Consider the following 72089-nt stretch of genomic DNA (forward strand, 5'->3'; position numbering starts at 1 on the left):
GTGAGTGTGGTCTGGCGGGAGGTGGCCTTGTTTCTAAACTGCTTACTTTGACCATAGTAGCATCTGTTGGCCAACACTATCCTTCTCCGAATTTCAAAACTGATGTCATTAGTTTTATTTATGACGGTATATAAAATCTTTAACTAACTCGAAGCTGTAGTTCTCAAGTTCCACAGTTGATCCGAGTCTACTGGACGTCTTGCACGTCTTGGCCTTCTCGCCGTTTACTGCCAGATCCACTTTGGCAGACTCCTTCTCAATTCTTTCAAAGGTGGCTGTTACCGCTCACAATGTTTGACCCATCATATCGATGTCATCGACGTAGGCGAGTAACATGTATTGTTTCGTTTATAGAGTGTCATTTCTGTTCACCTTTGCCTCTCGTATGACCTTTTCCAGCAGGATGTTAAAAAGATCACACGACAAACTGTCACCTTATATGAATCCTCGTTCGGTATTGTAAGGCTCCGATAGACCCTTTCCGACTTTAACTGCTGATCTTGTACCAGTTAAAGTTATCCTACATAGCCGTATTAATTTGTAGGAATGCCGAACGCAGACATGACTTTAAACACTTCTGAGTGGATAGGGCTGTCGAATGCGGCTTTATAGTCGACGAATAGATTGAATGTGTCGATGTGTTTTTCGTGGGTCTTAGCCAGGAACTGGTGCAGTGTAAAAATTTGGTCTATTGTGGATTTGTCAGATCTAAAGCCGCATTAGTATGGTCCAATAATGTCATTGACCATTGGTTTCAGTCGTTCACTCAGCACACTAGATAGCACTTTATATGCGATGGGAAAATAGATTTATTCCTCTATAGTTGGCACATATCGTCTTGTCTCCTTTTTTGTGCACGGGACACAGGATGCTGATGTTACAATCAATGGGCATGCATTCCCCTATCCAATTTGTACTAATCAGCTGGTACATGCTCCTGACCGGCTGGTAATCCATCGGTACCTGCTGCTTTATTTTTCAGCCGATTGATTGCTATTCTGACCTCATCGTATTCCTATCAATTAAAGTTTATATTCAGATTTTCAAGGTATCTCAATTCACCTGTAGCCATGTAGATTTTCATATTTATTAATTTATATTATCAGTCGATATAAATGTATCTGTACCTGTTCGTTTAAATTATCTTGAATATTAATTCATCTCGATTGATATGCTCTACCCTCTCTCTAGGTAGATGTGAATCCATTTTGTGAATCTGTAAATCGAATCATCCGCAAAATTTAACTTTTTGTTTATTCGACAGCATAATTTTCATTCTCATTTTCATGTTAATGTTGTTTTCTCATTCTATATATTTTTATTGTTGTTGTTGCTATTCAGCATAAGAATATATTATATATTATGCAAATATATGTATATATGTATTTTTACGGCATATTTAAGTTAGAACACGCGCTAGGGTAATAGAATTTGTGGCTACAACCAAAACAACCAAGTTGAGTGAGTTTTGTAGGGGGAGGGTGGAGTGGATTCAAATTGGGTGGTGGAGACTATGTTCACAGCAAATGTCATTACCTTTCTGTCTTTACTGTTTTTTTTTTAGAGGAGATGGCAGCTTTATACTTTATTTGTCATAAGTCAATCAGTCGTAGCCCATAAATATTTAATGATGTTTATTTCGGATGGGTATCGACTTGTCGTAATATATTTTATTCCTTGACAAATAGTCGTAAAAATTGTCCACAAGATTTACTTCAATATTCATTACACGCGCCCAAAGTTTTTGGACAATTGTTGTTGTCGGTGATTAGGTTCCACTCGTTTTTTTTTTCACAATTATGTTGAACCTATAAGTAATCGAAAAATTACTTCACCGAACAAGTGAAGAAGACTAATTGTTATTCGTCGATAATGTTAACAAATAAAAATGTTAATTATGAAATCAATCAATATTTGAGTAGGGGTGGGTTATTACAGAAACTTCTAATTAATAAAATAGTATTTCCTGAAACTAAACCTTGAACCAATTCTAAACACACAAAAACTCAAATTATGTACATAAACTACTAAGTCAAGGATATATGTTGGTATGTATTTATTTTCTTTGGACTATTGAAGTGCTATAGGGAGTTCCTACTAGTAAAATAACTTCTACCTATACAAAATATGCAATAGAGCTTTAATCTGTAGAAGACTATCATCTCGTTTTCGGGTTTTGGAAGACATATAGAAGGACAGAATAAGGGAGCCTTCTCCTTACAGAAGGAAGACCTAAGGCCCATAATAGATTTCATAGATAAGATATTTAGGGACCTTCTAGATAATATCTGTAGATTACTTCTAGCAACGACCGTCAGTTACCTAGATAGATCTAGATAGTTAGATCTAGGGTAAAGTTATTTATCTTTTTACACAAAACATGGATATGCCTTAAAGAGAAAAAGGTCTTTGGTTCTCTTTAGAGAATTACAAATGAAGCCATGTGGCTAAAATTGACCCTATATATAGTCTCTAGTAGACACGCGTAATGTAGTCGGTCTTTGGTAAATATTAGGTTGGGGAAAAATAAATCCATTATTTTTTGGCAGATGGCTGCACTGATAGTTTTCTCGTAAAGTATCGATCAAACAATTTTAGAGCATTCGTAACATTCGTAATGTCTTCAACCATTTACACAAAGCTGGATTCAAAAAGAAGCTCGATGTTTGTGTGCCACACCAATTAACAGAAAAAATAGGATGGATCGAATTTCCATCTGCGAAGCCTTGGCCAAACGGAATGAGATAAACCCATTTCTCAAACGGATGGTGACTGCAGATGAGAAATGGATCACATACGATAACCTTGTTCGAAAATGATCGTGATCAAAGGGCGGTAAAGCAACTTAAGCGGATGTCAAACCAGGACTAAAAATAATGGATTTCCTTTTCCCCAACCTAATATATAGAATTTCAGATGAAGAGCCTCTAACCTACAGAAATTAGACCCTAGTGTAATTCTACAGGAGATATCTTAAAGCCTTCTATAAGGCTTCTACTGTAGATCTTCAGAGTCTTTTTAGAGAAGACTTTTAGATGACAATTAGAGCAGTTTTTAAGCAGATTTTTGTAATACTTTGATCTATTGTCCAAAGGAAACCTCTACAGGAGTTTCAGATCTTCTAAGGCCTTCCACCGAAGAACTTTTGTGAGCTTATAGAAAAATATTTGTAGGCCTTCTTCAGAAGACTTTTAGATGCCATAGAACGCCTTAGAAAACCTCCATAAAATATCTTACGAAAATACCTTTTGGAACATCTTTTAGAATATCATCAGGACCTTCCACATAAGTTGTCGTGTAGAGATATTGAAATGTTTTATGGAGAATACTTTTAGATGTCTTCTACAGCAGCTTTTTTGAGACCTTCCAGTGAAAATCTTTAGAAACATTCTTAAGAATATATTTATGGGACTTCTAGGCAATATTTGCAGATATCTCGCAGGGAAAACATTTAGAAGACTTTCAGATAAGATCGTAATATGAATTCTAGTGAAGACCTTTGGAAACATTCAGCAATTGCATTAAGATAAGAGCTTTTATGAGACTTCTACAAAAATATTTAGAGATATTTTACAAAAATATTTTAGATGTCCTCTGGAAGGAATATTTAGAAGCTTTTTAAAGAAGGCCTTTCTAGGAAACATTTTGTGATTCCTTATAAAAAATTTTAAAATTTCATTAAAAGCCTTCCTTAGTATTTAAAAATGGCCTTTCTAAAGCAGATTTTTAGTTAGACATTTGGAAAACATCCAAAAATTATCTTTAGAAATAACCTTTTGAAGGACTTCTAGAGAACAACTTTAGTGATCTTCTAGAAAAATAAGGAATTAGACAGTTGTTTAATACTTTCTATAGAAAAGCCTTCGTCCTATAGCAGAATTTTAGAGGCCTTCTAGCCCAAATAAGGAAAATAAGATATTAAGGAAAATTCTAAAGAAGATATTTATAGGCCTTTTAGAAAAGACTTTTAGCTGTCTTCGGTGAAAAATATAGATAACTTTTTAATAAAACCGTAATAAATTTAGTAAAGACCTTTGGAAGATTTCCAGACAACATTTTAGATGTGTTCCGGTAAAAATTATAAAGAACTCTGAAATAAAAATTTACAGAAAATATCTTCAGAGAAAATATTCTGGGGAACTTCTAAAAAAGACCAACATTTAGCTTCTACATGGCTGGTATAGGAAAACTTTTAAGACATTTTATAGAAAAGCTTCAGAGATCTTCTTGAGTATACCATTTCTATAGACGACTTTTTGGAGGACGAGATTTAGAGAGAAAAGATTTTGGAGGACTTCTAATAAAGGTCAACATCTAGATTCTAGAGATGACCTTTATATGGATGTTGGAGAAAACCTTTAAGACATTTTTTAGCAAGGCTTCAGAGATCTCCTTGAGAATACCATTTCTGTAGAAGATTTTTGAATGACGGTCTGCAGAAGACATGCAGAAAGTGTTCTGTTTCAAAAAAACTACATTATTGATTATTTGTATATAATACCTATAGAAGGTAATTTCCCTAAGTAAACATCAAACGTCTGCTCTTTACAGGAGATCTGCAGAACACCTTCAGTCTTAGGAGAACCTTCATAAGGCCATACATCTTTTGAAGTTCTGTGTAGAATAACTGTGAAGGTCGTCTGTATAAAGAAGACGTCGTATATAGATGAGCTACAGGTGAACTTTCTGAAGGCTTTCTTTCGATATCAGACCTACAAATGTTATTCTGTCGGTACCGTACAACTACTTTAAGAGGTACTGAAGAAACCCTCAATTCAATTGTAGTGATGTATAGTAGCCGTATAAAGGTCTACAGTATATAGATGTCATATGTAGTTGTTATGTCTATATAAGACATGTGAAAACCAGCGAGGAAATTAGTAAAGCCGGACTGGGCGACTTTATGATATCCTTCACCACTTTGAGTATATTGTACATATTTATTTACAATTTCATGCTAATGTTCCCTTGAAGGAACGTTTCATTTAGATTTAGAGTCGTTTGCATACAATGGGACAAATTTATGGTAATCGATTTATAGCAAAACGGCTTTGTTAAAACTTTAATATCAATCAGACACCCGTTCGAAATATATGTATGGATCTATGTCTGCATCTGCACCAATTTCAACAAAACGCAATAACGTCATCATAATCTCAATTTGATACCTTGTGCAGCATTTCGTGTCAATAGAACAAACATTAAGAGTTTGGTGCACCATTTACCTAAAATCGGACGAACATATATGTATGGGAGCTATATCTAAATCGGTACTGATTTTCACGAAACTTAGCACACACCATTCTAGACTCAATCCAGAACGCAATGCCAAATCGAAAGATGTAGAGGGTACATCATTTATATAAAATCGGAGGAAAATATATATGGGAGCTATATCTAATTCTGAGCCAATTTTCCCGACACTTAACACGCATCATTCTAGACTTAATTCAGTACGCCATGCCAAAGTTCGTGTAAATCGAATGATATATAGGGACTTTGGTGCACCATTTACATTATATCGGACGAAAATATTTATGGGAGCAATATCTAAGCCTGAACCGATTTTCTCGAAACTTAGCACACATCATTTTAGACTAAATTTAGTAAGCCATGCCAAATTTCGTGCCAATCGAAAGATATATATGGACTTTTGTGCACCATTTACATTAAATCGGACAAAAATATATATGGGAGCTATATCTAAAACTGAACCGATTTTTCACAATTTCAATAGGGTTCGTCCTTCGGCCAAATAAATGAACTGTACCAATTCGCAGCATAAATGCGACTTGCCCTTTGTTCACAATTTAACATTGACATGCATAAATCGACTCAGAAAGTGATTCTATGCATATTCTCCAAAGGAACCATATGTCTATCTCGTTTCCTTTTGCCTGTTACAAACATATGCACAAATACATAATATCCTGTGCCACCGTGTGGTGAAGGGTGTAAACATCAAACACAGATTATAAATCAAGAAGAACTATTACAGCATTTTTTCGAAGATTTCATGTATGGAAATCTCTCACCTGTCTGTATAGGACCTGCATATGATCTGCTATCTGGATAAACCCTATAGAAGTTTTTATGAATATTGAATAATTGCTGAAGATCTCCTCTCTATAGGAACTTTCAAGAAGGTCAAATGGCGTTCTAAACTTATACGTCCTGTTCAATGCCTTTCGTCTTTTGACGACGTAAAGGGAGATGGTCACCTGCCTATAGAATACCAATAGTTGAGCGATTGCCTTTACAATGTCTATAGAAGGACTTCTTCTTAAGGTCTTTTGTCAATGGACATTTTGCAAAATATTTACTGTCTATAGAAGTTCTGTAGACGGCCTCTGTCTTCAGAGATCTGTATAGTGTATTCTGAAAAAAATCAGCTGAAGTACATTTGCCTATGACCTATGTGGGACGTATTGCAGAAGTCTTTTCATCTTGATGGATCTTCAGAAAATAATAATAATTATCTGGAAGACATGCAAACATCTAAAGTAAAGTAACGTCATTTGATACACCTTTCCGATATGCTACCATCAATATTGATACACCATCCAACTGATCATTAGCCCGGCTGGTGTATATATTCGCATTTTTCTCCCTCTCTTCATGATGTTTTTGTAGTTTTTCTTGTTATTTGAAAAGAATACAACGAAACATTTTGAGTTTATTACACATTTTTTCGATTTTTGGTATAGAAAATACCTTTCTAAATTGAACTTGCTTGCTGCCAAGCAGTTTAGCAGCTTCACGATCATGACGACTACGACCACCAGTAACAGCAGCAGCAACAACAACATCGACCAGAGATAACATAGCCAAAAAAAAAATACATGCGTTACCTTTCAAAACTATAGCTACGACCAGATACTGCGAAAGGCGCACATTTGAAGTAGTCGTAGATGTGTTCGCACTACGCGCTGAGCGTATCTTAAGAATTGCGTATGCGTGTCGAAATAAACGGTGAATAAAATCCATCCATCCACAAAAAAAAAACGAAAAAGCGAATGGGCAATTAAATGATCGAATGCTAAAAATATTTGCCTTAGAACAAGAACAAAAAAGAACAACAACAAAAGTTAGAAACTGCCTTTACATTTATGCGAAAAGAATAATGCTTGGATTAGATACAAATTACTACAAAAATAACAATAGAAAATATTTCCCTTTCTCGTAGAACATATATATACGTACATTTTATACTTAGTAGTTAAAATTTACATAATTTTTGTTGTTTTTGTTTTTAAGACAGATTTCAATAATAAATATGTTTTTCACATGTTTTCTCGGGAATATAATAATAGACCTTTATCATTTCTATAGACAAAATACCTTTTGGAGGTATTATGTTGATATATGACTTTCTGCAGGTCTCCCATTGGTCAAATAAGACTTTCTCTGGTCTCTGGTCATAAGACTTTCAGCAGGAATTTTAAGACAACATTCGTTATAAAGGGTTTGTAGATTTTCTATTGGTGGGAATTTGGTAGACAAAGTTATTCTACATAGTCAAAGGACTTTTTGCATGCCTTCAAAGAACGGGTGCCCTAGAAGTCTGCTAAGGATAGAATAAATTTTCGGGTCTACCAGCGTATTTAGGAAAAAAATGAGCTAAAAATATTCACGTGCTAATAAACGGCATTATTCGGACTGAAAATCTTCTAAGGACAGACAATTGTCTGCAGAACTTCTATAGACAAAAATATTTTTCGAGGTATATATTAAGTTGGGGAAAAAGAAATCCATTATTTTTTCTTCGAAAATGTCGATAAAGTCGGATTGAAGTTTACTGGCATGTTAGCAGTCGTTATATCGCCCAGGAGCTAAAAATTGACCATAAAACTGTTTTAAGGGAACCCCACCCATTTTCGATTTTAATTTTTAAAGATTTTCAATGGGCTGGTAAATCAATACCAATGCTTGTTAAGGTTTGTAACTTTGCACATATATATTTGAAGATTTAAAAGAGAAGAAAAATAATTTACAAAAAAAATTTGTAATTGTTTTGTTGTTGTTTTTTTGTAATTAAAGAGAAGTCCTTATTTTTGATGGCGGGCATAATAACTCCTCACTGGAACATCGGAATCCGAAAATTCCAACGGTGTTAGAAAGAGTACATGTCTGGCTCTCGTATGAACTAGGATTATTGACTTCGCTCTAAAATTAACAAAATGGTGGACCTTTGAAAACATATTTTTGAAAAATCGCCGATTTTATACCAAAACCATGTTTAAAAATAAGGAAGATCTTCACCGATTGGCTTTATCCTAGTTCATACGAGAACTATACCGATTGGATTATTAGTTTTTGAGTTATCGTACCCGCCATTCGCAAAAAAATGTTTAGAGAAAAACGCGTTTAAAGTTTGAGAAACCCTTCAGCCATCACTTGATGCTGACATAATAAATCGGCTACATCTTCAAGAGTTCTTGAGATTTTCACTTGAAATTTTGTAAAGACATTCTTTAATCAGTGTATCGAATTATATCAACAAAAATTTTGACCCCGAGAATGGGGGGGGGTCCCCTTAAACCATTTACACAAAGCTGTTTTCAAAAAGAAGCTCGATGTTTGTGCGCCACACCACTTAAGAGAAAAAAATAGCATGGTTCGAATTTCCATCTGCGAATCCTTGGCCAAACGGAATGGGATAGACCTATTTCTTAAACTGATGGTGACTGGAGATGAGAAATAGATCACATACGATAACCCTGTGCGAAAACGATCGTGGTCAAAGAGCGGTGAAGCACCTCAAACGATGGACATACCAGGACTAACGGTCAGGAAGGTTCAGCTATGCATTTGGTGGGACTTAAAGCGGATTATTTATTATGAGTTTCTTCTATATGACCAAACGCAAAATTCTGATCTCTACTGCCATCAACTGGACCATTTTAAGATAGCAATTGACCAGAAAAGGTCAAAATTGGTCAACTGAAGAGGTGTCGTGTTCCACCAGGACAACGCTAGGCCATGCACATCTACAGTGACTCAAAGCAATGGATTTCTTTTTCTCCAACCTAATATATATGGAAGCTCTGTCTGCATCTGCACCAATTTCATCAAATCGCAACGTGTCAATCGAAATCGAACGAAAATATATATGGGAGCTACATCTAAATCTGAACCGATTTTCAGGAAACTTAACACACATCGTTCTACATTTAATTCAGTACGCCATGCCAAATTTCGTGCAAATCGAAAGATATATAGGGACATTGGTACACCATTTACATTAAATCGGACGGAAATATATATGAGAGCTATATCTAAATCTGAACCGATTTTCAATAAGGTTCGGGTCAAATAAAAAAGCTGTGCCAAATTTCATCCAATTCGGATCATAAATGCGACCTGTACTTTGTTTACAATTTAACATGAAAAGAGATTCTATGAATATTCTCAAAAAAACCATGTGCCTATCTCGTTTCCTTTTGCCTGTTACAAATACATGACTAAAGACATACTACCCTATTTTCTGCAGATATTCCATAAAAAAAAACATTTTAGAAAGTATATACATATTTTTTGTGTCAGATATTTAAATGCCAAGTCTTTCGACAGGTTTTCTAAAGGCAGAGGACATTATAATACATATAAGTCTTCTATATTTTCATACTTCCATTCTACACGTGTACATAGAAACAAATCTCCTGTAAATAATTTATAGACATATTTCTGTACCTTCTTCCATAAATGGAAGATATATGCTGATTTTCTATTTCCAGGTCATAAATTGTATGTAGTTTTTTGTAGACCGAAACCTCTTCTAGAACTTCAATATTATCTAGGCCTAAACCATCTTTCTACAACAGACAGCATTTCTCCAGGGGTGTTCTATGGGCAGGTAAGACCTATTGTAGATCTTATATAGAAATTCATCATGCAAGTATTCTTCTCGAACCTTCTATAGACAGAAACCCTAATGATGAATTTTCTGAAAGGTTTCAAAGTGTCATCATCTAGATCTGCTCTTTTGAATGCTTTCTGTAAGGGCATCTACAATTTTTCTAAAGAGAACCTCTAAATGGGCCTATTTTAGATGCCTCTGTATATCCTCTCTGAAATGCATGTAAAAATACTTCAATGTAAAGCTTCTAAATACATTCTCCGGAAGTCTTCTAAAGGTCTTCTATAAAAGACCTCTGAAAGTTGGCCTTCTGAAGAAAACATCAAATGGCATTCTACAGAAAGACTCAAAAGGTTTTCTCTGAAAACCACCCAAAGGATGTTATCCTAATATCTTTACTAGGACTCATATTAAAATTTTCTCTGAAAGTCTTCTAAACATTTTCTCTGGAAGGCATCTACAACTCTTTTCTAGAAGGTCTCTAAAGATCATTGAGCATTTTTTCACTAGAAGAATCTAAAGGTCTTCACTGCAGGTTCACCAACGATGTTCTCTGGAAGTCTTATACAGGCATTCATTTAATTTTAATGCCTTGTCTTTAAGAAACCTTTAAGTCTTCTCTAGTATGTTTATAAGGTTCTTCACTAGAATGCCTCCAAAAGTATTATCCATCAGATCTCTAATTATAACAAAAGTTGATCTGTAAAATTTTCTTTAGAAGACCTCATATGACCTTCTTCAGAATCCTTTAAAAAACTTCTCTATAATGTTTATAAAGCTATTCTCTAGAACGTGTCTTAGATATAATTTCTTAGGTATGAAGGCCCCTTCATACTGCATTCTAAATGTCTTCCAAGGACCCATATATAATGCTGTTTAGACCTTTTAAATATGTATTCTACAGAAGGCCTCAATCTTCTCTAGAAGATGCTATGCTCCACAATGTCTTCCAAAGATCAAATACCCCATAAGGGTATACGACTTCCTAAAGCTCCTTTTGCAGATCATGTACAGTTCTTCAATTGATAGAAGACCTCCTCTACCATATAAAAAATATAGGCCACAACTTCCCTGCAGATGATAAACATATAGCATTCAATTCCCGCTTTCCAGCTCCCACGCCCCTATTCCAAATAATAACACCATTCAGTCTGTTTCCCTTTTTTGTGTTCGTTTTCATTCATCTTCTAATTTCTCATTCGTCGTCTTCTCTCATTTTATTAAATTCCATTTTAGCTATGTATACAATCTGTGTGTGTGTGTGCTTAAATATTATTTAAATTGTATGCATGTATATATTTACATATTTATATATAATATGTGTATTATAATTTATTTAATTTTTCTGTCATCTTTTTATTAATCGTAATTAAATGATTAAGAATATTTAACAACATTTTTTTATTAAATTATATATTTTTAAATATGTATGTATATAGAATATAAAAGTTGCATTTTTATTAATATACAATAATTTTTTATTTTTTATTCTTTTTATATTCTGTAATTAATTTGTATATATTTTTATGTATATGTAATAACTTGTATATAAGTATACTATGTATGTTCTGTATAATTTATATATTTTAAATAGTATCTAAAAAATATTTTGTAATTTTTTGTTTTAATTTTCTTCTTTTTTGCTTTAATATTTCATAGCCTTGTATTATTTATTTTCTTTTGCAGGAGGACACAATATTTTTTTACTCTGTAGCGGTTTAATTTGTAATTTATTTTTATTTTTTTAGAATTAATTTGGGCGGTGAATGGCTAACTATTGCATGTATTACGTACAAAGAAAAATTAGTACAGTCTTTGAGGGTTTGCATATTTGTTTATGAGTGTTAGTAATCGCATGCATTTAATTTTATAGTGTTAGTGTAACAACAACCTGTTTTTGAAACAATTTTTTTTTGATTTTTTTTGGAAATTAAAAAAAAAACTAATTTGTGGAGCCAATTTATGGGATGAGAACGGACAGTCATTTACAGATTTTCCATCGAAGAGTTAGTTATAATCTGTAGGGGAAATATAGTCGTATTCTTTTGGAGGAGCTAAAGATCTTCTCTCTGTTCTACAACGGATCCTTTCTAAATGACTTTCGAAAAGTTATATTGAATAGAAAGAAATCCATCTGCAGGTCAGCTTTACACAGATAACGTTTTGCAGATTTCTACAAATTTACAAATGAAAGACCTATTAAAGGCCTCTGAAGATCTTTTCAAGAAGCTAAAGATCTTCTCTCTGTTCTACAATGGATCCTCTATAAATGACTTTCGAAAAGTTATATTGAATAGAAAGAAATCCATCTGCAGGTCAGCTTAACACACGTTCTAAAGAGATTAGACCATTGACGTTTTTAAAGGCAGAAGACCTTCTGCAGATCTTTTATAGAAAAACGACTTTCTCCTTGTCTTTTTCATCGACTTAACACTTCATGCAAGACTTCAGAATGTCTTATAACGTGTTTGAAGCTCTCCATTAGTAGGTATTTTATAGACAAAAGTTCTGCGATAGGTCTACTACATATAGACAACGTCTTGCATTCCTTCATAGGACAGAAGACCTAGAAAGAGGTCTGCTAAAGATAGAAGACATACCCAGGCCTGTTAGAGACTTAATAATATCTAAAAATTTATAAAAGAAAGACCTATTAAAGGCCTTTGAAGATCTTTTCAAGAAGCACTCTAAAATCCTGACTTAGAATTCCTCTTTGGATGCCCTCTAAAGTTCTTCCCTACGAGTCCTCCAAAAGTTTATCTCTTAACGTAAAAGATATATAGTATAAGATACTCAATATAATTCCTATACGTTATTCTCCAAAAGTCTTCTAAGGGGTTTCTCTGGAAGGCAACTAAATTGTCGTCTTTAGAAATTCTGTAAAGGTCTTCACTATAAAAGTCTTCACTAAAAATTTACTCTTGAAGGCTTCTAAACATCTTCTCTAGAAAGTCTCTAAATGTCTTCTTTAGCTGGGCCTTAACGTGTTAGTCTCTAACGTGTTTGAAGCTCTCCATTAGTAGGTATTTTATAGACTAAAGTTCTTCGATAGGTCTACTACAGACAGAGAACCCCTTGCATTCCTTCAAAGGACCGAAGACCTAGAAAGAGGTCTGCTAAAGATAGAATACATATTCAGACCTATTAGGGACTTGATAATTTCTACAAATTTATAACAGGAAGCGGTCGGCAACATATGCATATGCATTTGTTTGGTCACACAGACACAAAGTGTGCGAGAGTAACTTTCGCTCTCTCGACAATAATACATTGCCACGATCAAAATCATAAAAACAAGCGACAGCACAACCCCCTTCATCGACTGCTCAAACGAGACTGATTGGTGGTTGTTTACGCTCGCGCTTTCTGTGAGTACACATGTACGCCCAAACGCCGACACATGCTCTAAAGGCCTGACTTAGAATTCCTCTCTGGATGCCCTGTAAAGTTCTTCCCTAGGAGTCCTCCAAAAGTTCATCTCTTAACGTATATTCTGGTATAAGATACCCAATATAATTCCTATAAGTTATTCTCCAAAAGTCTTCTAAGGGGTTTCTCTGGAAGGCAACTAAATTGTCGTCTTTAGAAATTCTGTAAGGGTCTTCACTATAAAAGTCTTTACTAAAACAGCTCAAAGAGTTTTCACTAAAAATTTACTATTGAAGGCTTCAAAACATCTCCTCTAGAAGGTCTCTAAATCACAGTCGGGCGAACCACCGCACGCGTGGACTCTCGCGAGAGTAAGTATCACTATTCGATTCAAAAAGGCTTCTCTAAAGGTCTCTAACGTCCTCCCTATCAGTGTGCGCAAAAATTCGCTCGCGAATGATTCAAAATAAATTATTTTCGTTTTGTGCTCATTTTAAGAATGCATTTATGGCGATAAATTCTTTACAAAACGAACATTCGCCAAAGAATGGTCGCACACACATAACAAACGAGTGAGAACACACGAATGAAAACAAACATTCCCGAATTCTCGCGAATGCTCAAACGTCAACAACAACAAACGTTCGTGAACTCAATAGTTGTTGGACATGTGCTTTGTTATGCCACACACTTTCTGCTACACAAATAAAAGAATGTTCTTCAGCAACAAATGCTCGTTCGTGTATTTTTCGTACAATGCGAACATTCGCGAGTGAATGCAAATGCTTGTGCATTCATTGTAACTTTGTCATTCGCGATAAATTGAAAACATTCGAATTCTCGACCGTGAGCATTCGTAAGAAAGAGCGTATTTTAATCATTCTTCGCACCCTGCTCCCTATATAGCCTCTAAAGCTCTTTAATTGATTTCTAAAAAACCTTCAAAGCCTCATCTAGATAACCTACAAATGTCATTTCTAGATGACTTCTAATGGACGTTTGTAGAAGGTCTACTCTAAAAACCTCTAATAAAACTTCTCTTGATGGCTCTGGAAGGTCTATAAAAGTCTTCAGGCCCTTAAAGATCTTCTCAGAAGGCCTCTAAAAAATCTACTCAAAAACGCCTTTAAAAATCGACTCAATATAGCTTCTCTAGAAGGTCTCTAAGGTCCTCTCTATATAGCCTCCAAATGTCTTCTCTGAAAGATCACTAAAAACCTACAAATGCCTTTTCTAGAAGGCCTCCAAAAATCATTTCTAGATGAACTCTAATGAAAGATCTAAAAGTCTTCAGGTCCTTAAAGATGTAATGTAAGATCTCTAAAAATCCTGCAAAAGCCTCCTCTAAAGACCTCCAAATATCATTTCCAGATGACTTCTGGATGAAGGTTTTCAAAAGGAAGGTCTTCGATTGAAGATATCGAAATGTCAGATATGAACAAATTATCTTCTCGGTATAAAAAAAGGCTTTCTAGAGGCAGAATATCTCCTAAAGATTTTCTAGAGAAATATATGTCAGCTATGGAATGCTTCTGATGATCTTTAGTCTATTCTAGCAGGCATTCTGGGTTTTGTCTATGGAGAAAATTATAAATTATAAGTGAACCGCCCTATTTTCGTTTTTTTTTTTTTTAGGTTTTATAGCTGCCCCATTTTCGTTATTTTTGAGGTTTTAGCTGATGGGGTTGTAAATTGGAATTTCGGGTTGGTGGTCCATCTTGTGAAAAAACCCTAATTAAATTTCCAGCCCCAAATTGAGGGCACGTTGCCATTCCGGGTGTTTATAGGGTAAAAAACATATCTGCGGAAGTGGTCATTATAGACCCATTTTTGGTAGGAGACAGAAAATGTTCGATATGAGTCCATGTTTTGACATAACTTCTATACAAGTGTCACACCCAATTTTTGATACATTAAAGATTTGGCCCACCGAAGGGAGTGTAATTTGACATCCTATGCTCTTGGACGACGAAAAAATCTTTGCAGACAATTTTCGATACAAGTCCATTTTTAAATAGCCTTCAGGACGCAATATGCTCTTTGATATTTAATTGTTTCAGAAGTTGAACAACCTACTAACTGACAATTTATGATAAAATAGTGCCCATATAAAGGTCCCTACCTATTGAAGGAATTTTGATTCCGCTCAACATGCTGAGAGATATTCAATATCTAATCTCCCATGTGTTTTCCCTTTGATGTAGTTGTTTGTTCGTTCAACTCTTGTTTTTTGTGGAATATTTCCCTTTTGTTCCTTTTCTCCCAAGGAAATATACCCATAAGGTATATTTTTGACCAATTCCCCAAATATGGAAATTTTTTAAATTTTGTTTTTGTGTTAACCCATAACCCCCCTTTTTGTGTTTTTTCTGTTGTAAAAAACCAAAAAATTTGAAATAAATAAAAAGATAACATTTTGTGATTTTTTTTTTTTTTTTATAATTTCAAAATTCATTTTTATTATTATGTAATATATTTCTTTCAAAAGAAAAAATTGTATCAATGAAATAAAATAGTTTATCATTATTATTATTATGGTTAAAGTTATTATTATTATTTTAAATTTTTTTGTTGGTTTTTAAACTTAAAAGTAAATTGTTTTTTTAATTCAAAAAAATTGCCAATTTTAATAGTAGTTTTCTATATATAGATATATTTTTCATTTTCTTTATGTATATATATATAAGTATGTATAGGTGTATATATAAAAAAATAAATGCTAAATTTATATATATTTACAGTTTTTTTGTTTAAGCAGTAAAAACAGTATTCAAAAGAAAAGAAAAAATATTAGAAAAAATAATTCAAAAAAAAGTATGCTAATTTTTTTTAATTGGTATTTCAATTTAACAAGTTATAATTATTTTTATTTATTTTTTTTTCATTTTTTCATTTACGTATTTTTTTCAATTATTACAAATTAGTTCATGTTTTTTTAATAATTATACAACAATTCTTTTCACTTTTTGAGTTTCAGTTTTTTTTTTTTTTTGGGAAAAATAGTAGGGATTTTTTGTGGGACGGGTATTTTAGTAAAAAAGAAAATATAGTTTAGGGGTCATATCATTGGGTTTTATTTTATAAAAATTTCGTCAATGAAAATGTAGGAAAAATTGGGATTTTTGTTTTGCTGTCTGCTTGCTATTTTTGTTTTTAAAAACTAGTGTATTTTATTTGTTTTTCTTTCAATAGTTTGAAAACTTGTTTTCACTTTTCACGTTTTGTTTTAAATTATTTTATAATTATAGTGTTCACTTAAATATTTTATGACAAAAAAACGTATTAGAAAAAAATATATATATGAATTAAAAATAAATCTTAGTAACCTTAATAAAAACATCGACAGTTGATCGGTTGAAAGTCTATCAGATTTAAGTTTGTTATTGTAATGGTAAGAACCCCCTCCTCTTACTATTATCTTTAGTAGAAGTAGTGGTGGTTGGATTTTCACACCAACACAAACGGATAGACCTTAACCTAGTTTTTGTTTTCCTTAATGGTTAAATTTTTCTTGTTTTTGTAAATATTTATATATATATTTGTATATATAGTATATATATAAGATGTATGTATAGGGGTGTTTCATTTATTATTTATATATAGGGTAATATTTATATCAAGTGTTAAAAACAATTTTTTCAAATTTGTAGAAAAAAATGGTATGAAGAAATTTAATATAACTCCATAGAATAACATATATATATATATGTAAGTATGTATATTTTCTATATATATGTAGGTATATATATGTATGCAAAAAAATCAATTATTTTTCTTAGGGATGAGGAAAAACATTAATTTAAAAAAAATTAAATATAAATGATGATATTTTTGTACAAAAATAAAAATGTATGTAGTTTGCATTATTCTTCAAAAAAATAGTTGTAGTTATATGTATATGTAAAAAAATTCAGGTATTTCAAGATAGCAAAAAAAATTAAAAATAAAAAAATAATTCATTTAATTTTCAGTTTTGTTTTTGAGACATATTTAAATAAGTTTTTCTTTTTGTGGCGGAAAGCTCAGTTTCATTTCAATTTGTGTGTGTTTGTATTTTTTGGTAGTTTTTTCATTAATATTTTTTGTACAAAATTTTTTCAAATCCATATTTTTTCTTTCTTTTTTTCTTGCTTTCCTGGGAAAAGATTATTTAATAAATTTGTTTCCCTTGTTTCTTTTTTTAATTAAAAAAATATAATTCAATTTCTTTCAATTTTAATATGATGCTAAGCACGCTGTTTTTTTTTCTAAAAAAAAATAATTATAAAGCTTTTTTTAATGTAAAACCGAAAGCATTTTTTTAATATTCAAAAAATTAATTAAAGTGATTAAAAAAATGAAACAATTTAATATTATAAAACGTTAACATTTTTTATGTATTATATTATATATTATTTAAAAAAATTAAATTAAAAAACATTTTTGAAAATAGGAAGCTTGGTTATTTTGTTTCAGGTTTGAACATATAAATATTTGTTGTTGTTTTTTAAAGCCAATCACTTGCTGTCAAAATTCAATTTCTATACGGCTACTACGCTCAGAAGTTTTTTAGATTTTTTTGTTTTTAATAAAAACAAAATAATTTAAATCCCATTACAATTCTCCACACTTCATTAATTACGATTTCATAAAATTTCAAATTTTTGTTACTTCACTTTTGGGGGGGATATTTTCACATAAACTTTCGACAATTTTTCTTTCCATTTCTTTAGCTGGGTGTTTTATTTAATTATTTATTTCAAAATTATCTTCTGGGCGATTTTTTGTTACTCCTTTTCATCATTAAAGGATTCCAAAAATATGTATATTTAAACACTGCTATCACAAAAAATAATAATAATAGTAAATTAAAAAAAAGTAATAATAAAAAATTAAAATTTCTAAACATTATATGATATATAGTAATAATAATAAATTTTGTTGTTGTTATAATAGTAATAGGAAAAAATGTTGTTGTTGTAATATTAATTAAAAATAGTTTGGGTTTTTTTAAATATAAATTAATCAATTTTTTTCTATACAAAGCAAATATGTCAATGTTATTAATTTTTTAAAAGAAATTTCCAATATCCAATATAGTAGTAGTAGTTGTTTTTTTGTTGTAGTTATAAATAAAAGTGGGAAAAAATCTAAAAAAATTATAATAATCATAAAAAATACGTTCAAATCAACTTAAAAACTAGGGTTAATATTTTTTGTGTGTTTAGGAAAAAAACTCAATTTTTCAATTCAAAAAAATAAAAATCAAAATTTTAAAACATAACAATTTTTTTCTTTTTTGCATCAACGAATTTAAGGAATTTAACAAAATCCGGGCTTAAAAACGTGATTTTTTGGCGAACAGTTCCGAAAAAATTAAAATTTCTTTTTCTCATCTGGGAACATGTTCTCAACTCTTATCAAATTCACAAGGGTTTGGGTGGTTAGCAAACTATTCTAGGAATTTTTTTTTTCAAAAAATTAAAAATCATTCATTTTTTACAAAAAACAAATACCGGCTTTTGTGGTTGTTTTTTTCGGTATATGGTACCTGACACATAACCCCACCACAGAGGCCAGATTTACATTCATGTTCTTCTGTACATTGCCTTTTTGTTGAATAGTCGTTACATATCACTCCCACTTCCTCTCTCACTCTCTATCTCTTCTCTCTCTCTCTTTCTCGGCTTCAAAAAATCTCGTGGATATCACCATCACACGCAACTTTCACTTTCAGCTGCTTTATCAATCTCTTTGTTGTTGTCTCAATTGATTTAATAGCTCCTGTTTCCGCCGCATCTCCTCCTTAAGCTTAGCCTTCAGCTCACACAGCTGTTGATCTTCTTTGGTCAAGGCCTCACACAGCTTGGCGGCCTCACGCAAAATATTCACCTTGGGTGCCCTTTCCTTATCTTTAATGCTTGGTATTTGCTTCTTCAAAGCTTCGAAAAGATTTTTCAAACCAATACGACGTTGACGTTCCATATCATTATGGAGATTACGCTTCTCAATGGTATCAGCCGATTCATCCAAACTAATGCTACGACTTACGGCCCCCGAAGCAGGTTGCAAATGTATGGTGGAGACCATATGTTTGGTCTTTTTGCCACGATGCTTTTTACTAGGTGGCAACACTGTCCCACTAATTATTTCACCATTAATGATTGTGGTGGTGGTGGTAGCAGCACAATTTGTTGCCAGCAAACGTTTACGTGATTTTTCCGTTGTACCCAAAATATTCAATGGGACACCGGTATTGGAATCTGTCACAACAACGGACATAACTTGTTGTTGCTGTTGTTGTACATATTTGGTGGTATATTGATTTTGATAGGGTGTGGCAGCCGGTGAGGGGAATCGCGAATTGTTGACCGATTTGACCGGGCTATTGCTGGCTGGGGTGTATGGCAATTCGTAAGAGCCACGACGACGAGGCGGTATTGTACGAATACCGTTCGGTGTTTTGACAATACGAGCAGCATTGAATTTGTGAGCGACCTTGGTTTGTAGGGCACGACGATCCTTATCCGAGGGATTTGTGGGTAATTTTTTATCCGTAATAGAGACGACATCGATTTCTTCTTCTGCAAAGAGAATGAAAAAGAGAGGGGGAAATTAGTAAAATTTTCCAAAAATAAAATTTTATATATATAAATTATTTCTATATTAAAAATAATACATTTTTAAACAAAAATATATAAAATATATATTTTTCTATTAAAAATATATATTTTTATTAAAAAAAAACATTTTATATAAAAATATGTTTATATTTCTAAAAAATATTTTTAATCTAAAAAATATTTTATTTAAATATAATATATTTTTTATTAAAAAACAATATTTTATATAAATTTTTTTTTAATATTTCTAAAAAAATTATATTTAAAAAAAAGAAATTTTATTTTATAGCCAGTTCAGTATATGACACAATTTGAAAAAAAAAACAGTCTTTGAAATAAAATTCATCTGTGTTCAGCGCATTTTATTCCAGTGAAAAAGACGGAGAAGAAATCAAATTACATAAAGAATATGTTTTCCTCCTAGTGAAATATATGAATTCTAATCCGATACCTTTTACGACGACTGGGGTTGTAAACAGCAACAACAACAACTAGTCATGTGTAAAAGTTCATATAAAGTCATGTTAGGCAATTATTCATTCATAAAGAGGATATATATGTGGCACTCCCCACAGCCAAACCATAGTGACACTTGTCATAGAAAATTTGCGGGACAAAAAAAATATGGAACATGTTGTATGCCTGATGGGGAAGAGGACGACGAGCAGAGGAGGTAGGCAAGCAGAAAAATGCAATGACTTTTAAAGCGGATTACAAATGCCTGAGAAGCAGAACTACGAACAATCATTATCATCATCTTCGTCGTCGTAGACAATTCCAAGAGTCTATGGCTCTTCTTCTTGACTATGACGATGATGATGGTGGTGGCGACACATTAGTATCAAGAAAAGGAACCAACTTTCCATACTTTATTTATTGTTGTTAGAGAATGGTATACAATAAATTGGAAAAACTAAACAATTTGGTTGTCATGTTGGTTGGTTGTATACCCCCAAAATTCCCTCTTCCGCCAAAAAAAATTGGTTAATAAACTTTTCTTTCTTCCTAACTGAACTAAAATCCCTCTTTCTCTCTCTCCGCCTCTTTAGATACATTTGTCTCTTATAAACCACCATGTCATTGAACTTTTTCCCCACATCCTGCTGAACATTTCCCACCATGACATGACAAATCATGTCTGTGAATTTAAGTGCTGTATTGAAAGAAAAAAAAAGCTAAACGAAATATTTGCTGCTAGATTTTTGGCGCCATTTGCCCATTTATTTTAGGGCATACAATAAAATCATTTTGAGGTCATAAATCCTGGGCCAAATAAGCCAATAAAAAAAGAGTTTTGATTTTTTTTCGAAACAAAGTTTATGATAGTAAAACTATGAAATAAAATATGGAAATGCATGGTAAAAGCTTGAAATAAAAAAGACCACTAATGGGGGCAATAATTCGCAAATAATATGGGGGACCGTGCAACTAATTTTTTTTTAACAAGGCATACAACAATAAATCAAATGCAATGTGATTCAATTGGGAGATAAAAGAAAAACGAATAAGGAAAAAAGGATTCGAATAAAAAATATATATTTTTTTTATTTTATATAATTTAAATTATAATTATTTTTATATACAAATTATTGTATTGTAAAAATTATGTATGATAAGGGGAGGAAAAGGTTGTTCCAATATGTAATACATAACCATTTTTTGAAGTGGAAGAAACCCTATTCCCATATGTTAACGACATTTTGATATCTCTCGATGAGACGAGGAGGGGAAGAAGTTCGACAAAACGGTCGGCCTAGTCCACACGGACGGCGGCGTCAAGATAGCTCGACACACTTAAGAAAACTTCCGCATAGTAACAACAAAAAACAAATTCAATACTTATATTTCAGCAGCACACCAAATACAACAACAACATAAAAAATTAAAACATATTTTAGCAATACTCTCTATACAACAAATACAAAGTCCAAAGAAAGCAAAAACAACAAGAACAACGCCAACAACAAAAAGACTTAGCAATGCTCTCTAATAGCACAAACGTAGAAAAAAATCATATGAGACGGCATATAGCAGAGCGGTGGTGGCGGCGGGGTAAAAGTTAAAGCCTATAAAATTTTTGACGCAAATGTTATGTATATATACAGCATATATTATATATACATACATATATAAAATTTTTGTAGATAACATATAAATAACCAGCCACAACAACAAAAGAAAACTAAACTATACACCACCACTTGCCAATCTAATAAGGAAAGCCTATGGCGAAAAAACCAACAACGACAACAACAAAAAGAAAGAAAATCAAATATCATATGAGTTCGGTCGGCTATGACAACAACAAAAAACGCATATAAATAGGGGGCCTGGCGACGACAGCGACCGGCCAAAACATCACCAGACCAAAAATTCAAATCGCAAATGTAAATGAAGAAGAAATGTAGGCCTACTACATAAGAAACACCTTAGGAATGAAATATCACCAAGTAGGCGAAAGAGGAGAGAGGGAGAAAAGAAGGCCTGCAGTAAAAGTGCCAACCTAGCAGCGAAAAAAAGAAAACAAAAGCGTCTAAATTAAACCACAATAGCGGAGTGGATGAACGAAATGACTGACATATAGCAGGTTAATGCTAATGCATAAATTAAATGTATAGCCTTATAGAAAGTGATAAAATATTAACAAAAAAAGAAGAGAAAAAATATGTTTGTTTTCTTAAATAAATATTTAAACATGAAACGAGATTTCGTTATAAGAAAAATATCCCAAAATTTTTGTTGTTGTCATGTGTAACAATTTCCGTAGGCCTACTACATCATATTATAGGCTGATCTAATAAGGCACCCACCGCCAACCACCACACAAATTGTTCGCACATTTATTTCCTGACGCAAATGCAAAAAAAAGTAATAATCTGAAACAAAAAGAAAAGATAACACCAGCAAGCAAACGATAGCCACCCAAAAAAATATATACAAAAATATGTATATAAGTGTGTGCGTTTGTGTATAGAGCAACAAGTGTATGTATACATTAGAATTTTGATAATTAAACTTATATCAGCTGCTGCCGACCACCCACCCGCACAACACTTTCACACCTAGACATTTAGAGGCACAAAAACAACAACAAAAATAACAATATACAAAAATAAAATACAACACCATATGATTAAATATCATTGGATTAGTGTTGAAAAGAACATTTTTGGGTTTTAAATCAAATTCGATTTTTATAAATAGATTTTACAAAATTCCATTATGTGGACTCGAACCATTCCCGCTGGGTGGGTGTAAGGTGAAAAATTGTTATAAATTTATTTAAGGAATGATATTTCAAGGGAATGGACTGAGATCTTCTTCAGTGTAATTTTTTTAATTCGGTATTTTTTTTTCAAACAAATAAATCAATTTTACAAAAAAAAAATCCAATATTTCAAATCGATTCCCACTGGGTGTACTGTAAGGTGAAATATTGTTCTAGATTCAGGGGGATGGGGATTCATATTTATTCATTTAAAAATGAAAAATTGGACAGATATTTTAAAGGCAAAACATTTAAAAAAATATTTTTTTATTTAAATATAAAAAATAGCAAAATTTTAAAATATTAAAAAAATAAAAAGTTGAAAATTCATTTTTTCATTTATTTTTTTAATTTATTTTTTTTTTATTTTTTTTTTTTATTTTTTTTTATTTTTTAATTTTTTTTTTTTTTTTTATTTTTTTTTTTTTTTTTTTTTTTTTTTTTTTTTTTTTTTTTTTTTTTTTTTTTTTTTTTTTTTTTTTTTTTTTTTTTTTATTTTTTTTTTTTTTTTTTTTTTTTTTTTTTTTTTTTTTTTTTTTTTTTAATTTTTTTTTTTTTTTTTTTTTTTCTTTTTTTTTTTTTTTTTTTTTTTTTTTTTTTTTTTTTTTTTTTTTTTTTTATTTTTTATTTTTTTTTTTTTTTAATTTTTTTTTTTTTTTAATTTTTTTTTTTTTTTAATTTTTTTTTTTTTTAATTTTTTTTTTTATTTTTTTTTTTTTTTTTTTTTTTTTTTTTTTTTTTTTTTTTTTTTTTTTTTTTTTTTTTTTTTTTTAAATTTTATTTTTTTTTTAATTTTATTTTTTTTTTAATTTTATTTTTTTTAATTTTATTTTATTTAATTAAAAATTAGAAAAAATTTATTTTGAAAATTTCCCATTCCTAATGCTGAAATTATATTTACTGGGTAATGCCTTTTTATTTTAATTATTCTATTACATTTGTATGTCTCTTTTTTAATTTGTTGGGTGGGTGACTAAGCCCTGCTCGAACCATTAATTTTTAATTTCCTGTCCCCACCTCAAATTTTCCTTTTTTTCTATTTGTATTTTTTGTATTGGTTGTTGTTTTTGTAAAATTTTACAATTATGTTGTCAGCTATTTATGTCGCTTATGGGAATTTTTTCTAGTGGTTATTCCCCACATATGTGTGGGTGGGGGAGGGGGTGCTATGAACTTTGTAATATCTTATTTACTTGCTGTTCAGCCATTGTGTTTGGCGAATTATAGCCTTTTACAAACATAACCAACTTTTACGAACTTCCGCTTTCAGCACCTACCACCACCAGCACTTAAAAAAGCGTGCTGAAAATAAATTCTATTAGCCACAAAATATATTTCCTGTGCTCACATGCGTGAGTGTGTGTGTGTGGGAGTGTGTAATGCAGTTTTTTAACTCTCATGGGTGTACTGTTAAGTAAATTTTGCGTGCCGACATAAAATCTTGAAATAAAAAAACTATTTGGGGATATGGGTGGGGTCCCCACAAATGCAGGACGAATTATGTTGGGCCTGGCCCGTTTTAATTTTTTAAACCAAGTGAGATTTAATGATAATAAACACTCGGGGTAATTGAAATAAAAAACTAAAGAAGGGCACATTTTTGCACCAAAAGAATTTTAAATATTGAGAAAATATGTTCGCTTACACTCAGAAAAAAATTAAAAATGATTTTACAATTTTTTCTTTAATTTTAGATATTTAAAAAAAGTAAGGCACCCAAAATTTTACTCTGAAAAAAAAATTGGGTTTTGACAAAAACAATTTTTTTACACTCAGAAAAAAAATTAGAAATCGATTTTACAAAAATTTGCAAAATTTTGATATTTTTTTAAATATTAAAATTTCTTTGGTTATCAAAAAATTAATTTTTTTTATTGATGTATGTATCTTCCCCTCCCACCCTACACCTTCCTTCTCAACACATCAGGTTATTTTTTCTTTTGTTGTTGCAAAAATTTATGCGTGTAGCCAGCCAGCTATTTAAAACATTCAGTCAGTCAAATTCTATTCAGTTGTCAACCTGAATTTCGTTTTCGTTAACAACAAATCAGGTCTATTATTTTATTCGCTTGGTGATAATGTTGGCTGGTTGGCTGGCATTTTGGCAAATTTAATGATAAAGACCATCGGCAGCAACAACGCACACACAATCACAAGCAACATAAATTAGTGATAAGTAAAGAAGCTAGGAGGGGGTGTGTGGAAGGAGGACTGATAGGTGCACACAAGTAAAAGTAATCATCAGCATGATTCTTGAGAAACAAAAAAAAATTATACGCACGTGCCAAATAATTTTTTTTTTATGCTGTGTTCTAATTTTTCTTTTACTTTCATATTATAAAACAGTGGAAATTTTTTCTTATAAATTTTTTTCTTCAAGTATTTAATTAAGGAATTGGGAAATTTTAATTTTTTTTTGGAAAATTAAACAAAAAATTACCCAAAATAAATAATTGGCTAACATAAATAAATGAATGAATGTTAGAGAGACCCAAAATGAATGAACGAATTGGCAGGCAAGACGCGGCCACCAAAATGATATATGGCCGCCAGGTACATATTATGCGCGTTAATGGCATTTTTCCCATTCACATGTCCAAATTTGTAGATATGTTTGTTTGGCTTTTAATGCCACTCGTTGAGTTGTATGATTGACACTGATGGTACGTAATTAAATTTATTTTGTTTTCATATTCTCCTTCATTCGCTCTCACATCTGAGAAGAGCTCCCTGACTAGCTAGCTGACTGGTGTAACCCCCATGGGGGTTTTTGGGTTTTTCTTCTTTTTTTTCATACAAAAAAATTATCTTATGTATATACAAACATATATTTGTTGGAAAATTGTAAATTCCATATGCAAGAGCTGCTAGTTTTTTTTTTAATTTCGTAATTATCTGCTCAAAAAATGCATGTGCAATTTCCAACATGTTATTATATGCAATTATATAGTCTATCATAATAATTTTTTTGTTCGCTTGTAGAAAAATGAAATATTTTTTTAAATTTAAATGTAATAAAAAATAATTTATAAATATTTTATTATTTTTAATTTAAATTCTAGGGCTTTATACAGCATATCTTGAAAAACTCATTACTAAGTAATGCCTTTAGAAGCAAATTGTAATCAGTGTTGGAGGAGCAGTTAAAAGAAAAAATGTATTTTTCATTTAGCTTTATTTATTTTGCTTTACAATACCCCATAGAAATCCATGTTTGGTTTCATAAAAACCAATATCTTACAAATCACCTTACATTATATATTACCAACTGGTGAAATGGGAAGCAAAAAATCTCAAGTTTGATAAATCCACCCAATCAAGCCACAAATCTTCCGATGAGTGTATTAAATAAACAGTCATACAAAAACATTTATGGAAATCCTAATGGTTTTCCTTGCAGCATAAACTTTTGTCTGGCAAAACACCTTACATCACATATTACCAACTAGTGAAATGGGAAGCAAAAAAATCTCCAGTTTGGCAAATGGGACTACACGAGCTGCAAAACTTTTCTAAACGAACTATTAGATAACAAGTTTTGCAAAACAAAAAAACCATGGAAATTTTAACCCAATTTCAAATGGCCAATAGGTTTTCAACCCAGTTAGTAAAGAGATAGATGTGGATGACTAGCATAAGAAATGACCTCCAAAGGTATGTGGCACAAGCAAACACACTCAGACTCCTCCATCTAACTCTATTATGAGGAGGAGATGGAGGTGATTGTTACTCTTTTTTTCAAAGATAAATTTTTGGAGCCCAGGGTAGGCAGGTAAAAGAGTAAAAGGAAACAATCTGGCAGCCAGTTAGACAAGCCATTCACTTTAAAAGTTTCACGTGTTTGTGCTGCATATTTTTTGTTTCGCTTGCCACAAACCAAGAGGAAGAGGGCAGCCAGCTGAAAAACTAGGTTTGTGGTGTGGTGAGGAGTCGCAATAGTAGTAAGTGGAATGAATGGCTGACATGCAGTTTTGTATGCAAGAGGAGATTGCCGCAGCAGCAATAGTGGCATTTGTATTTCTTCTGGGAAACCGGAATTCGATATAGGAGGGACAGACAAAGACCATGCGACAGACAGTTAGATAGATATATAGCAAAAGCAAAGGACAGACGGACATTCCATGACAAGTACTGACAATTTGATTTTTTTCTGTGTTTTTTGCAAAAATGGAAGGAAGTGGCGGTAGTAACTATTTGAGAGGGAGGATGCCTATGCACTATAAGACCTTCTGCAGCAAAACTTAGCATCGACTCTATAACTTTAATGGCATCATATAATAATGCCATAAAAATTGTATAGACATTATGACGAGACAAGACAACTGAGTGAGTGACTTGCAACGGGAATGCTGCTGCTAGCTATGCAATGCTTGGAAGGAATGTTGGTTGGTTGGCTGGCTGGTGCAACCATCAAACAGGAAAGCCAATAGCTTAAAAAATGAAACATGTGTGTGAAAAAATAGTAGAGAGGAGGAACAAAAAACACTTTTCAACACGCGCCTAATCCAAACAACAGAAAAATGAATGTCTCAGACCTCCTCAAACCTCTCCCCTAACCTTTACTACAACAGGAGAAGTTTGTCATTTGCAAGAACACGTTTTTTGTGTGAAATGAAGAGGAAGAAAAAAACCCAGCTTCAAGGCAAGCTTAGCAAGCAGATGGAAAAACCTCCTCTGTTAGTTAGGCCAAATACTGATGGCTTTGTCAGGCATTTGTTGTTGTTTATTTTTTGCTTTTAGAGAGGAGCGTAATATATTATGATTGACTGGCAGGCTGGTAGGCAACTGGTTGGTTGTTGCATGCATGATGTTGGCAACACATTGTTGTTGAAACCCCCTGCCCCTCTCCCCATGAATCGTGTATGTGTAAAAACGTTATTACTTTGAAGAAAAGAAAGAAAATCCATCTAAGAAAAAATATTTGAAAAATGTCAGAAGAGAAAGGATTTCTTTTTTTTTTTTGCGCATCCCAGCCAAGTTGTTATGTTGTCACAAAACAAACAAACCAACAAAAACAAGTAATTGCCAGCTAGAAAGAAAACGGGAAATGCATCTCCTTTGGTGTGCATTCCATTTCATTCTTTGTGAAAAATGGTGTATGGAAAAAGTGATTAATTGCAAATGACAACAAGTTTTTTTTCAAATAAAATTCTCCAGTAATGCTAAGTAATTACCTCAGTAATGAGTTATATGGACTAGTGTCAGAGCATTAGCTTTCTATTTTGTATTCTTGTTTGAATGGAAAAAACTAATTCCTAGCTATGCGAAAATATTTTAAGAATTTTTTTTTCGAAATTAGTATTTAAGTAGTTGCTTAAATAATTACCCGGGAGAGGAGACGACACACAAAGGTGATTTGTTGATAAACTCGAAGAAATTCTCAAAATGTCAATGGAAATTAAAATAAAGAAATGGGAGAATGAAAATAGTTGGATGAGAAAAAAATTATTTAAAATGTTTGTTATGTGATTTAAAAATTAAAAAACTATTTTTAAAATTATTTTTAATTTAATCTTTTGAATATATTTTTTTTAATTTTCAAAAATATTTTTTTTTAATTTTTAAAAATATTTTTTTTTATTTTTTAAAAATATTTTTTTTGGAAACGCAAAAATATATTTTTTTTAATTTTTAAAAATATTTTTTTTTTAATTTTTAAAAATATTTTTTTTTTGTTTTTTAATTTTTAAAATTATTTTTTTTTGAAAAAAAATCTGTTTTAAATTCCATTCCCAAAAAATTATCCAAAACATATGTCACCATATTCCCACTTTTCACGAAGATTCCCCGACGACCTGTTACTCTGTTAATTATATGACGAACGAAACGCATCCAATATTGGCCCCGCGACGGCATAGTAAAAATTCTGACTAGTAGTATAGAGAAGGCGTCAGAATATTATTATATTAAAGCTTATTTTTATTACATTACACAGACAGCAAAAGAATGTATTTGATTATCTTTCAAAGCGTAAAATAAGAATGTCATATGGTGTACAATGGAAGAAGAAGCTGAAGATATTCCGAGCAGGAGGAGGACGTGTATCAAGAAGAAGCTATACATTTTTTCAAAATATGTACACAACACCACCATGCGTCAATTGTGTAGGTGTTAGTTTGGTTTTATTTAGTTAACAATTATAGATAGGCCTTAACGGGAAAATGAGGAGGAGGTTAAGCGAGCTGGCACCCACAAATAGAGAAAGAGAGAGGGCTGTGGAGGATGGGCTGTTGATTTGGCACAGAAATATATACACAAAATTTCATTTGCATTAATTCGAAAGCAAGAGGAATTTCATCAAACGCACAGGCACACATACACACATGCAAATTTACGATGGTATTGGGTTGTTGTGTACAATTTATTTATCTGAGAGCCTTTTTTAGCACACACAACAAATGTTTGTTGTGGTCGGTCGAACGGCTGGTTGGTTGGGTCTCGATTAGGAAAAATTTTTTTGCAAGAAATATATTTTCCCCCAGTCTTTTTTTATTTCATTATTCAATGGAAATTTACACCCACATTTAGTTATGTTAGACACAGAAATTTGTTGTTTAGATTAACATGGTGTAGTGCGTCATTCCTCCATAACAGATCGGGAGGAGAACAAAAAGGAGGTGAAAGGTAGGAAGAAAATTGACGGAAAAAATTGTGCGTCACAAGACACACAATACAACTTGTTGCTTGTTTGCTCTCAAGCCGGCCGACATCCCTTCTATCATATGGAAACAAATGATAGGGATGAAAGGCAGAAGTAAATTAAAATCCCTTTTTTCAATGAAATTTAATATTAATGAATGTTGGGACAAAACTAAAGATAATACAACTTACTAAGATAACAAAAATGCAATAAAATATTAGAAAATAAAGAAAAGGTATATTGATTTTCCAAGGAAAGGATTGCCTGCTACCTGTCACACACCAATATCATCCATAGATAATAGGGTCACCTTATGATGGGAAAAAAATTAACAACAACTAAATTAAGAATTTTTTGTTCTGTTAAAGAACAAAAAAATTCTGATAACAAACTGGCATCATTAAATAAATGCTAACGAATTCTTTTGAAAAAATGCCGCAACATACCAAAACCCCTTTATGACTCATGGACAACATATAACATGTTCTTAATACAACATTTTTTTTTTTTTTTGTATTATTATTCTTGTTGTTGTAATGTGTGTGTGCGTTGCAGCATCATGTTGCGGGAACCTGTTACTCCAGATATTTTATTTTATGTTTTATTTTTATCTTTTTCGGCTAGTCGAAGAAAGAAAAAAATCACTGAGAGACAGAAAAATTCAATTTAAATTAAATTTTAATTTATTGCCAATACCACAACAACAGAGGACACATTCTTGGGTTTAGCGACAGTATTTTCTTGTAGTTGTTTTTGTTGTTGTTGCTTCAATCCTGTCTCAAAAAAATTGTAACCGGTTTTGTCTGTTTTTTTTTCTACAAAGTGCATACATTTCATACTTTCTCACAATAAACAAAGCTGATAAATGCGTGTGCTTCACGATTCGTAAATGGATATACCAGGCATGTTTAAATGTCCCCCTCTGCTGCTCCTCCATCTTCCAAGCCAGCCAGCTAGTCAGTGGTGAAGCACCCCCAGACACACAGACGGACACATGGACAGACAATAACACAAAAAGGCCGGTAAAAAAGAAGCAAAAAATATAATACCGGCTCGCGGTATACACAACAAAAAATCACAATTAACCGGCAAAAAAACACACACACAAGATAAACGGCAACAAATGTATACAGTAGCGGGCAAACAAATACCACAAAGGAAAAAACATACAAAAGAAAATGATTAATTTTTGAAATATTTTTTAATTTGTTTTTTTTTTAATTAAAAAAAAATCTTTAATTTTTTCTCATTTTTTTTAAATTTTTTCTCATTTTTTTAAATTTTTCTCAATTTTTTTTTTTAATTTTTTCTCAATTTTTTTTAAATTTTTTTTTTAAATTTTTTTTTAATTTTTTAATTTTTTCTCAATTTTTTTATTATTTTTTTATATATATAATTTTTAAAATTTTTTTTCAAAAACAAACATTTCCTTGGTGCTATTTAATTGCCTACACCTGTATATAATTTACCGGATCTTAGTGTGTTTGTTGCTTGGTTGTATTTCATAAAAGTTAACCTTGCGCAAGCTTAGTCAATGGATATTACCAGGCGTTCAGCAAAAATAGTTGGTAGTGGTGGTGGTGTTGGTGTGGTTTTAAGCATTGTTTATATTTCATCTTGGCTATGGTTGTGTTAGTCGCGCATGCGCAATATCGTGCTGTTATATATGGCCAAAACAAAGTAAAAAAATGTTTACATACTGCTGCTATTGATCTTGGCTTAATTTTTGTTGCTGTACTGCTACTACTTAAGCAATGCAATGCAAAGAGTGAAATAAAAACGGACTTGGCAACAAAAGAAAATTTTGCAGCACCATCAGCAATGAACGGCGGCAGCAGCAAGCAACATAGGCTACGATGATATACGAACTGTTGTCGACGTTGTTTCACAGAAGAATGAAACTAGTTTGTTGCCAGATTTTTTTGCTGCTGCTGTTGGTGAACATGTTTAGGTTTTTTTCACAATAAATATTTTTTTTTCGAAAAAAAATGTTTGCTGTGGCTATAGGCAATGTATCTTTTTTTCTGTTTATGTTTGTTGGTTTGAATGGAATTTTCATAATCATGACCATAGTTGGAGCGAAGCGCGTCATCACCTCCAGAACGACCACATAATTTTTTTCTTTTTTTTTGCCATTGGCCAAACATTAGCATTCCTTTCATTGCCATATAATAGACCCAAGGTAGTGGCTGGCAGTTGGTATCTATGATGATGATGTTGTAATCGAAAACCCGCTAGTTTTGTTAGCGAAAAAAAAGGTTGTGGATTTTTTAAATTCTTTTGGGATAACAAGTGTAAAATTTCCTCCACTATTTGATATCTTCTGATGTTGTTGTTTTAATTTTTTCTGAAAAATTAAATTCTTAAGCAATTCTTGTCACATAATCTTGGAGTTTATTTTTCTGTAGAATTATGCAAATTCTCTGCAGAGAATATTTGCCAAAAAGAAATGTTGTTTACATTTTTTTGCTGTTGTGTCAAGTCACCACCAATCATTCAATATTATTATAGAAAATTCCCAAGAAATTGTCATTGACTCACACACAAGACAATGACCACGCCGACGAAGAAGAAGTGAAGAATTGCTGATGGTTTGCGTGGAATTTATAATGAATTGGGAGAAAGAAAAGGCATTACTAGAGTCATGGGTGATAATATCAAAATATTTATGAAGTCATTACAAGGTAAGCTCTTTGCAAGCAGTTTCGGAAATGCAAAAAATTGGTAAAATCCCTAAAAATTTAAGAAATAGTTTCAATTTTGTCTATTTCTATAATTATAAAAAAAATATCAGGAAATCATTACAAGGTAAGCACTTTGTAATCAGTTTCAGAATGATGAGAAAATCCATAAAAAGTAAGAAATCAACGAATTTTGGTATATTTATATGATTATACAAAATATTTATGAAGTCATTACAAGGTAAGTACTTGGTAAGCAGTTTCAAAACTTGTTTTTTGTTTTTTATGAAACAAATAAGAAAAGTGAAAATAGAAATGAGAAATGCCTAACTACCAATTTATAGAATAATAAGAATTTGGTCCTTCGATCTATCAAATATTTTTTCTTCTTCTTTTTGCTAATTTAAATATTCAATTGTTTTCAACAACATTCCACGGCCACTTACTCATCAATGAGAAGAATTATTATTAATATTTCATACATTCATTCATTTAGATATTGTTTTAATAACAATTTAGGCATCAGTCAGCTTCTCGCACTATGAAATCATCCATCCATCCGATCAGATGGAGGAAAGAATTGTTTTGGTTTTTTTGTTTGTATTTAATTTTCACATATTGTCTGGGTATCTTGTTTGGGAAGACAATAAAAATGATGTAATATTCTACTGAATGTATCACTCAGCCTATTAAGCAGCAACAGCAGTCAGCCAACCAGCCAGCCACCACATCTCTATAGCGTTGCGGATTTTGAAATGAAGTGAAAAAATCTTTAAAATAAATCGCAAAAATTATTTTCCCACACTCATATAGAGTGTGTGTGGTGGTGGTGTAGTGTGGTATGGTGCTAAGTGCGTTTTGGTGGCAATAATAATGGTTGTATGCCAAAAAAGAAAATACGACAACCGCAGAACAAAAAAAAAATCGCCAGCATTTTCGCTTTCGAGAAATTCTCCCACAGCTTCTGGTTACTATATTTCATCATCGGCATCAGCATCACCATCATATCTTATTCTTTTCGATTTGTCATTGGGGCGTTTCATTGGTTATCTTCATCTGTGCGCTGATGTTCTTGGGGGGGTACATTCCACTTTTCATTTTTATTTGTTCTTATGTCTCTGCTGCTCTCGCCACATGATGGTTTAAAGGTTAACATGCATTACACATGAATCAGACAGCAGTTGTAATGCAGCAGAAAAAAAAATGCATTTTATGAATGGAAGTGCAAAGAAAAAAATGATGGGGCCAAGGGAAGTCTTTTAAAAATCTTCACACATACACCATGCCTTTGACATGCAGCAAAAGGGGCCTAGAGAAGAAATATCCCTAACCACAATAGCCAAGATTGGTCTTTCGGTCGCCTGTTAAGAAGGTGTACAAAAGAAGTGAAAAATTCCCCCATTTAAGATTCAATTTCACACATTCTTCTTCGATTTTTTAATGTCATGTTTGTGGTCCTTGTGGTTTTTAAGAGAGGTAATTTGAAATATATTGAAACAATTGTTTTTGGGGCGTCGTTTCCCATCGCCTCCACACCCCTGGCTAAATGTTTTATAATTTCCTTTCTGTGTGATATAAACACTTTTTCCTGCCATTATTATTATTTTCCAGCCCACTTATCGTGTGAATGGAAAATTTTCAATGTTCACAACATGTGTAAATATTTAAAAAAAAATGTGTATATTTTTTCTTTACTTTGCAAAAAATGCAGATATGACGCCTCTTTTTGCCTTGTTTACAATTTTCACATGGATTTTCGAAAAAGAAAGAGGCACACATGTTTCTTTGCTGTTTGGGAGCCTGAATGAGATAAAGGGGACATTTTTTTTCGAAAATAATTGTATTTTATTATCCATACTAAAAATTCAATAATAATAATACAGTAGCAATTAATGTAATTTCTAAGATAATCGAAGGACCAATAACCTAAAGAAAATACTCTAAATACCAAAACAATATAAGACAGCTAATTGATAGGTCGAAGGACCAAAATTTTTATAAAATAATTATTTAAAAAGAAAACTGACGAAAATACGAGACAGGAATAATTAATATATTTACTCAAATTTTTCCAAAGTCATAAAACATAATTTAAAGGCATAATTCGAAGGACCATCAACACAAATAAATAATATTTGGTCCTTCGAGCCAATTTTATAATAAAAAAGTAAAATACATTATAATTCAATACCAATAACGCATTTTGTCTAATTTTTTTGAGTCTATAAAATAATTTCAGGGACCAATATAATAAATGAATATTTGGTCCTTCGATCTGTTCGAAATTCTCAAAAGTTAGCCTAACATTTATAAAGACTATAGTATTTTTCCTCAATGTTGTAAATACGATTTCAAGGTAAACCAAGGACCAAAAGTCTATAACAACCCATTTCGAAGCTTCTCAAATGAGTTTTTTTGTCCTTCGATCAGGTCCTCCCTTTCTCCATTATTCTTCAAAAAATTCAAATCGAAAAAAATAAATCTCTTTGGCAGTTTATTTTACTATCCTGCAGTCTCAAAAAAAAACAAAAATACATAAAATATTCTGTAATATAGTTTGCAAAAAACCGAAAACATATTGAAAAACTAAGTCCATAAATCTTTGGAAAATAAATAACCCATAAAGCAGCCCAGCATGTTGGGATTGGGGTTGGAAGGGGAGAGAGGAGGGGGAGAGTGGTGTCCTGTATGATGCCAAAACAATTCAAAACAAATTTACATTTTTATGAGGCATAAAGCCATTACAAGTTTCAGTTCTTTTCTGCACTTAATATAACAGAGGAGCAGGAGGAGCATGGATCCTGCAAACATACGCCAATGACGCAGTAATTATAAATGTCATTTAAAATTCATTTAACTAAACAAATAATAATGATATATATAGGAAATATTAATATATCTGTGACTGAGAAGATGGAGAAAAAACGGCAACATAAAAACTCCTTTGTTCAAACTAAAGGAAGAAGGAAAAAGAGCATCAGCAGGACAGCAAAAAATGAGCAATGCCATCGTTTACTTATGAAAGGATTTCTTTATTCTTTACAAGAAGACAAGTCTCAAATCACAAGTACAAGCAAGGAACACAATAAAAGGGTGAATGACTAAGGAGAAGTGTAAGCAAGTAATAATGCTTAAGGCTGGCTGGCTGCCTGTATGGAGCAAAGCAAACAACAATATACGAAATATAAAAAAACTGACGAGTACACACCATTATAAAGTGGATAACACGGGGAGTTAAGTCGTTAAGTACTTTGCCACAGAGAAAAGAAAAGGCGTTGTCTCTGCAACAAACACACACACAAAGCCTTGAAGTATGAAATAGTACCTACAATAAGTACTCAAAAGCACAGAGCCATACACACCCTTACATATATACAAAGAAACTGTTGCTCCTTTTTATAAAAAAAGGATAACAAGAAAAGGATATGACATTCACAGAACAGAAAAGATTGTTAACGTGGATTTTATTTTTCATACACAATCCGTAATCATTTTTTGTTTAAGTCGAGGGAAAATGGTTATTTTGTTTAATATGAAATTAATATTTATTTTATTTTAAATTATGCCCTAAAAAATAGGCAAACAATAAAAAATCATCCCAAAAGTAGGCAAGGGGTTTTTTGTTTTTGTTAGAAATCCTTAGAATTTCCCTTAGTCAGGTGATTGGTATTTTTTTAAATTCTCCATCATAAATATAACCCTAAAAGTAGTCAATTTTTTCTCGAAATCCTTAAAGTAGGCAAAAATTTTCCATTAAAAAATAGAAAAAAATACTATGCCTAGGAAAAAATCAATGAAATTTTATACCTCTGGAACACCCACCCATGAAAATACTACCATTCATCTTTTATTAATTACAAAGAAGAAGAAGAAAGAGAGGAAGATAAAATTACAAAAGCACCGGCCGGCCGGTCGGTCGGCTGGTATTCTGCATAGCATGGCAAGAAAATTGCAATATGGATAGAAAGAAAGAAAAAAAATGGTTTTCCATGTCTCTGCTCTTAAACAGAGCAAACAATGTAAAACGGAATTATGGTAATGGAAGTGAAAGGCGGAAGTGTAGATTTGATTCAAGAGACCATCATCAGCCGATGACGGCGGCGGCTCTCAGCCAGCCAGAATATAGAGGGTAGTAATTCAACAACATCTCATTGTTGCTCTACGGCTTTACACAGCATCAGTCAGCAAAAAAATTATAAAATTTTTTCTGCGCTACGCCACCACTGTCAACCAGTGTCATTCAATAGAACATTTAACGGAAATTTGAGCGGAAATATCACAGAGCAGCAGCCAGCCAGCCATCCAGCAGTGGAAAAATGCAGGCTGGCTGACTGACTGGCATGTCTGTCCCACACAATTGGAGCAAGAAGACAAAGACTCAAAGTGTCTCAGTTGCAGAAAATTGACAATGCTGTGGCAGGCAGGCAGCAGTCACACATATCGGCAATTGCTGTATGGGTGTGTCTTGTTCAACATGTTACATGTGTCCGCCAAATGGACTCTGGCTTGGAAATGTTATTTGCCTACATACATACAAAATTCGCTACAAATTTGCGTATAAGCCCAAAACTCAAATTATGCTTACAAAAGTAATTACAGGAAATTTTAATTAATTTAATTAATCGTGAAGAGCCAGAGACCCACACAAAAACTGAGAGAGAGAGAGAGTGGGCGAGAGCGAGAGAAATCACTTTGATAATTCCATGAAGCTTTTTTGAGAAGCTTTCAAATCATGGTGTGGGTGGTTAAGGATATATGTAAATTACAAATCCTGAATTGTATGTATATATCACACCACCATATATGGCAGTTTTTGTTGTACACCACCCACAACTGCTGCTACTACTACTACTCCTTTTTATGTTGACAATCAAACTCAGGCAGTCAGTCATACGACCTTGAGTATTTTTATGGCTACACGTGCTTGGGAGTAGCAAAAAGCTACAAAAACTCGGAGAGAGAGAGAGAGAGCAAGCAATACTCCCATGCGTATATACTAGGATGATATAGATATAAATATACATATATATACTACCAGACAACATTAGAGTCATTGTGATGATTATGATGTTGCTTGCCGCGCCAAATGGGGGCATTAACACCAAGAAAATTCCAAAAAAAAAAACAGTCATAATGTCCTGTAGAGACACCACCAAACGGGATGATGAGAGAGAAATGTAGGTTGGGGAAGGTTTTGCCGCAGACGCCAACATAAATTTTCCATTGACTCTTGTTGGGTGGGTGGTCGGTCGGTCGGCCACCGGTAAAACTGTCAAGAGGGCAAAGTCTCAAGAGAGCTTAACAATAATACGAGAAGGGAAAAGCAGTACTACAACACGAGGGAACAATTGTGTGCCATGTATTATGGGGGAGGATGGGAGGCTTACAATGAAACATAAATTTTTTGGCGCCACAAAGGTTTGGGTATAGAAGAAGAAGAAGTTATACAAAAATATTAAACTTTTGGTTGAAAACAGACGGAGAAATAAAACAAAGGCAAGGAATGGGAATGGAAATTTAAACTAATTGGCTTCGAAAATTAAAAATAAAAGAAAAAATATTTTAAAAAAAAAAAATATTAAAAAAAAAAATTTAAAAAAAAAAAATATTAAAAAAAAAAAAAATTTTTAAAATAAAAAACAAAAAATTTTTAAAAAATTTTTTAAAAAAAAAAAATTAAAAAAAAAAAAAAAATAAAAAAAAAAATATTTTAAAAATTATTAAAAAAATAACATACAAAAAACTAAAAAAACAATTTATAATATTAAAAAATATGTTAATATTGAAACATATTTTTGCTAATTTAAAAATTGACATAGTTTTTGAGGCAATTAAAACGAATATTTCAAATATTTCTTTAATTATTTAAAATTCCTAAAACAAAAATAATAGATAATAACAAACTTCCTATTACTTTTGGAAAAATAAAAACATTTTTTGTTTAGCATGACTCAAAAAAACCAAAGCTTACACGTCGTCTTTGCGTGTGGTCTCACATAAAAATGTCTGTTTTTGGTTAATTTATTTTGCGTAACGAACAAGACAAAAACAATAACAACAAAAGTGATAATTAAACAAAAATGTTTTGTTGCCATTTTTGGGGTCTTTTTATAGCCTAGAGACAAAAAAATGCCAAAAATTAACTAGGCCTATGATGGTAACACTTCCCAGAGTGGTATGTGTATGTGTGTATGAATGAATGGCAACATAGCAAAAAAAGATTAAATAGTTTTTTTGGTCATAAAAACATTAAAGTTTTTTATTTGATTATCTATTTGGCAAAGTGTATAGTAAAAAACTACGGGAGGCTTTAACTAAAAAAGTAGAAGAAGAAATAGCACTGACTCCGTCATTGGCCTTAGAATTTCCAATTTTTAAGACTTATATTTTTATTTGTACTTTTTTTGATTTCAATTTTCTAATTTTTGGATTTAAATTTATATTTTATATATTTTTTATTTTTGTATAATTTTTTATATATTTTATGATTTTATAAAGTAAATAAAATATTTTCTATTTTTCATTTCTAATTAATAATCAAAAATATATTATTTTAATAAAATTTCCCATAATTTCACATTTTTAATGCTTCTCTAAATACTTCCCAAAATAAAAAATATTCAAATTAAGTGAGAAAAAATTCACAAAACATGAAATATAATAATATCACCACAATTTCCTGTGCCCATAAAAAATTCGCTGTTGTTGTTTTTTTCCACTCTGATCTTTAAATTTAAATCACAAAAACTACAATAAAAAAAAAAAAGAAATCAAAACGCCAAAAAATTTAATTCAGAATTTAGAGCGCCTAGCAACTAAATTTGCTTAATTCAGCATCTTAAGAACTACTACAAACATGATTGCCGGTATGAGCAGACAACACCCCTGCTGCCGCAGAGAGCTCACACATAAAGAATGAACGGAATGGTCGGTCAAACAGCATAAAAAACCCATGTCCACACACAGCAACAACAAAAAACGAAAATCAATTTAAGTGTATTTCATTTTTTTGCAATGGAATGAAAACAAACCCAATTCTCTAGTCCAAAGCTTATTGCGACCCTCAGCGCTCACCTCCTTCTCTCCCTCCACTCTTACTCACACTGACATCAATCACATATAAAAATATCTTCTAAACAAAAACACAAAAAATACTACACGACAAAAAATTTGCAACGTGGCTGCAGTAGTAGTAAAACAAAAATAAATAAATAAAAACAAACGCTAAAATTTGCAACAACGACAACAAAAATGCATTGAAATAAAAAACGTTTTTGCGAGACAGACCGACAGATAAATATACAAGTTTGTTTAGTGGTAATACAACTACAACAACACGAAAAAAAGATAAACAAATACTCACAACACCACCATTCTATGGCGAATAAATGACTGACTGCATATTCGTTGCAAAAACAACAAGAAATAATACACGACGATAGGTAAGTACGTCGTCGTCGTCGACGACGTCTTCTCCTAGTCACGAGAAGAAACAAAAAACCAAATCAACAACAATGAATGACGTTGTTGAGAGTCTCGTGTGTGTTTGTGCATGCTTGTGCTGTACCGTATAGTAGTGAATGGTATAGTGATAGTGAAGTGCAGTCTCATTGTATCTGGCTGGTTGTATCTATCTATCTAGCATGTCTTGAGGAAACCTCGACATATATACACTCTCTGGTGAATTGAGCAACGCGTCGTATATACTACGACAACGAACGAGCACGATGATGTCTATGCACACAATGTGCTTACTTGCTTGGTTTTGCTCCTCTCGCCGTCATCATCAAATACCGTCAATGCAGAGTGCAATTGTACTTTTTCGCGCCAAAAGCATTCGTTAAGACGACGACAGCAGTGTTTGCAAATTTTTTTGGAAATGATAGAGAGGGAGGTAGGTAAGCACACACAATAATACCCGGTGTGAAATGTTACGCTAGTTTGGCCCCAAGTAGTGCAGCAGCAGCAGCGGCGTACATAGAGTAAAATTTTAATCAAATCCCCTGCCTCTTCCTCTCTCTCTCGTGCATTGCAAAAAGCCCCCACCAACCCAACTCATTCACAAAATCTAAACTATTGTGCGTGGGGTGTGAGTGCGGAGAAGAGGGCAGTAAAGAGTTGGGGTAGTACCCACGCCTTTATGAATTATAAAAGCGCATGTCTGGCTCTATTATGCAGACCAGACACAACAACCAAATAGCCGACGCAGTAGTCAAACTATAACACAGAGAATGAGAGAGCAATGTCGATTTTTTGCAAACTAGATATAACCGGTATATGCACGTGGTGGATGAAGGTAGTGTGAAGAATAAAAATAAAAAAATTAAAAAATATTCTGTGAGCTTTTACGGTTATCAATTAAAAAAATGAATTAATAACCCTAAAAGTATGCTTCCATGTTTTTTAATATTTTTTGTTAACTACTCTTTAAAAGAAATATTTAAATAAATATTTTTTTAAATATTTTTTAATATTTTTAAATATTTTTTTTTTAATATTTTTCATTCTAAAAGCAAATGTCCTAAAATCCTTTGGCATTTCACCAAGGGGCCACAATGCGTTTTGGGTGTAACCGGCACAGGATAGACTAAGGTCTCTCTATTTCAGAGTATACTTTAAGGCGTTGTAGCCAAGACATGCGCAGAAGAAATACAGCATATTGTGAGAGTTGTATATCAGTTGTAATATTACAATGAGAGCGACCTCGCCTTAAGAGAAAACGCCTAATCGTAGGCAATAGTTTTTCTACGCCTAAATACATATACACAAACAAAATAATACATTAAAGAAAGAAGAAAAAAGGCGCCAAAAATCTTTAAAAAAATAATTTTAAAACTACCTATTGAATTTCAAAGAAGCTTTCGAAGTGGACGCCCCTGCCTGGTTTTTATTTTCCTAAGTAGAATGTCGCCGTATTTTTTTTATTGTACTACGACTACTGCTGCTGCCATTCTATGGTTCTAGACTTTGTGGACTTTTGAACTTTTGTCATTTTCTTGGGGTATTCGCCACAGAACGCGGTGTGTGGAGAGGGGGCCGGCTACGAAATAAAGCAGCAACTTGTGCCCACTTTCTGTATGCCGCATAATGTATTGTCATTCGACGAAATGTGTGTTGATGCCACAAACGAATGGACACCCATACACACACACAAACTAAGGCATTAATAATTTCACAACATGACGAAATATGCCGCAAAAACACACAAACGGACATACAAATAAACTTTTTTTATAATAATGGAAAAGAGAGATATGGAGAGAGGGAAACAAATAATAGCGGAAAATGACTTGGAACTTCTGGGTACACAGAGCAAAAATAATTGAATTGAAAAAAATTAATATAGAATTTTGAAAATAATTGAATTTTTTTTTAATTTGAAAAAAAAAAATTAAAAAAAAATAAATAATTTTTTTAATGTTTTTTTTTTTTTTTTGAAGTTTGAAAAAAATTACGAAATTTAATTAAAAAATCAATTACAAAAAAAAATTATATATATCACGTATACATAGTCGAAGAAAATATAAGTAAAAAAACAAAAATTTGACTTGACCAACTCACCGGAATCCGAAGGTGTCTCCAAATTTGTGCTAATATCATCCATGCCATCTTTGCAGCGTGTATAACTGTGATCACTATGCTGCATATAATTGTGTGTTAAGCCGATATTTGACGATTGACTTGAGACGGGCGATACACCACCGGCTCCATACGTGATCTCATGATCCGTTAACGATGACGTACTTAACAATTCTTCCGAATCCGAATCACAATCGTAGGAACCCATTGTTGAACAGCCGCTGCTGCTGCTACTATTTATATTTCCTCCATTTGATATTGTTGTAACCACCGCTGATGACGTCGTTGATGTGGTTTTCGTTGCTGCTGCTGATGAATCGGAGGATACATTCGAATTGATAACATCCAAAACTTCGGTTAACGAACAGCCACTTATTAAACGTGTATCGATTTGTTTTTTACTTGTATCCTGCAGTTCCTGGCTAACGTGATGGATGAAATTGTCGGGATCGGCGGTCAAGGAGATGTTATTGCTGCCCATAATGCAGGCGCGCAAATCAACATTGTGTCGGAAATCGGGTGTACAATCATCATCTAAACTGTGTGGGGTATCGGGACGCTGATAGATGGATGATGTGGATGAATTACTGCTGCAATTACTAAGGTTCAGGGAGGATAATGATGATGAGGAGCAGGTGTTGTTGTTGCTGTTGTGGATATTTAATGTGGTGGCACTGGGCAATAGCTGATCACCACGTTTGGTTGTGTGCATTGATGAGGACGACATGCTGTTACGTTGTTGCTGTTGCAATTTCTTTTGTTGCTGATAATTGGCCGATTTACGCAATAGCGAGGTACCCGGTGCAATATTTTGCATATTTGTTGTTGTCGACTGCACCTTGATATTGGGTATACTATGGGGTTCCAAATGCTGTTCCAAATCTTGTTCTTGCTTTATGCTAACAATTTCACCCATGCTATTGAATTTCTTGGCCATGACCACAGTTGGCTGGGGTCTCTGTTGCTGTTGTTGCAAGGGTCTTTGTGAATTACCCATAACCGCCGAAAGTGGTGCAGCTGAGCATATATCACTGGAAACCGACGATGCTGAGGTACTCAAAATGTTGCTATTTGGTGCCGACCACATCAGATCATTATTACGCACTTCCGGTTTAATGTCAATATCATCGAAATCCATTGAATCTACACATGACGAGGAGTAATCGCTGTTACCAAGATCGGCTTCCATTTTTTGTATGTCACCATATATAGAGGGCATATCGAATGTATCGGACATATCGAATGTATCGGCACTAATGCAATAATCATCGGCAAAGTAATTCGGTACCAAATCGTTGAAAGTAGAAAATACTGGGGGTGATGACCCAAACGGACTGCATAATTTTGCCATTTTGTCGAGTTGTTGTTGTAGTTCCAAATTATCACAAATAAATAAAATTGTTGTGTTTGGTTGTTTTTGTAATTTTTTAACGACGTAAAAAAATATATATTTTGATGTTTTTGTGGTTGTAGTTTTGTTTATATGCTATTGTTGTATGTTATAGTTATGTATATGTAATATAAATATTTTTAAGGGGGTTTTGAGAAGATACCAGATCCTCTTGTTTTGTTTTGTTTTTATAGTTTAATCAATAAACTGAAAATAGAAAAAAGAAGAAAAATGCACCAGAATTATAAATTTTGTAAAGAAAATAATTTATAATATAATTTTTAATATTAAAAACTAATTAAAATATAATATTTAGATTGTTTAAAATATTAAATTTTGTTCTATACGAATTTGAAGATTTTCTTCTACACAAACAAAAATATATTTATTTATTTACATTTTTTATTATTTTTTTTTTAATTTTTTATTATTTTAAGTTTTTTTATTTTTTTTTCTTAATTTTATTATTTTTTTATTTTTTTTAATATTTTTTTTTTTTAATTTTTTAGTATTTCATTTTTTATTTATAATATTATATATTATATTTATAATTTTATTAATTATTATATTCTTTATTAATTTATTATTTTATTTTAATTACTTTATTTTTCATAATATTATGTAGGGGAGAGGGGGGCACCTTTGAACACTTTTTGCTTTCAAGCCTTTAAACATTTTTTATTTTATAATTTTTGGTGTCTTATAAATTTTAACTAATAGGTTCATATGTAACCTTTAAAATGAGTATACATATGACATACTATAAGCTTGATAAATATATTTTATTACGGTTTTAATTCAAAGTGTTTGCCCCCCCAGGGGGGCAGCTTTGAACAGTAATTGGCATTTTTGAACGACATGGTTTTTTACAGTGTTTATGTTCAAATATGTATGTATTTTATTCATACATATCATAAATTCATTAATTCATTAAAAATATATAAAAAATGTTCAAAATTTTAAAAATTTAGATCAAAAGTTATTAAAACATAAAATGACTTAAAAACAAAAATTAATATGGTGAAAAATACATTTAATTTCGTAATCATATTAGCCCATTTGAAATTTTGAGAAATCGAAGCCAAAAGTTAAAAACTCCTTTTTTTACTCGAGTTTAATGGGCATGTTCAAAGGTGCCCCACCCATGGCATTTTACGGAAATTTAAAATAACTTTTTTTGTAATAAATATATATGAAAGAAATTACATTAGTTATGTTTGAAATGATTTTTGGAATGCAAAAAATTTGTTTGACGAAAGAAAACTATCACAGAATTCTTCCTGCGCCCTTACAACCAAATGAATAAAAGTTTACAATTACACTGAGAAAACATGGTCACCCATGGACAATTTTTCGACAACTGAAAAAGCAAGCCAAAGTGGTTTACGCATATAGAGAACAAGATTGCCATATACAAAAATGTGGTTGCGGGTCGGAAAAATATTAAACCAAGATTTTATGAGCGCTGTTCAAAGCTGCCCCACGTTCAAAGGTGCCCCCCTCTCCCCTAATTATTTGCATTTCTTTCTAAAATGTTTCTAATGCAATTTACACTAATTGCGACACATTTGCTGTCTCCTCTCTAAACATAAATACCGTCATTGCCTTTAAAAATCTCTTATTTGACATTTTCAATACGCCTTCATTAAAGAAGCGAACATATGCATGCATACAGTAGCTCTGCAACATCCGACACCCACTATTAAAACAGGGAAGTATAGTAAAAACAATGCAAAAAATCTCTGCATTACAATCTATAATTCCTCTATATGTCGTCATTATCCAATAACAACAACCATTTTTCTCAGACAACGGCTCATCAACGTCATCAAAACCCACCCACACATAATGGTTGGTGGTGATCGATTGAGATTCTTCAATAGTAGTGGTAGTATGGCATGTGTGCAAAATTACATAGATCCGTTAACCTCCAGACATTATAATAATTTCTCTTCCTTAAACTACATTGATGTTCTCTTCTCCCCCACCACTCACTCAATAAGCTAAGATATATCCCCCAACCACCAACAACAACAATCATAACAAAACAAGTGGCGTTCGGTTGTGCATTGTTCTTTGTTGCCGACTGCATTTGTAATAATAATAACAACAAACGAACACTGTCATTACACAACCAACACAACACAATAGAGAAAGGCTTGACTATGGCCGTCGTAATTGTCGTCGTCTTCTTGGGGAGAGGAGTATACATTCGGCCTTAAGGCAAGAGTAAGGAGAAAAAACAAAGAATAAAGAGATTTGATTTCAGTGCAGTTTTTTGTTGTTATTAAATTATTTGCAATATGTGTGATTTCTAATGCACCATTATTGCGGCAGGGGAGAGAGAGCGGCATTGTTGTGGAGAGCAGAGTGGGGATAAAAAGAACAAGGTGTAAATGACTTGTTGTATGTGGGCAAAAAAAGAAAAATAACAATAAGACCGGGAAAACATATGTTACAAAGGTTATAGGAACGACGAACAACATGGGAGACAAGTGAAATAGAATATTAGGTGATGTGTTGTTGTTGCCTTTTTTTGCGGATTTGTTGTAATAATGACCATTGGTGGGAGCCACACTAAATTAATTGTAATGTGTAAGTGTCATGTATAGATGATGCCATACAACGACATGGACAACAACATCCCGAGAGTACATTTTATGTTTTCTGGATTCCCTTTTATGTTCTATTTAAAGAAGCTAACATGGACGGCGACGACGCCAATATGATGATGATGACGATGACGCCGTTGTAATATTATTTTTTTTTTTGCCATGTCTGTGTTTTGGTGGGCGTTTAGTGGTATTTTGTTTGAAATAACAGTAATTCGTTGTTATGTTTTAACGATTTTGAGGTTGTTTTGCAAAAAATAAAAAAACACGAACGTTATTTTTAAATGTTTTGTTACAGTTGTTGTTGTTGTTGGTGATGGATTTTTGGCGCCTAGTTAAGCCCCCCCAGTTGATCACACAACAATCACGTTAGGATAGAAAAAAAACACAATTGTTAAGGTGGGATTGACCATCACACAACACGACATACAAATGGCTGTGTGGCTTATAATTTACTATAGATTAAAATTTTTATTTTAATCTTTTTAATTGAAGCTTTTTTGCTCGGTTGTTGCTGTTGTTGTATTCCAATCAATAATTAGCATTAATAATGCACTAATGACTTTTTTTAACGTCACTGTATATTTGTAGAGATGTGTGTGTTTGTGTGTTGATTTGTAGTATAAAATTAATAAGAAAAAATAACAACAACAAGAATACTGTAAACATGATAATTTTTGTAAATAAAAAAATTCTTGGAATCTATAATCAGAGGAATTTTTCATTAAAAAATAAAATAGGGAAAGAAAATAGCATGACGAATTTTTTATAAATAAATATACAGACATGAAGAAAACTATAAATAATTAAAATTACTTAGAATTTATGAAATAAAAATAGAAAAATGTCGTATAGAAATGTAATATTTAAAAAAAAATAAAAATTTGTATCAAAAAATAAAAATTTTAGTTAAAAAAATAATAATTATTTAATAAATTAATTTTTTTTTTAAAAGTTAAAATTTTTTAATAATAAAAAAATTATTAAAAAAAAGTTACTTTGTACAAAATATAAATTTTTGGAAATAAGAATTTATTTATTTATTTTTTGCCACAAAATATTTTATTTTTTATTCTAATAATTTAAATTTTTAGAGAAAGAGGTGTCCTTTTTTTATTTTAAAATATTTAAAAATATCACAAAATGCAAAAAAAATATTCCACTTTTTCGTTTAAAGGTGCAAGATCACAATATTTGCATATGTGTGCATGCATGAATGCATTAATTTCACAAACGAGCCAAACTAAGCGCGCACTTTTTGCTAATAAATAATCACAACAAACACAAAAAACCCCCGAGAGACGAAGGCAAACAAAAAAGGTAAATAAACAAAACTTCGTTTAGTAAATGCACTGCACAGCAACAACAACGCATTTAATAATAATAATAAACACTTTGTGTGGGGGAGGAGTAAGGTGTGTGTGAGTGCTCTCTTCTTTTACATATAACAGTGGTTGATCTCATCTCACTAGCCACACAAATTTTAATAAACATAAACACTTGGAGGAGGAGGAGAAGAAGATGGAGCAATGCAATTGAAGTTGAGAGTGCAATACTGTTGTTTTTGTTGTTGACGATGGGCACTACACACAACAACTACTCTCATCAATATTTAGGTGATGCGTTCGTTCGTGCAGGCAATGTAAATAAACACGATGTAATCGATCGATCATTCACAATAATAAAAGAAAAAGAAGCAAAAAAGAGTGTCGTTGTCGTTTCAAAGGAATTTTTGTGCCGTTAGAATTTTTGCCATTTTCTTTTTTTAGTTATTTGTTTATTTTTTTCACAAAAATATGTAAAGACGACAATTGATGTTATGTTATGCACTGTGTTTTAAAGTGGGGTTTATTTAGTGGGGGATTTCAATTGCTTTTGTAGTTTTTTTAATTAAAATAAATGTAAATATTGGGGTAGGTCTGATCAAAACAAAAAAAATACTCTATTTTTAAGAAAATTATTACGAAAATATTTTCGATCATTTTGACAAAAAAAACAAAATATTAATGTATTCCTCAACTAAAATTCTAGCTATGGGGTTAAAACCGAAAAAATTAATTAGATATCAAAAAATCGAAATACAGTAAAAACTCGCTAATCCGGATAATTGATTGCAGACCCCAATCCGGATTACCGAGATTTCCGGATTATCGAGTTTTATTAATTGATTAAAATTTATATTAATTTGGTGATAATTTAATTATTTTTATGTTTTTATTAAAAATGAAAATTTTTCATTTCAAAAATATGAACTTTGAATATAATAGGTACCATTTTTTCTTAAAATAAAAAGTAACATATCTTTACAATCCGGATTTTTGAGAAAATCCGGATTATACGCAATGGGTTGTGAAATGATATCAAAAAATCGAAATATTTCAAAATAAAAACTAGAAAAAGGCAATTGATAAAAAATAATTAAAGTTAATAATAAAAGAGAAATAATTGCACGAAAAAGCTCAAATATGTGACGTAAAAAATCTAGAAATAATGAAAGAAAAAAATTTTATAAATATTTAGAAAATTCGGAATTTGACTATTTTTTAGTTACGAAAATGTTTTAAAATTTCTAAAGGAAAATAAAATTGTACTTCTTTTAATCACTTCAAAGTAACAGATATCGTTTAAAACATAAAAAAATTAACCGAAATCAAAATTAAAAAAAAACGTATCTTATTCTAAAAAAATAAAAAAATTTTTATAAATTTTCTGTAATTATTTGGTTTATATTTTTTCACAACAAAAAATAGAAGTTGATTTATATTTTAAATAAAGTGCCGAACACACTTTTTTTTGGAAATTTTGAAAAAAAAAAACTTATTTTTTCTATAAAAAAATTAAAAATTAATCTGTAAATATTTTAAAATGAACGTTTTTGGAACCATTTTCTTTGTTGGAACCATTTTCTTTGGTTATGTTGAAAATAAATAAAATGCAATTTTAGCAATTAAATAAACGTATATTTTGTCTTTAAAAAAAATACATTTTTTCATTTAAAAAATTTTTTAGACAAAAGTGTTAATGATCACTAGATCAAAAACAACATATTATTAATTTTAAATTGGGTTTCAAAACATTTTTATATGATTTTTAAATATTTTTCAAAATTATTTAGAATCAAATAAAAAATAATTGTTGGGAAAGTAGCTTAAAAAATAGACACTTCGAATAAATATTGAAATAAATGCGAATGACTTCTTTATTAAGAATTCGAAATTATGTTATTAAAAAAATAATGCTTCATATTTTTATTCAAATATTTTTCATTATTTTGCAATTAAATTAAATATTTTTTTTATAATTGAAACCGAAGAGACAATGAAATTTCAAAATTGACAAATTATTTAATCAAATAATTGAGTCTAGTTTTTTTGAAATATTGAAGATTTTTAATTTTTTATAATTTCAAAATAATTTTTAAATAAAAAAAACATTTGGTAAAAATGTTAGTGAAAAAAATGGAATATTTCTTGAACATTAAAAAATATTTTTGTTTCAAATTTGAACTTAATTAAAAAAAATATAGGTATATATAAAAAATAATTGTCACAAAAAATTTGTCTGATTTATTTTTTCCAAAACGTATTCCTTAATATTTTTATAATTCCTTATTGCCTCTATTGTTTTTTAGTTTCCAAAATTTAAAATTTCAGATTTTTAAAAAAATAACATCTAAAAAAATATCTTAATATAATTCCTATTTTTTTCTAATTCATAAAAAATTAAAACAAAAAACAAATTCTCACCTTTTGTTGTCTTATTGTTAAAAGGCTTATTCAAAAATAAATATTTTTTTAAAGATAATCCAAATTGTTGCTGCTGCTATATATGTCGAATATATAGTAGAGGTAATGTTGTGTTGTCAGGATTGATGATGATGGGGATGCAGTAGTGCTGGTTGCGAGGAAATTGAAATAAAAAATAATCCTTCGTGTTTTAGCAATAAAGCGGGAACTTTTTGTTTCAAGGGTCAAACTTAATTTTTTGGTCAAAAAATATTTTTTCTTCTTTATGTATTTGATTTAATTCTTATATATTTTCTTTCTTTCTTTTTTTCACACTACAGTTTCTTGCAAAGTTGTTTTTCTTCAAACTTTGTTTCAATTTTTTTACTTTTTTTCTATATTCTTCTGTTGTTTGTTTATATTGTGTTGTTGCTGTTATAATTAACTGTAAACACACTTTGTTTCTTTTTTGCTATGTGCGATGATGATGTTGTTGGTGTTGCAATTCGTCGTCGTTGTCAAATAGAGAATTGAAGAAGCACAGATTTTTTGGTTTTTTCACACTGGAGCACAAAACTTGTGTTAGGTCTTGTATGTTATTATTTTTATTTATATTTTATGCCAAAGTCTTGGCTTCTTTATTTTAATAAAAATTTTTCTTATTTTTCTTTGTAACTTAATTTGTTGTTATAAACTTATTAAAGCGGTTAGAGAATTTTTCAAATTTTTTCCGCTTAAATATTTTTTTGTTGTTGTTGCTGATGTTGTTTTCAAGTTTGTTTGGCATGACCACCAATTAATTTTTTTATTTTTTCTTTCCAAAAATTTCTTATAAATATTTTCCTTCACTTTTTACACAAAACACTTCAATTGTTTTTTTTTTTTTTTTCTTTATCTGAGAAACAGTCTCTAGTAGTATAGCAATAGTTTTCACTTAATTTTTATTTTTGTTAATATTTTTTCCGACCGTAATTATTTAGTATTTATTTTTAATAAATATATTTTCTTTGCTTTTTTATTCGAGCTGTAAATTTTTTTTTACTACTAGGGGGGTTCTTTTATTTTTTTTATTAAATAATTCTTGTTCGCGTTAGGCTATCCGCGCCTCTGTCGCACTGTGTTGTTGTGGGTTTTGTGTTTGAAAAGGAAATGATTTCTTGTTTGATTTGTTGTTAAGTTTTGGTTGCTTGCTATATTTTCTGTGATTCTCTGTCGCACAGGCACATCACCACACTTATACACATTCGTCGAGCCGGTCGAGCCAACTATGTGTAGTATTATTTCTTTTTATTATTATTATTCTTCTTTACCGTCAGCAGGCAGACACAGGCACAGCAACAACATTGGTTTCGTTGGTTGCTTGGCTCGTTTTTTATTCTTTTACACCGAGAAAAAGTTCTCACGAAAGTATTTTCGATCGACCACGACGACCGACGACGACGACGGCAACGAGAAATGTTCTTGATTTTCTATTCTTGTTGTGTGAACACACAAATTCACACTATTTCTTCTGCTTTTGGCTGGTGGCTCACCAACAGACTGACTGATTGACGATGGTGGCGACGACGAAGAAGACGACGACGTTGTCTCTTCACAGTCAATGTTCTAATATTGAGCTCTGAGCGCGCGTATAGAATTGTACTTAAATAAAAATAGTAGTAGTAGTAGCCGTAGTAGTTGTTGTTGTGTGTGTTTTTTTGGTCTTGTCTAGAAAGTCTCTTTTTGTTGTAGTAGTTGTTGTTGCTAAAATAAATTTCTTTTCTGGCGTTAAGTTCAGCAGGCACAGTGAGTTGATTTTGCTTAAGTTGTAGTCTAGCGCTCGCTGAACAGTGAAGGCGCTAAGGGGGGAAGAAAAGAAACGCAACACCACACACGACCGTTCACATGAAAATCCCACAGTGAAGTGTCGGTATGAACGCGCCAAAAGTTGTCTTCAACCCAACACCGATGAAATGACGACGACTGCGATGTCGTCGTCGCTGACGTCGACAACAGAGCAGGCAAAGAACTCAACAAACACACACACACGGTTGGCACTAACAAAACCATACAATGTAATTGCTCACTCTCTCAACGCAAACACACTCAACCGTACAAAACTATTGGAGAAAGAGAACCCAATAGTAAAACAAGTGAGTGCCGTTGCTATTGATTTGTTGTTGCTTTAGTGTGTGTGCATGTGTTTGCATGGCAAATGCCGGTTTATTTGTAAATAAAAGAAATAACTTTGCTCTCTGGTAGAAAGAGCTAAACAATTTGCAGAAGAGTTTGAGATTGTTTGGGTTTCTGAGTAACGGAATTTAAAAGAAGAATTGAGTGATGTTTTATTTTGTTGGTTTTTATTAAATATAATACCTTAAATTTTAGTAGTAGAATTTTGAAAATTGCCTTAAAATAAAATATAAAAATATACAATAGAATTAGGACTTTTTTTAAATATTCATCAGAAAAAAAATTAAAAACAAATTTATTTTAGTAAAAGAAAAATAATAAAAAAGATGGGTTTCTTCCACAAATCCCCAATAAACATTAAGAACAAAAATTCAAATTAGAAACAAATTCTTCTTCCTAGATAATAAGATGTAGTGACAAATTAATTTTTTTTCATTTAAATTGTGATTAAAATTTTCAGGTAATAATAAAATGAATTGGAATTTCAAAATACTTTCCATTATTTTCGATTATTTATTGGTCGTGCAGAGTAAAAAAAGTAAAATATTCAAAAATCTTAAAAATTTGAAAATGGACATAGTACATATTAAAATCTCTTCTAATATTAGAATCGAAAAATGTCTTCTATTTTTTTTAAATGGCATGATTTTATTCTACATTTCAAATATATTAGATGGGGGAAAAAGAAATCCATTATGAAAATGTCGATAAAATCGGAGAAATTATCGAAGTTGACCGGTATGTTAACAACCGTAACATCACCCAGGAGCTAAAAATCGACCATAAAATTTTTTAAATCATTTGTACAAAGCTGGATTAAAAAAGAGAATCTCGATGTTTGGAAGTGCCACACCAATAAACAGAAAAAAATAGAATGGATCGAATTTTCATCTGCGAAGCCTTGGCCAAACGGAATGAGACCCATTTCTTAAACGGATGGTGACAGGAGATGAGAAATAGATAACATATGATAACCCTGTACGAAAAAGATCGTGGTCAAAGAGCGGTGAAGGACCTCAATCGGTGGCCAAACCAGAGCTAAAGGCCAGGAAGGTTCAACTATGCATTTGGTGGGAGTGGAAGTGGATTATTTTTTATGAGTTGGTTCCATATGCCCAAACGGTAAATTTTGATCTCTATCGTCAACAACTGGACCGTTTGAAGACACGCCAGAGACTTCGGGAACTTGATTGGGCAGTTTTAATGCATCCGTCATACAGTCCGGACTTGGCACCACGCAATTATAATTTTTTTGCGTTGCAAAATTTCTTTAATGATAAAATTGGTATCTAGGAGAATTGTAAAAATTGTCTACTAGAGATTTTTGCATATGGAGAGCAGGACTTCTATGGCAATAAATCATTTGGACATTTCGAAGCTTGTTAAATAAAGTCCTATAGCTCATAAAAAATTAATGGATTTCTTTTTCCCCAACCTAATATATTACTATTATAATTATTTTCTTTGTTTTTTTGCCTAAAAATAACATCGATGATAGGTTCGCAAAGTTCAGAAATACAGAGCATCGAATGATTGGCTAGAAGACGAACAAGTAATTTTCCAGAAATTTATGTGCCCAGAAAAATATACAGTTTACTGAAAAATATGAAGAAGTTTTAATGGCCAACTTGTAGTTCCGATTATAATTCAATTGATAACATTTGAGGATTATGAGTACGGAATGTAGTTACTCCGATTAAGTTTTGTGACTGCCAATAAACAGGTTTATTTCCATTGGGTGCCAATTTGGATCTAATATAAATCTTCTATATAAAGGTCCAGCCACTTTTATCTGCATTTTTTAGTCTGTAATTTGGCACTCTGGGACCTTGGTGGGTAAACAACTTATACCGAGAACATTTTGAATATCGAAAATGACGAGTGACCTGTGTATGGGGATTATGTGTAAACATATACTTAGTTTCTATATAGCTCATTACATTTTTGGTATGTTCAAGGTCCTAGACAAATTTTCCTAGCCAAACAGAGTGACTGTAGTTCGGAATTATATTTACAAATGAATTACTACATCCGAACCTATTAACATTTTTATTTATTTTAATGAACATTTTGATAATAAATTCTCAGACCGTCCGAACCTATCAACATTTTTTTTTATTTTAATGAACATTTTGATAAAATATTGAAACATTATTTAATCCAAACATTGAACAACATAAAATTTTTACCAAAACTATAGTATGTCCGAAGATGGTAGTTCCATCACAAAGCGAATATATTCTGAAAATTTTTTATCTCATATCAAGTCAATTCAGAATCGTTATATATTTACCTAACTCAGATCAAGTCCGAAGATGTGACACATTTGTCCACCACTTACGGAACCTCCAACAATTAATACGATTACCTTCAAAAATGTCATCAGGTTCGAAAATGTTGACGTTATAAACTACAACACACATGTTGTCTCTCCTCAACCAATTCTTTTAATTTTGTCCCTTTTAAAATTTCCCGAAAGTATTATCTGTTGCACATTTTTTAAATATTTCATTGACACGTTCTGTTCTTAGGATTATCCAATGCCATAAACACTTAACGATTACAAGATGTGACTTTTTAACCCATAGGTTTTTTACTAATACACATCACATGGGAATTTTGCTTACTTTTCCACTCTAACAAATTTAAATCCTTCCAAATCTTTGCATCATAAATTAATTAGAAAAAAGAAACCCAGGTAGTTGGTTAGGTAATAAATGGTAATTACCGATTTTCTTGTAGAAGATTTCCCAAAAAAGTGAATTAGGTATAAAATTGTGGTAATGAATTTATGGATTTCCTTTGTTTATGATTTATAAATTAATATTTTTTCTGTGGAAAAAATTAATTCAGTTTAGCAAATATTGCAGAATATATTAAAATTTTTGAAATTGTAGAATTTTCAAATTTAAATTTATAGACTAAATTATACAACCTTGCATGAGTGTTGCTCTCTCTTTAATGTGTGATGAGAATTTAATTGTTGTTGTACTATTTTGTGTACATGTTCGTTATACCATGGTGATAGGAGGGATATATTGTATATATCGATTGGAACGATTTTTTCAAATATGGGCTAAATTCAATTCAAAATACCGATCGTCATATCTCGACTAGCTGAGTCGATCTAGACATGTGTGTCCGTCCGCTTGTCCGTTATAATATGTAAAAAACGATACAGGCCACAGTTATGGGCCAATGTATAAATTTGCCACTGAAGGACCTAGACCCAAAAAGTTGATAGTATCTTCAAGAGGAGTGGTTGACCTTTAAATTAATACCAATTATATTATTGTATGTACTCAGATGTGGGAGCTACACTTAAATTTACATGTGCTTACGTATTCAGACATTATTCAGTAACCCAAAACCACACTAGAGGGCGGAAATATAGCGCTGATCGCTTTGAAAATTTCCATGAGATTTCAGTTATGGTCAAGGACAACACCTATAACTTTCGGTGATGATCAGATAATAATTTTGGGATGAAGTGGACCGAAAACATAACATTTTGTGTTTTTTTATTTTATTTTTTTTAGTCGATCTTTAGGCCACATTTGAAATTCCAACATCACAACATATCCCACGGTAAAGAGAATCTGGACAAGTACAGCCCTCGTCTACTGAAGATTAGTAATATTTGTTGACCTTTAGTCAGGTTTCAAAATGGTGCAAATAACGCAAAGTTGGATTTTCGTGGAAGTTGTGTAGGGTATTATATGGTCGGCCCCGTCCGACTATACTGCTCCGCTCACTGGTTAAAATATAATATTATATAAAAACCTACAGCCACTTTCTGCAAAATTTTAACAAACAAATTCCAGAGGGTAAACGAAAATGCGAAAAAGATGAACCCTAATACAATATAATACACTAGGAATAGCAAATAATTTACAAACACTTCAATTTTTAAATGTTTATACACAAAGCAAGTACAAGGATATCCATTTCGTGATTTCTTCAGCTATGAAACACATTTCTCACTCCGTGGAACTGTACAAAAACAAATTTGTCGTATTTGGGATTTCGAGAATCCTGAAGTAATTAAAGAGAGGTCTTTACATGCAGAAAAAGTCACTCTTTGGTGCGCTATTAGGTGCGAAGGTGTGATTGGACGTTACGTCTTCGGTAGAACAACTGTCACCGCCAATTCGGAGCGTTATGGTCATGACATAGAGGATATGTGTTTTCAGCAACTGCACAAAACTTGAGCGAATATGGCTTACTGCAATAAATTTCCTAGCCGCGTATTTGTATCTGGCGTTATCAACTGGTAGCCAAGATCATGGAAATTTACACCAATTATATATAATTGGAATGAACTTTTATATGGAGGGCTTAGCCATATTTCGACCGACGTTTATAATTTGTGGTAGGAAGATTTGCCAAAATAAAAAAAAACAGTGAGCGGAGCAGTATAGTCGGACGGGGCCGACCATATGAAACCCTACACAACTTCCATGAAAATCTAACTTTCTGTTTCGCGATATTTGCACCCTTTTGACCGACTAGAGGCTAAAAATATTACTAATATTCAGTACAGGCCTTCTAATTACTTGTCCAGATTACTTTCACCGTGGGTTTTGTTGTGGTCGATCGACCCTAAAAAATACAAAAAATAAGTTTTCGGTCCACTTCATTCCAAAATTATTATCTGATAATCACCGACAATTATAGGCATTGTCCTTGACCATCACTGGAACCTGATGGACAATTTCAAAGCGATCGGCGCTAATCCCGCCCTCTAATGTGGTAATGGGTTACTAAATAATATCTGAATACGTAAGCACCTGTAAATATTTGAGTGTAACTCCCACATCAGACAAAAATAAAGTTGTTGCTCCATGTTATCCCCTAAATATTAACCGATCTTTAGCAAAAACAACAGGGGTCTTCATTGGGCAGAACCCATCTTACATGCAAAATTTCGTGAAGATTGATCCATTACTGTATAATGAACAGACGTACGGACGGACACACATGTCTAGATCGACTCAGCTAGTCGAGTTATGACGATCGGTATACTTAAAGGTGGGTCTAGGACGTTACAAACTCTTGGGGCTGCAAAAGCTGTAATACCCTGACAATATGGTTGTGTAGGGAATAATTATAGTCCATTTTTTTCAGCCGATGTTATACCAAAATGTGGAACTATATTGATATATTTTTTTGCAGGAAGACCCAACATTAATTACTAAACTGCACATACATAAGGATACAATTTCATATATATAACGCGGGACATGATATTGACATAAGATTTGGGTACCACTTAAATGTAGTTGGTCTGGTTGGAAAATTCGGAATTTCAACAAAAGGAAAATGGTTTGCGATCTTTGACAAGAAATATGGGGATTTTACAAGAAATGGGCCTATATTAAAAATATTCTAGGAAGAAGTTTATTGTCCTTTAAGAACCCGGAATGCTGAATTACAAGTTACATCGTTTGAAAAATGTGTTTAGGACCATCAAAATACCTGAAATATCCATATCCTCTGGTTTTTAAAGAATACATATTTCTTGAATAAAAAACTGATAGCTGAATATAAGAATAAATAATATGGTAATATAATACAGAAATATTTTTAGGGTAGAATCAGGTATTGGCAAACTAAATTTGAATACGAAATGTATTGAATTACATTGATAAGTTTAAAACGAGGCTCGTGGAAGACTTACTTGGCAAAAAAATTTGATCTTAAAGTGATCAAATGTTCCACATATGATAGTAACTTCAAATCCATGTATAAAGGTGATTTTAATATATAGCAGCGTCATCAGCGTATTACGCCATAACTCAGTATTTTTACCTATGGCAAAATTGGTTTTCTGGGTTCCCACAATACCAACCAAAGGCTTTCATCCCCAAAAAAATTTTTCACCCACAGTCAATGTATCATAGTCTTATTTATTGTATGGTCTGCATGTCCGTCTAATTGTTTTCTGAAATGGCGATTCAGATTACAATAATTAAGATGGAAATTTCCAAATTGCACAGAGGTTGCCTCTAATCCTAGAATGTTTGTTATTTTTAAATACTCAGTCGCAGTTTTAATTTGTCATTTCGGGCTCTTGGAAAATGAAAACTATATTTGCAGAAAGAAAGTTATGTTTGAAGGCATAGGTCCATGTTTTGAAATACCTTTTAGATGGTAGATTTTCTTCCTCAGACCCTCCTTACAAAGAAGACTTTCCACAGACCTCTCATACTTTTTCCCCAAGTCCTTTTATTCGTGGAATCTCTCAGGCTTTCTTTCTATACCCCTTCCTCAGGACTACAACGCAGAAAAGTCATATATACGACCTTATGTACTTATAAGAGCTTTGCCAGACCATTCTAAAGAGACACAGAGAATACATTTATCTGACCTACTGCTCAACGAACAACTTTTATACAAAAATACATTTTTCAGACATCTATACACACAAAACTTCTCCTAGACCTTTAATATATAAAGTACATTTTCCGTCTATACATAGGGGGCCGTGTGTACAACGAATACTTTCTTTAGACGTTCTATTTATAAAAGAAGTTTTTTTTATTTTTCACACAAAAGTCCGAGTCCATTTGATCCGCTCAATATTGACCGATCTTTATAAAAACAGTCGTGGTGTTCGGGTCATAATTGTAGTCTCTAGAGAGACCAGACACATATAAAATTTTTTTGTACCATTTGATCTCCTAAATATTAACACTAGGGTTGGTCTTTGGCCAGAATCCGTCCTACATGCAAAATTTCGTGACGGTTATTCCATAACTGTGTCGTGTTTACAAATTATAATGGACAAACGGACGGACACACATGTCTAGATTGACCGAGCTAGTCGATATCTGACGATCGGTATACGCGGCGTTACAAACTCTTGGGGACACACATAACTATAATACCTTGACAACATAGTTAAGTAGGATATACTAAAACGGGACCATTATATGCGGACTAAGTGAACAATTTTTTTATTGAAGTTCAACTATAAAAACATTTCTTGAATTGAACCTAATTCTGAATTTCAGTGTTTATTTCAAGATAAATGCATATCCCAATTGGATTCAAACACTACATTATCTTTCTATTCCCCTACAAATATTTGTACCATTTTCATTACCATTTCGTACAAAATTGAAACAACCATTTGAAATACCATCACTGACTGATGTTTGAGAGACGATTTGCCTCTCAAATAAAATACCGTTGCTCTTTCCTCTCTGTTTATTTACCTTTTTTCACTCGAAAGCCATTGCACTCAAAACAATTTCGGTAAATACACACGAACACAAACAGCGAAACACAACAGCGGCGACAACGGGTGTTTGTTGCTACTCAGCAGCGTAAATAAACAAACGAAACGAACAGACGTTGAGGTAGTACAGACAAGAGAGAGCACACAATTGAGAGTACAGCGCAATAATTCCAATTGGAAGTATAAGCAGCAACCGATGAAACGAGCAAAGTCAGCACACACAATCTGAAGTACAGGCATGAACGACATACACGACAAACGAGAGGTGGTGGTGTGTTGTGCTGCGAGCTTTTTGGTTTCATTCCTGATGAAATTGAACGACAACTTAATTTGTTTTTTTTTTCTTCTAACAAATACAAAATGAAATGCAACAACAGAAAAAAAGGAAAAAATGCCAACTTACAACATTTCACGAAATATGCGAAATTAAAAGCTTTTCGTAGTAATTTCAAGATGTTGTGTTGTGTGTGTGCGAATGTGTGTGATTGTTGTCTTTTGTTGTTGTTGTGTGTATTGTGTTTGCCTAATAAAAATAATAATAAAAGGAATCCATTGGCAGCACATACACACACACACACACACACCCAACCATTGTAGAAATGCGCGTGCACACAACACAGAATGCATGTGACTCTTTATGCCGGCCAATAGACTGATGATTGAGTGCAGGGTAAAAGGGGGGTTGGCTGGTGGAACACAACAAAAGACTGCGACAACGACTAAATAATGTGCGCTTCATTGTTGTTATTGGTATGGTGTGAGACCGGCAAAAAGGCCGGGATATACAACAGAAAATGTGCAAATTGTTTAATGATTTGTTTACAATTTTTCTTGTTCTTGTTTTTCTTGCTGGCTTGCTTCACGTTTATTTTCCGGTTTTATTTTCATGCGCGATGTTATTGTTTTTTTATTTTTATATAAGAATATAATTCAAAATCGAATCGAATGAATGGCAAGTTGCATTTGTTATTCCTATTTGATTTGTGTAATGTCATTGTTTTTGTAAGGTCAACAAATATAATTATATTTTTGCAACTCGAGAGGGAACTACTGAATGAGGCCCGAATATAGCCTAGGGAATGGTCTTATATTTATAGAAAACTTTTTTATAAAAGTCCTGATGACAGTCTTCTCTTCATAGAATGCGCAATGAGGTTATTTTTTGTGTAGAACACTTGCGGAAGGTGTATTGAAGGTCTGAAGAAGTTTTTCTATTTATAGAGGCGTACGGAGAAGAAATTCGGGTGAGTAAAGCATACGTAATTTCCAAATTAATTAATGGAAATAGCTATTTTGTCAAAAATCTAATGGTTTTGGGTGGGTTTCCGACGTTTCTGGCGTATGTATTATACGTCGGAAATTTGTCATTTATGTCACTGTTTCTGACGGACCTATTCTGTAACTTTTAACAACATTCGATATCGAATAAGCCAACTGATAAATTTAATTGTATAGACTAACAATGTCTTTCGACTTTTTTAGCCCCTGGACGATGTTACGACTGCTAACATGCCGATCAACTTCGATAATTTCTCCGATTTTATCGACATTTTTGACGACCAGCATACCTGTGCGAGGTGCATCTTTAACATCAAAAATTCATGAACGGAATCTACGAAACCAAAATTGCCAATAATTGGTTGTTACAGTATCGGAACCATAAACACCATTCACAATTTTAGTCGCTTGGTTTGCATTTCCACCTTTGTCAAAGAAAAACTGTAAGCGAATTTTCTCTTTGTTCACTTCCATTTTTAACACCCTGCAACTCACAACTGAATGCACCAAACAAAAACAGCAACATATATTTTTTACTGCGAAATGTCACCCTTCCAACGAGAATAAATCTGAAATTGTTTGATCGATATTTTACGAGAAATCTATCAGTACAGCCATCTGCCGAAAAAATGATGGATATCTCTTTCCCCAACTTAATATTTTTGCAATTCAAGTGGGAATTACTGAATTCAAGTGGGAATTACTGGAAGGTACTATTCTATATGTAGTAGACCATCCAAACCTGCCTGAGGAAGATATACGACCTGCGGAAGGTATTGTATTGCAAATGGGATATATCGGTCCACGTTTTGGTATAGACCCCATATAACGGTACCCCAAATATTCGGTATTTTTGACACGTTTTCCAACCGAATTGGGTGTAATTTGGTATTTTGGGTTCTCACTGAATAACACATATCCGTAATATGTAATATGTACTAAAAATTATTAATATTGGTATTAATACCATATAACGGTATACCCCTTTTGGAGATTTTTGGGAATGTCTTCCAACCGAATTGTCTTGGTTTGCACATTTTCGTACTAATAATTTGTAATAATGACCCACTTATAAGTGTATATGGGGATTTTTGACACATTTTCCTATGAAATGAAATTGGGTGTAATATGGTATTTTGTGTTCTCATTACGGTACCACCACATATATAGCCTCGTCAGGGTGGATTTTTAAAGAATGTGTATGCACGATTTATAGGCCCAAAAGCGTGATTTTTTAAAGATTTTTTATATACACCATCTATAGATTCATTAACAAGGATTTTTTAAATTATTTGTTTAAACTATCTATAGCGACATAAGCGTTGATTTTTTTAAAGAATTTTTATACACCAACTGTAACTCCTTAAGCGGGGATTTTAAAAAGAATTTTTATACACCAACTGTAACTCCTTAAGCTTGGATTTTTAAAAGAATTTTTATACACCCTTTACAACTCATAAGCGTGGATTTTTTTAAAGAATTTAAATACAACATATATTTCCCCATAAGCGTTGATTTTTAAAGTATTTGAATACACCATCTAAATTTAAATTTAAATTTTTATACACAATATATAGTCCCAGAACTGTGATTTTTTTTTAATTTTTTATACACCATCTATAGCCCCATAAGCGTGGACTTGTTGCCGTTTATTTCATCCGAAGTGGTATTTTTTATCATTACGATGGATCTAGTTTCGCATTCCAGGACGTCGGGTAAAATGCTTTTTGGTAAAAAATTTCCAACTAAGATCAGTAAACCTCAATTTCGGTATTTCCATGGCCCAATTCCATTTTCTCAGACATCAATTGACAATGACATAGTCCCCATATAAGTCGACGCCTCCGAACAATAGTATGCTAAATCGACTTAGCATGTTTTAAAGTTCTTTACGTTTTTAGATACTACGGTCCTTAATTTAAATTCCCTGAAGTTTTGGTAATCATCGGCCAATCCAAACCAAAGTTATAAGCAAAAATGTACTTAGCATGGCCCGTAAGATATATGAAACTTCCATACTTTGAGAGCTTCTACTGAAAAACTTACTTTTCAGACTTAGCATACTATGGTTCGGAGGTGTCGAAGTACCGATCGATTTTAGGCATTTTAATGTTCACCTCATGATGGAGGGTATAGAATGTTCGACCAGGTCTACCTTAAAGATATTTATTATAATTTAGTTTTGAAGGGTCTGCAGAGGGCCATTTTGGTTCTTCACTTTAAAGTAGACCAAATTTCAAGAGGGCCTTTCTACAGTTAAATCTAAAGAAAGTAAATTGTAACAACGTAAATTACATGAAAGACACATACATACATGTACATACATACATATACAAATTAATTAGCTGATCGCCATTAACTTTGTGTTACAATTTTCTTTTTCTATATAACACAAAACCCCCCTTCGAACTGTACCCCATGTCCGTACACAACATTACTGGGCCACTTGTTTCATGATATTGTTTTTTTTTTTTTTTTTTTTTGTGGCCCATTGAAGTCGATAATTTCATCGGAAAACGCAATTTGAGCAAAAAACCTCCTCCTCCTCCCCCCCAATTTTACCACCAAAGCTTTTTCACATCAAAAAATTTCGAATAACAAGAACAAAAAAAAACTAAAATTCGTTTAAATGCCAAACACCAACAGCAACAACAACAAACACATCAAAAATTGCAATTTTGCATGTCACAGTGATTTTTTCATTGTTGTTGTTTTTTCAGCATTTTTGTTTTGATTTGCAATTTTGTGAAATTTTAATAAAGCGCGCGCAAATTTCACAACCCAACATTCAGTTCAGTTCCTTTTTTTTTTTGCACCTTGTCACTTTTGTTTTGTTTAGACCATCATCACCACACTTCAGTGTTATTGTTTTTTGTTGTTGCCGCAATATTTTTGATGTCATTGCAGCAAATGTTTTGAAATTTGTTTCGAGCTTTATTCAGCTATTACTTCGAAAGTTCTTTTGTTATTGGTTGATATCAATCAATTACTGCATTGGGGGGTATTTAGGCGATAGGAAGCGAACGGTTTATCGAACAAAAGGTTCAATACCGATAAGTTTTGCACGAGATATGTTTATCTTATTGGACCTAAACCCGAGATGGGTCTACAGACCTATAAGGAATTTTTATACAAAATTATACATTATCTGTAGACCCATAATCCTGGATATTTTTAAGAATTTTATGGGTCTACGGATGGAGTATAAAAATTCTTTAAAAAATCCACGCTTATGGGTCTACGGATGGTGTATAAAAATTCTTTAAAAAATCCACGCTTATGGGTCTACGGATGGTGTATAAAAATTCTTTAAAAAATCCACTCTTATGGGTCTATAGATGGTGTATAAAATTCTTTAAAAAATCCACTCTTATGGGTCTATAGATGGTGCATAAAATTTCTTTAAAAAAATCCACTCTTATGGGTTTATAGATGGTGTATAAAAATTCTTTAAAAAATCCACGTTTATGGGTCTACGGATGGTGTATAAAAATTCTTTAAAAAATCCACGCTTATGGGTCTACGGATGGTGTATAAAAATTCTTAAAAAAATCCACTCTTATGGGTCTATAGATGGTGCATAAAAATTCTTTAAAAAATTCACGCTTATGGGTCTATAGATGGTGCATAAAATTTCTTTAAAAAAAATCCACTCTTATGGGTCTATAGATGGTGTATAAAAATTCTTTAGAAATCCAAAAATCTTCTGAGTTTTTAGATCTTTGAATGAAATTCTTTAAAAAATTTCTGACTCGAAAAAAATTACCATATGGATAAAAAAAATATTTAAAAAAATAAATCATTATAAGTCTTTAGATGGTGAATAAAAGTGGTTCTAGATTGCTGTCAAATTCTTCAAACAATCCATCCTGCAAAGGCCTCCTATCCATAGAAACACTTCAACAAACCTTCTATATATAAAAAACCTAACCCAGACCTTGTGTACATAGAAAACCATATATTCATAGAATTCCTCCCTCAAGACGTATAACCACTGTATACCTTCCTCAGGCAATCTATGCATTATATAATCCACATACTACAGATAGAATACCTTTCTTGGGCCTTTTCTAAGTAGAGACGTTTTATTATCTCTCAGACCTTCTATACATAGAAGAACTTCCTCTATACATAGAAAATCTTATTTCTTCTTCTTCTTTACATGGAAAACCTTTCAAACCTTCCTTACATAAGAAACATTCCTCCCTCAAGACGTATACACACTGTATACCTTCCTCAAGCATTCTATACATTATATATAATCCTCCCACTACAGATAGAATAGCTTCCTTGGGCGTTTTCTAAGTACAGACGTTTTATAGTCTCTCAGACCTTCTATACATAGAAGAACTTCTTCTATATATAGAAAATCTTATTTCTTCTTCTTTTTTACATGGAAAACCTTTCAGACCTTCTTTACATAAGAAACATTCCCTACATTGAAGACTTCCCAAAGCCTTGTATACATAGGTACCCCTCCTCAGACCTTCTCTACATAGTTAATCTATACATAGAAGGCCTACCTTCTTCAGGCAATATATACATCGAAAAACTTACTCATACCTTCGGCACATAGAAGAACTTCCCCAGGCCTCTCATACATAGCACCCCCTTCCACAGGCCTTCTTAATTACATAAAAGATCTCCCTCAGACCTTATGTACTTCAAATATTTTTTTTAATTAAATGACCTTCCCCAGGCCTTCTGTGCATTAAAGACCTTCCTCAGGCCTTCATTACTTAGAAGACCTTCCTCATGCCCTCTTTACTGAAAATATCTTCCCATGATCTTCTTTACTTAGAATATAGTCCATAGCTTTCTCACGCCTTCTACACAAAAACGTTGCTCCTCTGGACTTCTATACATAGAAGAACATTTCCAGACTCTTTCGTAAAAATCACCAGAATTTTTTCCGATTTTCGAATAAAACTTTTCTAAGTATTCAGAATGTTTTCCGAACTTCGGATCAACTTCTGAAAAAGTGTCCGAAAATATCTTTATTTTCTGTCCATTTTTTGAATTTTTCTTTAGAGTTTTGTCCGAAATCGTTTAGAAAATCGAAAATTCCTTCAAAATTTCCATTTTTTCTTCCGAATTAGTTTTTAACTCGTAAAGGAACTTGAATGTTCTTTCCGAATTTTTTTCGACAATACTTTCCGAATTCTTGTGCAACTTCACACAATTTTATTCCGATTTCGGTACGAATTCGTCATCAGAATCGGTTACTTGAGCAGAGTTTCGTTCCGAATTCGCAAAAAAGTCGGAACAAATTGTTAGCTGGGTCTATACAAATCTTTCAATAAGATCTTCCACACATATAAAACTTTCCCCAGGCTTGCTATACATAGAAACCCTTGCACAGACCTCCACATAGTGAACATTTCGAATTTCTTCTCCTCACACCTCTATAAATAGAAAAACTTTTTCAGACCTTCTTCCACCTTCCTCAAGTCTTCTACACAAAAATACCTTCATTCCGCTTTCTATGACCACCATCACATTTTACATTTTTTTATTGACAAAGACCAAAATGCAAGCCAAGCGGTTAAAATTTGTAAACGGTGTTTATGGTTCCAATACTGTAACAGCCAATTATGTGCAATTTTGGTTGAAATTATCGAAGTTGACCGGCATATTGACAATCGTAAAATCGCCCAGGAGCTAAAAATCTACCATGAAACAATTTTAAACCATTTACAGAAAGCAATTGGTCAACAGAACAACGCCAGAACGGGTGTTTGGTTAGGAAGTTTTAATACATCCGCCATACAGTCCGGGCTTGGCACCAAACGGTTATCATATTTTTCTAGTATTGCAAAATTTCTGATACAAAATTGGTATCTTGAGAGGATTGTGAAAATCGACTACTAGAATTTTTTGCAAATAGAGAGCAAGACTTCTATGAGAGAGGCATTATGAAGTTACCTTTTAAATGGCAACAAATCATACAAGAAAATCGTGCATATTTGGCCCAATCGGACATGTCGAAGCAGGTTAAATAGTTATAGTTAATATAAAAATAATGAATATCTTTTTCCCCAACTTAATATTATAATTATTAAGACTTATTTCTCCATTCCCCGGGGTATTACTTTTCTCCAAACAATAATTAAATAATAATTAAGTGAGAATAAGCTTCTCCCTGGTGTACTCTTCAAAGTGAAAAAATAAAATTCATTCTTAACTCAAAATATGGCAACATTTACAACCCTCAAAAATATATATCAAGAGCAGAAATGTATACAACCCGCACAAAATTTCTTTAACTTTGTTGTTGTTATTTAAATTGAAATTAAAAGCTCTGGGTGTGCACAACATCCTTTAGCTTCGGCAATATGCAGACAACAACAACAACAAAAACAATCAAAATAAAAATCCTGTTGTGATTGTTTTGAACAAGTCAGGCGGGAAACAACGAACAAAGGAAAACCTTTACACATATTATCAGTACGCCTGTCTGTCCGTCCATCAGTCTGTCCATCGCCCTGTGTATATATTTGGTTTACGAATTTTAGAGAAGATGCACAAAAAAAGGGGTTCATTAAAGGTCAATGACCACCCACAGCCAACAGAAAGCAACCGAACAACCAACCAACTAACCAATCGACAACAAAAGCCGGAGACCAGGAGACGATTGATGATGTTGTTGGCGATGAGGACACGACAATAATAATTGCAATACATCTGACCACAACAACATTATGTCGTTCCATCCTGTGGTATGCAAAAAACGAAAAACCGAAACCAAGCCAAGTTTTGTTTGTCTTGTGTCGCAATACTCGGACACATACACACAGGGGTAGCAAACAAAAAGTTCTCTGGACCAAAAAGGACATTTTTAATAAACACACACACACATGTATGATGGTATTGTATGGAGTAGTGGTGATGTTGTCGTTCCTGCTGCTTTTGTTTATGATGTTGATGCGTGTCGGGTGTGTGTTGCGTCTATATGTCCACATGCTGGTGGTATTGATTTTATAATTTCATTTTTATTGGTAATTGGGGTAGGATTTTTGCCAATATCATATCACGGATGGAACGTCCGACCTACCTCAAGGTGAAATTAATTATGACCATCACACCAGTAAGGGTGTGATGTGTTCGATCGATGATTTACAGTATAAAACGGAGATTTTAAAAGGGATATTTGTTTACTTTTAAGTTTAATTACTTTAAGTGACGTGAAAAAATATTCTTTAAACAATTAAAAAAGTGTCTGTCGGTATTGCTGACAGATATTCTTTATATATATATATATATATATATATATATATATATATATGTTTAATTATAAGTGTTTCGGATTTTATGTTGATCAAATATCTAAAATAGACCCTTTTTGTAGGATGTGTCAGAGGAGAGGATAGCAATCGGATCCCACTTTCGGACTTGATCTTGGTAAAGATAATAGGTTGTGCAAAGTTTGGTTAAAATCGGACATTCCTTTCGCCTTATATTTATGGATTTATAAATATTGACAATTTTGTCCCTTTGTAGGGGAAGTACAAGAAAGAGTGGACCAATGGGTCCCATCTTCCTACTCGGCCAAGGATTGGTAAATATAAAAGATTTTATAAAGTTTCATTAAAATCGGATAGCATGTTTACGTGTTAATATAAAATTAATTTTAGCACAATTTTGACCAATTTGTGGGTGAGGAACCAGAAGGAGTGGACCAATGTATTCCCTCTTCGAACATAAACTACGTTTGAAAGAAATATGAAGATGTGCAATATTTTGGATGATATCGATTATTCCCTTCGAACCACCAGCCAGACAGACAGACGGACAACGGACGGATATGTGTAAGTAGACTCCAAATTTTCTGAAACGGATTTGGTCCAAATGGTATGGTCCTTATGGTATTTAAAATATCCTCGCCTTGTGTGGTTATTAAAACTTCATTCTTAAAAATATCCACGCCTTGTATGGTCCTTACAAAACATACACGCCTTGTATGGTCCTTACAAAACATCCACGCCTTGTATGGTCCTTACAAAACATCCACGCCTTGTATGGTCCTTACAAAACATCCACGCCTTGTATGGTCCTTACAAAACATCCACGCCTTGTATGGTCCTTACAAAACATCCACGCCTTGTGTGGTCCTTCATTTTGTTTAAATCCTCGCCATTGTATGGTCCTTCATTTTTTTAATCCACGCCTTAAATAGCTGTTGAAAAAATATTCTTTAAAAAATCCACGCCTTGAGTGGTCCTTTGAAAAAATATTCTTTAAAAAATCCACGCCTTGAGTGGTCCTTTGAAAAAATATTCTTTAAAAAATCCACGCCTTGAGTGGTCCTTTGAAAAAATATTCTTTAAAAAATCCACGCCTTGAGTGGTCCTTTGAAAAAATATTCTTTAAAAAATCCACGCCTTGAGTGGTCCTTTGAAAAAATATTCTTTAAAAAATCCACGCCTTGAGTGGTCCTTTGAAAAAATATTCTTTAAAAAATCCACGCCTTGAGTGGTCCTTTGAAAAAATATTCTTTAAAAAATCCACGCCTTGAGTGGTCCTTTGAAAAAATATTCTTTAAAAAATCCACGCCTTGAGTGGTCCTTTGAAAAAATATTCTTTAAAAAATCCACGCCTTGAGTGGTCCTTTGAAAAAATATTCTTTAAAAAATCCACGCCTTGAGTGGTCCTTTGAAAAAATATTCTTTAAAAAATCCACGCCTTGAGTGGTCCTTTGAAAAAATATTCTTTAAAAAATCCACGCCTTGAGTGGTCCTTTGAAAAAATATTCTTTAAAAAATCCACGCCTTGAGTGGTCCTTTGAAAAAATATTCTTTAAAAAATCCACGCCTTGAGTGGTCCTTTGAAAAAATATTCTTTAAAAAATCCACGCCTTGAGTGGTCCTTTGAAAAAATATTCTTTAAAAAATCCACGCCTTGAGTGGTCCTTTGAAAAAATATTCTTTAAAAAATCCACGCCTTGAGTGGTCCTTTGAAAGAATATTCTTTAAAAAATCCACGCCTTGAGTGGTCCTTTGAAAGAATATTCTTTAAAAATTCCACGCCTTGAGTGGTCCTTTGAAAAAATATTCTTTAAAAATTCCACGCCTTGAGTGGTCCTTTGAAAAAATATTCTTTAAAAAATCCACGCCTTGAGTGGTCCTTTGAAAGAATATTCTTTAAAAAATCCACGCCTTGAGTGGTCCTTTGAAAGAATATTCTTTAAAAAATCCACGCCTTGAGTGGTCCTTTGAAAAAATATTCTTTAAAAAATCCACGCCTTGAGTGGTCCTTTGAAAAAATATTCTTTAAAAAATCCACGCCTTGAGTGGTCCTTTGAAAAAATATTCTTTAAAAAATCCACGCCTTGAGTGGTCCTTTGAAAAAATATTCTTTAAAAAATCCACGCCTTGAGTGGTCCTTTGAAAAATATTCTTTAAAAAATCCACGCCTTGAGTGGTCCTTTGAAAAAATATTCTTTAAAAAATCCACGCCTTGAGTGGTCCTTTGAAAAAATATTCTTTAAAAAATCCACGCCTTGAGTGGTCCTTTGAAAAAATATTCTTTAAAAAATCCACGCCTTGAGTGGTCCTTTGAAAAAATATTCTTTAAAAAATCCACGCCTTGAGTGGTCCTTTGAAAAAATATTCTTTAAAAAATCCACGCCTTGAGTGGTCCTTTGAAAGAATATTCTTTAAAAAATCCACGCCTTGAGTGGTCCTTTGAAAGAATATTCTTTAAAAATTCCACGCCTTGAGTGGTCCTTTGAAAAAATATTCTTTAAAAATTCCACGCCTTGAGTGGTCCTTTGAAAAAATATTCTTTAAAAAATCCACGCCTTGAGTGGTCCTTTGAAAGAATATTCTTTAAAAAATCCACGCCTTGAGTGGTCCTTTGAAAGAATATTCTTTAAAAAATCCACGCCTTGAGTGGTCCTTTGAAAAAATATTCTTTAAAAAATCCACGCCTTGAGTGGTCCTTTGAAAAAATATTCTTTAAAAAATCCACGCCTTGAGTGGTCCTTTGAAAAAATATTCTTTAAAAAATCCACGCCTTGAGTGGTCCTTTGAAAAAATATTCTTTAAAAAATCCACGCCTTGAGTGGTCCTTTGAAAAATATTCTTTAAAAAATCCACGCCTTGAGTGGTCCTTTGAAAAAATATTCTTTAAAAAATCCACGCCTTGAGTGGTCCTTTGAAAAAATATTCTTTAAAAAATCCACGCCTTGAGTGGTCCTTTGAAAAAATATTCTTTAAAAAATCCACGCCTTGAGTGGTCCTTTGAAAAAATATTCTTTAAAAAATCCACGCCTTGAGTGGTCCTTTGAAAAAATATTCTTTAAAAAATCCACGCCTTGAGTGGTCCTTTGAAAGAATATTCTTTAAAAAATCCACGCCTTGAGTGGTCCTTTGAAAGAATATTCTTTAAAAATTCCACGCCTTGAGTGGTCCTTTGAAAAAATATTCTTTAAAAATTCCACGCCTTGAGTGGTCCTTTGAAAAAATATTCTTTAAAAAATCCACGCCTTGAGTGGTCCTTTGAAAGAATATTCTTTAAAAAATCCACGCCTTGAGTGGTCCTTTGAAAGAATATTCTTTAAAAAATCCACGCCTTGAGTGGTCCTTTGAAAGAATATTCTTTAAAAAATCCACGCCTTGAGTGGTCCTTTGAAAAAATATTCTTTAAAAAATTCACGCCTTAAATGGTCATTGAAAAAATATTCTTTATAAAATGCACGCCTTGAGTGGTCCTTTGAAAAAATATTCTTTAAAAAATCCACGCCTTGAGTGGTCCTTTGATAAAATATTCTTTAAAAATCCACGCCTTGAGTGGTCCTTTGAAAACATATTCTTTAAAAAATCCACGTCTTGAGTGGTCCTTTGAAAAAATATTCTTTAAAAAAAACCACGCCTTGAGTGGTCCTTTGATAAAATATTCTTTAAAAATCCACGCCTTGAGTGGTCCTTTGAAAAAATATTCTTTAAAAAAATCCACGCCTTGTATGGTCCTTAAAAAAGTTATTCTTTAAAAAATCCACGCCTTGTATGGTCCTTAAAAAAGTTATTCTTTAAAAAATCCACGCCTTGGATGGTCCTTTAAAAAAAATATTCTTTAAAAAATCCATGCCTTGTATGGTCCTTAAAAAAGTTATTCTTTAAAAAATCCACGCCTTGGGAGGTCCTTTGAACAAATATTCTATAAAAAATCCACGCCTTGTATGGTCCTTAAAAAAATTAATCTTTAAAAAGATTAATGAATGGTCCTTAAAAAATTATTCTTCAAAAAATCCAGGCCTGAGGCAATTCCGAATGAAACTTTTACTATTTCTTAATGAAAATAAAAAAATATATATATGGCTTCATATTATATTTTATAATTACCGCTTAGCTGTGCTAAATTAAACCATCCTATAAATAAAATTCTAAATTAATAATTCATTTGACCTGTAAACAAATCCGCATTTGTTGTTATCGATTATGCATTTTAAATGAATGATCTATTTATTGGCAATGTACACAATTAATAATTAATTGAAACAAAATAGACCCCCCTTCGCGTGTTTTTCGATACAATTCAATTTATTAACAAATTGTATAAGGCACTAGAGTGTGGTATTGTAATATGCAACATGGGGTGGTGAGGTTATATATTAAAAAATATTCAAATCCCATAGGAAACAATTAGTTGCGAAGTGGTAAACATATTTCAA

General features: G+C 32.3%; 1 protein-coding gene across 1 annotated transcript; it reads right to left on the bottom strand.

Annotated features, from left to right (window-relative positions):
• Positions 1–18952: 18952 nt before the first annotated feature.
• LOC133338143 (myc protein) lies at positions 18953–43349 on the bottom strand. Its single transcript, XM_061546328.1, has 2 exons — positions 41981–43349; positions 18953–19791 (listed from the first exon to the last, which is right to left on the bottom strand). Exons 1-2 carry the CDS (start codon positions 43347–43349, stop codon positions 18953–18955), a joined length of 2208 nt encoding a protein of 735 aa, XP_061402312.1.
• Positions 43350–72089: the final 28740 nt, after the last annotated feature.

Source organism: Musca vetustissima, unplaced genomic scaffold (assembly GCF_032173495.1).
Source record: "Musca vetustissima isolate MV318-11 ecotype Yass unplaced genomic scaffold, APGP_CSIRO_Mvet_v1 utg66489, whole genome shotgun sequence".
In the NCBI taxonomy this organism is placed as follows: Eukaryota; Metazoa; Arthropoda; class Insecta; order Diptera; family Muscidae; genus Musca; species Musca vetustissima.

What these genes read in the sequence shown, in the direction of transcription:
- LOC133338143 (XM_061546328.1), bottom strand. Translation starts at nt 43,349, where the DNA reads ATGGCAAAATTATGCAGTCCGTTTGGGTCATCACCCCCAGTATTTTCT. An exon ending in GGAGACACCTTCGGATTCCG is followed by an intron (nt 19,792 to 41,980) that starts GTGAGTTGGTCA and finishes TTCTCTTTGCAG; the next exon opens with AAGAAGAAATCGATGTCGTC.